The sequence below is a fragment of the Centroberyx gerrardi genome, chromosome 7 (genome assembly GCF_048128805.1).
Source record: "Centroberyx gerrardi isolate f3 chromosome 7, fCenGer3.hap1.cur.20231027, whole genome shotgun sequence".
In the NCBI taxonomy this organism is placed as follows: domain Eukaryota; kingdom Metazoa; phylum Chordata; class Actinopteri; order Beryciformes; family Berycidae; genus Centroberyx; species Centroberyx gerrardi.
The window spans coordinates 10975878-11046681 of NC_136003.1; the positions used below are offsets into that span (position 1 = coordinate 10975878).

At 44.0% G+C, this 70804-nt stretch overlaps 4 protein-coding genes across 10 annotated transcripts in view; 1 reads left to right on the forward strand and 3 right to left on the reverse strand.

Moving 5' to 3' along the window:
- Positions 1 to 6051, reverse strand: part of cd9r (CD9 molecule related) — a 12629-nt gene extending 6578 nt beyond the window's left edge. For both annotated transcript variants that reach the window (XM_071901961.2, XM_071901960.2), the window contains exons 1-4: positions 5950 to 6051; positions 5548 to 5661; positions 4526 to 4631; positions 4295 to 4392 (exon numbers count right to left, since the gene is read on the reverse strand). In XM_071901961.2, coding sequence (XP_071758062.1) covers positions 4295 to 4392; positions 4526 to 4631; positions 5548 to 5613 — 270 coding nt within the window. In that variant the 5' untranslated portion in view covers positions 5614 to 5661; positions 5950 to 6051. The remainder of the gene's footprint in view (positions 1 to 4294; positions 4393 to 4525; positions 4632 to 5547; positions 5662 to 5949) is intronic.
- Positions 6052 to 9313: 3262 nt separating this feature from the next.
- LOC139913839 (RNA binding protein fox-1 homolog 2-like) lies at positions 9314 to 54007 on the forward strand. 6 transcript variants are annotated; one of them, XR_013504977.1, is made up of 13 exons: positions 9314 to 10174; positions 18200 to 18250; positions 31157 to 31360; positions 32334 to 32513; positions 33046 to 33099; positions 33462 to 33554; positions 42337 to 42424; positions 43530 to 43586; positions 44037 to 44184; positions 45492 to 45534; positions 46054 to 46096; positions 47974 to 48071; positions 49195 to 49222. XR_013504977.1 is itself a non-coding variant. In XM_071901974.2 (13 exons), the coding sequence occupies exons 1-13, from the start codon at positions 9920 to 9922 to the stop codon at positions 49916 to 49918; spliced, it is 1392 nt and encodes a 463-aa protein (XP_071758075.1). In that variant the 5' UTR covers positions 9314 to 9919; the 3' UTR covers positions 49919 to 54007. The 6 variants fall into 6 exon arrangements, 5 of the variants coding, with proteins under 5 accessions (XP_071758075.1, XP_071758076.1, XP_071758077.1 ...); XM_071901974.2 differs by lacking the exon at positions 46054 to 46096 and adding an exon at positions 49874 to 54007 and having other exon boundaries at positions 49195 to 49270; XM_071901975.2 differs by lacking the exon at positions 45492 to 45534 and adding an exon at positions 49874 to 54007 and having other exon boundaries at positions 49195 to 49270.
- A 1747-nt stretch (positions 54008 to 55754) lies between these two features.
- On the reverse strand, positions 55755 to 60155 carry LOC139913867 (G-protein coupled receptor family C group 5 member D). The gene is made up of 4 exons (XM_071902025.2): positions 59790 to 60155; positions 57395 to 58636; positions 56914 to 56969; positions 55755 to 56724 (listed from the first exon to the last, which is right to left on the reverse strand). The coding sequence occupies exons 2-4, from the start codon at positions 58545 to 58547 to the stop codon at positions 56626 to 56628; spliced, it is 1308 nt and encodes a 435-aa protein (XP_071758126.1). The 5' UTR covers positions 58548 to 58636; positions 59790 to 60155; the 3' UTR covers positions 55755 to 56625.
- A 2017-nt stretch (positions 60156 to 62172) lies between these two features.
- On the reverse strand, positions 62173 to 65149 carry pde6hb (phosphodiesterase 6H, cGMP-specific, cone, gamma, paralog b). The gene is made up of 3 exons (XM_071902038.2): positions 65104 to 65149; positions 63176 to 63333; positions 62173 to 63031 (listed from the first exon to the last, which is right to left on the reverse strand). The coding sequence occupies exons 2-3, from the start codon at positions 63316 to 63318 to the stop codon at positions 62914 to 62916; spliced, it is 261 nt and encodes an 86-aa protein (XP_071758139.1). The 5' UTR covers positions 63319 to 63333; positions 65104 to 65149; the 3' UTR covers positions 62173 to 62913.
- Between the last annotated feature and the right edge of the window lie 5655 nt (positions 65150 to 70804).

Genomic DNA, 70804 nt, shown 5'->3' on the forward strand with positions numbered 1-70804 from the left:
CACCTGCATGATGTGACGTGCGAATGCTGTATAGTTGAGGAATGGTAATAGCAGTGAATTAGGAAAAGCCTGGGTCGGGCCCGGTTATAATTCACGAAAACCTTGACCAAAGATGTGTCATACCCTGTTACTTCCCACAGTAAACTATCTCTCCCTATCTTAAGCCTTTGAGCTACGTAACTCTTAAGGAATGCCTTTGGACTTTCCCACACAGAGACCGAGGCGAGGCTCTCTGGCCTCTCGAGAGTTTAGAGGTATAACAGGAAACTACGGTTAAACATGAAACAGGAAGCAAACAGATGAAAAACCACAGGCATTTTAACAACATTGGTGCATGTGTTTCATTGTGCAACTTTTTTAAGCCTGTTTCTTTGATTGTTTCTTATGCCCACTTTGCCGTGGATATAAAATCGCATGCCGGGCTTTACCTTTGTGCACACGAGGGCATAAAACCTGCCGCGGACAGAAAGGATGATGAGGAAGATTGTGGGCGTTGCTGAACATCCAACTGAGGCTGTTTCAATACTTTGTGGTTACAAAATGGTTTCAGGGAGTAGCATTTAAAACCTTTCAATGACATCTCTAATGCCACATGAGTTTCAGCCCAATTGAATACCAGTTTCTTAATAAAAAAAAAAAAGGTCTGAAACTATATTTAAGACTCAATCCACTTTTAATGACCACTGAGACTATATTATATTCAAGAAGAAAACATCTAAGACCTTTTAACATAGAGATATAACAGTAGAGGGGACATGTCATAGAGAATTCCTATTCTGGAATGGGACCATATGGCAGCCATCTTACCTGGGTACACTTCTCAGCTGACTGTCATTGGAATCAATGGTGAAAGTGGCTTATGCTGCCATTATAATGATAATATTTTTGTATTGAGACATCACTACTACTTTTTATTTAGCTCACTGTATGCAAGACAACTGTGACCGTCTAAAATGGAACCAAACATGAGCATTTTTTGTAGTCTGTAGATAAAAATAGCTAAATTATGTTAAGTAATTATGTTTTAAATCATAAAGATTATCTTCTGGAAGTATTTTAATGGTGCATTTGTGGCATGTTGAAATCCTCTGATTTATATTTATCTCTGCTTCAGCAGACACCACCAATTATTTACTTAAATTTACTTGGGAAAGCAGTTAGTTTTAGAATTTAGAACGCAGGCAGGTACCGTTAATAGTGAGTTCGCGCTGGTCCTTCAGTTGGCGATTACCAGTAGAGGCAACTGTATGTACCAGCCGTGCCAGCCGACTCACTTTTGTATTTATATGTATTTTTCAGGTGAGTCAGGTGTCACCGAGCACTTAAATGCGTCCACTGTAATTTGTGTGAGCTAGCGGAGCTATTGTTTCTGTTCGTGGTTGTCCGTTGTGTATTTTTGGGGTAATCTACTGTTAATAACTAACGTTAGTTCGCTACCGCGAACGAACACTATAACGGTCATATTAACCATTTAAATGATATTTGCAGTACATGTTAGGTTGTGTTAACTCACATACATGTGTTCTTTGTTTGGGAGTGTGTATGTTATGTTGTCAGATGCTTTTACCTTGAAGGGGAGCCGGAATGTGGGTGTGTTTTGACTTGCGATGGCTAACGGTAACATCAGCTGTAGTAGTAGCGTTTACAGTCGCCATGGCAACGGCGCACCAAGGCAGATGCCAGTTGTAAATATAGGTTAATCAGTTTGATGAATGAAAGTGCAGAAATACATGACTTATTATTTGTAGAAAGGGTAGTACATTACTGAATGATAATTTTTGAATACTTTATGCTTGGAATAGATAGGTTAGTGTTATTAAGAACTATTATATGAATCTAATGTAGCTTAATTATAATTTTCTATTGATGTTGATTATTTTGATAATTATTTTGTATTATGAATTCCAGTGTTTTGTACATAATTGATTAATCAGTTGGCGATTACAAGTAGAGGCAACTGTATGTACCAGCCGTGCCAGCCGACTCACTTTTGTATTTATATGTATTTTTCAGAATAAACATCTTCTTTTAAAATATGCCACTGAATCCAGTCCACGATTCATGAGTGCAACACATTACTTTACAGAAACTATGAATCCTATTTTCAAGAAGATTTCTTTGGTACTCTGATGTTGTAGCAATAGACAGATGTTGGCAGCAATTAAATATCACCATCACTGAAACACACCTAACAATACACCCAGATAAAATATACAATAAAAGGCAAATGTAATGCCATTAAGTGGTTAGTGTGACAGCTCTAAGCCAATTTAAGCAGGTAATAATGGACATAGGCCCTTGTAATGTTTCTGTTGTGTAGTTATACACCAAACGAACAACGACTTACTGAACAGCAACATGGTTTATTAACCGAAGTTTGTACACGCACAGTTATCTCTGTCTCGCTGACTTCCTGTGTCCCAAGTACTTTCACTAGGTGGCGTAGTTTCACTGTCAACACATAATACTCCTGTAAACATCACAGCCCTCACTTTTTTTTTTTTACTTTATTGGCATGACATCTTAGCCTACAATTAAGATTACAATCCATAAAGAAATAATTTATATAGATGCCATCATGTAAACAAGTAGGCTACTACAGTAAAAACAAACATCTCTACACTTGAATCAACTTAAAATCCACAGTAGCCTATACAGATATGCAAATGAATGTCCTCTCTGTCTGCCACCACACGCCACTATGTGTCACTTCCATCATTAAGGTGCGTCTTGGCAGAAATAGCCTGCAATTAATTTAAAAAAAATCGCCGCATTTTCAGCAGCTACCGAGTACTATACAAATACTATAGAAAACACTATAGAACGTATGTTTAGCATGGCGGGTCGCGACTTTACGGTGGCGACCTGCCACAGTAGAATATAAACACTGGTTGGACATAATGCTGAATGATGTGTGCTGATTGTTCTCAGAAACGTGTTTGTATGGCAGCAGAGAGCTGCCAACTAACATACAGCTGAAATGTAAAGATTACATCTAACAGCTAACTAGCTAACACATACCGTTACAAACTGTTTCAAATAGAACTCCAGTCTGTTGGCTACTACTAGCCAGAAATGTTGTGTTTTAAGTTGTGTCAGTTAAATTTAGCATATAAAACAGCCTCTATCTTCTACTCTACTGACGTGTGGAAGTTGATGCCAGCTTCTCTGGTCTCTTTGGTCCTTTTAGTGCAGCAGTTTGGTCCAAATCAGGACAACAGTGGTTGCTTCCCATAGACAGCTGTTGTAGTTGCTGGTAAACTGTACCCAGGTAAGATGGCGGACGGTTATCCCACAGTCTATGACGTAATGTCCCCTCTAGTGTTATATCTCTATGCCTTTTAAGCCCTTGAATATATCAGTTCTGTTTAAGACTGACCCTTTAAGGACTTGCAGACACTTTTTTGGGCAGTGCTCAAATTGAAACAAGTTTATAGCTTTTCTGTTTTTTAGTGTTAAGTTAGGTTTTGTTTTTTTGAGTTGCCACATTCCAGGAGTGTTGGATTCACCCACGTCGCCTATGTCTGTCCACTCACACCTTGAAACCACTGCTACGTACCGCTTGGCCTTACATGTAGTACACCAGTAAATGGCCTTACAGGTGTTCCAGTAAATCTTTTCAACTGTTTGATACCTGAGCCTCTGACTGGTCTGTTACCTGTGGAGGCAGAGGCTTATCTAGTAAGCGATACCTCTAGTAAGTGCAGGTGAAGACGGCCTTCAGGCATTTAGCTAACGCTCGTATCCGGAGCAACTTTTGAGAGTGCACTAGTAGCATAAGCTTCAATTCCTCTGTCACTGAAAATTGCAAGCACTCAAAATTAAGAGAAGTGCAAAGCTCAGGGCCTTAGTGCCCTTACAATATTCCTGTGACCAGAACAATCCTGTTAAGAGTGAGTGCTACGACAAGAAATAGAAGAGCTAAGGAAAGAGAAATAAGGGATTTTTTTATCGTCCTGTCCTCCTAAGGTGAGCTATATTTCATTCTAATATACTGTACATGTCTCAGAGTAATAGAAATACTGTCACATTCTCTATTGCTATTATTGTGTCCTTTTACTCGGCCTATATACAGCATATTCCACATCCATATTCTGGAATCAACACCTTCGCTTGATTCCTCAGATCTCTTCACATGATGTCCCAGTTAGAGGCGAAGCCCATTTCACTCTTAACCAGTACTTAGTTAGTACTAACCAGTACTAACACACGTAATGTAGGCCATCGCAACCACAGCAGCTGCAGCTCTGGTTTACAAGGAAAGTTACTGTGTAAATAGAATAACTTCTCTCACCACTTTCAGAGCACATCTGTTCTCATTGCAGGCACCGTAGTCCCCAAAGGCAACCACAATCAGCATCACTGAACCGAGAGTAATCAGCACAGTCACACCTGATGGAGAAGGAGAAAGAGGAGAGAGAGAGAGAGTTTTTGGTAATGTCTTGAGTCTGTATTAGAAGCACAGGCCTTTTTTCCTTGCATTTTCTGGAGAAAAGAGAGAAAGTTGTGTAAAAGAGGAACTCACCGACAACAAATGCACTTGTGTTGAGGGCCTCTAGTTCAAAGATGCCTCTTGTGCCATTGCTGAACCTCAGCCACAAGCCGAGTCCCAAAAAGGCCAACCCCACCACCTGTCAAACGGGAAATAAAACCACATTCTATTTGTACTTGGTAACACAGATTCACATCCTCTAAATCTAACTGATCCAAGTGTTGTGTTTCCAGGGAAAACTGAAGATGAACTGAGAAATACACCATTCACACCATGTAGAACTGACATGCCGCATGGCATGCTGATGTACTGACATGTGGCGTACAACTATCTTCCAACAGAGAACAAAGTGCAATAAATAGACCCATTGTGAGACAGCTAGGTAAACAAGAAACAAGACAACTGAATGTGTTTGACCAGAGGAATTCCTGTCAAACAACGTAAACACACACAACAACATGCAACGCAGCAGATGCATTAGAAAAAGAAAACAGGCAACAGATGCATTAGAAAAAGAAAACAGGTTAAAATCAGGTTACTTAGTAGGCCTACAATGAGGAATAGATGATTTTGCCCTGATTCGGTTTTTTTGGGGGTTTTTTTGGTAGTGTGTTAGGCAATCAGGTGTGTATGTCACATCGTGGTTAAGCAGGGTTAGCTTGTAACGTTACTGGCTTGTGGCCCGTAACGTGTGGCCTCAAAGTGAAACCAATGTGCAACAAAGGGAGCATGAGCTGAAACGAAAGTTAAGAAAATTCAAGGCAAGACAATCCCTGCCTCTATCCACACATCAGAACTGCACAATTTGACGTTCCTGGCGCTTTAAAGATCCAGCTGGATTGCACTCTAACAACTTTTAATGTCAGCTATAGAGAAACTTCAACAAATTGGCTATTTTTTCTTTTTTTTCAGTCAAATCATAAGAAGGTGTGATGTGATGCTCTTAGTTGAACTCTAAATTTCTCAGACAAAAAACAGAGACCTTCTTAGCACCCCAACCAAACCAAACGCCCATACAACACAGTATCATACAACAGAGTATTTAGAATACTTACCGCAAAGATGATGTTGAAAATGACGAGGATATATTTGCACACCAGGCCACATCCGTCCACTGCCATGATGACCGACGGTTTGTTTTGTTGCACGCAGGAAGGCACTGGCAAAGTCTGCAAGGTTTGGAAAACGAATCTCCTTATCACTTCAGTAGGCCTGTTCTGTGGGATATGTATATTTAGCTACAAACTGTCGACAAATAGAATGACCTCTTAGCTTTGTGAATTAAGTTATTTGCGGTAAATGTTTATTAACGAAAGAATAATGGCAAATTAACTAAAATGTAAGACGTTTTTACAGTCCTCATTAAGTCGTTCTCAGTTACGCAGATAGCATCATAGCCTCATATGATAGCACTTCACATAGAATTAAGTGCAAATTAAATAAGAAAAAAAAAATACCTGTAATTGTTTTGATGTTCTTGATCTACTCCTTCCTCTGGCAGACCGCGAACAGCAGAAGACACATTCAGACACAGTATAAATATCACGATATGTTGCGGCGGAACTCCAAAACAGTCCGACGTTGCGCCACGCCCCGCCCCTTTTATCCCACTGAGTAATTTCATTGGCTTAGAGGTTTGGACTGACATGAGGCAACACCTATGAGGAGAGGAGGGGCAGTGTGGTGGCGTAGGCTACAAGACGAGGGTCATCGAGGAGAAACGAAACTAGGAAAATGAATGGTTTACTAACGTATGGCTGTTTCCAGTAAATTACCCAAATCTTAGTATTGGTACATATTAGCCTTGGTTAACTTTCAATTAGTTTTTTTTTTAATTACTTTTTTTATTATGATCTGATGTAGAAATAGCACAGGCCCACATAACAAATGTAAGGCTAAATTGTGGATTGTAGTATACTACTGTACCTCACCATCATTGTGTACTCACTTTAAACAACCAGTTGGTTGGATTGTGCACTTCTGAATCTCTTCTTTGTTGTGTCGTGTGCTGTTATGTGTGTACATTGTGCGATGTTGTGTAATTGTAATGATGTATAATGTAGGGTATTTTTTTAAATGTCTGTACTTCATATTAACTTATGCAAGACATTTTAGATAGTTGTAGTCTTTTTAAAAGCCCAACTAGGGACTAGGGTTGGAAATTAGCAGTAGCTACAAACTCCATATTTCAATAGTGAAGTGTAATTAGTGTAATTGTTAACTGCACTGTCCCTATCAAATAAACTACTAAATAAATAAGTAAACTTGTTTTTATTTTTGTGATTATGAGTCACACATTAGTTGCTACCACAGAGAAAAATATAGGCGGTTTAACAGCAGATGTCAGTTTTGATTTCTCACTCTGAAACTTAAATCTGTCTGAGAACAAAGAAGGGACAGGAAATGATGCAGTACTCTCACCCTCTCTTTCTCTCACAAACACACACACACACACACCACATAAAAGAATCCAGAGGTCCATAATTCAGCAGGGGGCTGGGGAACACATGCAATACAGAGAACATTCAACTGTAAACAGGATGCACAGGTTTTTATTCTGAGCCGGTGTCTTTAGGACTCGCACCTTGGTGTAAATTCATGGCCTTGGTTGGTTTGCATACTGTTACTGTCAACTCAACCTAGGATGATGCACATAAATGATAAGGTCATATGATAGGGAATATACAAATATGTTTAATCTGATGATAAGTAAAAATGCATTGCACTTGCACTACATGCTATAAATTCAACATGCTCTTGTTCTCATTCTCTTGTTATGGTCATATAGGGAATATACAAATATATGTATCTACCCTCTCTGAATCTGATTTAATCTGTTGACAAGTAAAAATGCTTTGCATTACTTGCAAAGCACAGTACCTCCACGCTATAAATAACCCTCATTGAATAAACCATGTGGGAGTATAACAATTGCCTGGCATGTTTTCCTAGAGCCCATCTCTCCCATCTTCTCTACAGACACCAGGCAGAACTGGTATATTTTCTCTGCCATAGTAATCAATAGCTTTTCATGACCTTTCACAGGGGGCTGCGGCTGCATTAAGCGGCAGCAGAGCAACAGCTCCTGCCTGCCTCTGTCAGGGAGAGCAGGCGGCCGGGGGGAGTGATGTGACCTCCCTGCCGCCCGTCATTGCAGGTTCAGCGGGTGGCAGAGGGACAGGTAGCAGGGGAGAGACAGGGGTTGATAGAGTGAGTCACACAGAGGGAAGGAGAGAGCACACACACACACACACACACACACACACAATCTGACACAGTCACACACATTGGCAGTCGGCCTAAAGTGACAGCAATCATCTGTTGTGAGCCAGTCAGGTGAAGTGAAGAGTCAGTGGAGGTGTTATCACAGGTGTGTGTGTGTGTGTGTGTGTGTGTAAAAGAGACACAGCATTTCTTTCTTTGACGTATTCCTCCTCTCTGGGTTATTGCAACTTCACCACTATAAACCTTTCCACAGAATAGCAGCGGTATTTGATTAGTGTTACATTTGTATGAATTATATGACAATAAATTCACCATAGACTTTACTGATTTATTGTTTTTTTCTGTCAGGATGAAAATGTTTCCCTTAAGAGGCTCTGTTGTTATATCTCCACCAGGGGGCGCAATATCATTAAAAACATGACTATACTGTACATCATTCCCTCAAAATAACCAACCTCTGAGCCTGCCACCCTGCTGCTCTTTTGCTTTATTTTTATCAACTGTGTTTTATTTCCTTCCTTGACACATTTGCCTACCCAGAGCTTTTCTTTGATTTTCGAGGCTACTTGCCCTTACTGCAAAAATACATTTTTACATATACTTGAATATAAAAATATGAACAGAATATGCTTAGATATGCTGCAGAATTGTCCAAAAATGTATTTGTAGCCTACATGTACGTGACCTTCATTCGCAATACATTTCAGACACTGTGAATAGGTTTTCTTCCTATGCGCATACATGGAATATATAAATGATTAGGGACATCTTCCTGATATTGAGTCGCAGCCCTTTTTGCAAAATCCATATCTCAGTTATCTCAAAGCTTTAAAATCCTTGTCTAACCTGTCTGCTTCTGTTTATCCACATCTCCTTTTTGATTGATTTAGTTTCAATAAGGGAAATCAATAAGGAAGGGATAATGGCTTTTAATGGATTCACCTCATCAGCGTATTTCATGTAAAGAGTTAAATGTCCCCTAATAAATAGTGCATTCAGTGTATATCTGCAGGTATATCCAAATATATATTTTGGCCATTCAAAATAGGCTATATTTGAATGTCACGCACATGTACAAATCCAGTTGTGGACAGTGTTTGTATTTTTTGAAACACATGTCTGAACACATTCTGAACCAAATGTGTTTTTTTTTCGTATGGGTGTGAATCAATTTATTTCAAATAATGCTTGGATTAACCCTCTAGTTAAAGTCCCAGAATCTGCATGGATCTCACCATCCTGCTTATTTAAAAAAAGTGCATATCTTTTGACATGGTTGTGAATAGCAAAATAGTGCTACATGTATTTTCATTCGGCTAACATGAGAATAACTGAGGATAGAGGAGAGTAGGGAAGCTGTGGAGGTGGGAGGGGGTAGGAAAAGAGGGAGGCAGAGGAAACGCAGACCTGGGGCCAGCCCATTTCACACCACTGTCCTCTCTGTGCGCGTAGTGCGACTGTAAACAAATCTGACCGTGGATCAGTGCACTCGGGCTCCTTCCACACTACGAGTTACACCAACTGGGACTCAGACCAGAGGAAATCGTGTTCGTTGCCAGCCAGCGGTCCGCAAGCCAAGACACATCCATACCAGACCACGGCGAGGGAAAGGACGGTGTGATAAGAAGGGGCTAAAATCAAGGAGAAGGCTGGTAAGAACACCAGAGAGGCTTAATGCACAAACAGCTTTAGCGGAGAAAGCAGAGAGGATTGGTTTGCCCCGCGCAAGGAGAAGTAATACCCGTAGCTCATTTCCAACATTTTCTATTATTGGCAGCGAGAGTGTGCTCACCGAGCCACATTTATAAAGGGAGCTAGCGGAATGTGTTGCTAGCAAGCTAGCTAACGTTAGCTAGCTAATTAGCTTGTCAGGCATCCAAGATTTGGACTTGTGTCCTTTATTGAAATAGGTTACGGTTTAACGTCGTTTCATTTTTTTTGGAAAAAGCCATACTTCATGTGCTTTGTGCAGAAGCCTCGCAGGGTCATAATGTTCTGTCTCCAATAGCTAACGCTAAGTTAGACAATAAACATTACAAGCTGCCAGTATTGATGAATTGCTAAAGATCAGTTCAACATTATTAGCCGTCTACGCGTCCTGGGAAAAGCCAAATCCATTGTGAATTTCGAGCTGTGGACAAATCAAAAGGAGAAGGAAAGGGTGAAAACAGAGACTTTCGAGTGGTGACTGTCTGCCGTCCAATGTTAATGTCGACCGACGTTGCATCCATAATGCTACCCGTTACTCGGGGAATAATGGACCGGGAAAGAGACATTGATACAGCAGCCGGACCCCTTGCAAACGCGACCGGGGGTCCAGCGGCTGTCCGGGGGATGAAACGAGGAGACCCGGAGCCCGACGCTCAGACAGCCCCTGCTCTGACCGACTTAACCGGGGCGGAGTGCAAACGACCAAGGATAGACGGGACCGGGGCTGTTGTCGGTGATATTGGACAGGTAAGGAATAGAATGTAAACAAATGTAGCATCCATTCTCATTTGGTGGATATCATTTTATGTTTTCATCAGCGCTCCATGTTTGCAACACTGTAACAAACTCCCATCTTCCCCCCTCCTCCTTCAGTAAAAGCTTTTGTTCCACGAGCCTCAATAAGGAATGATGATGTTTTGACAGGGCCCTTTCTCTCATCAACAACATAATCATGCATCATTGCAGCAAATTGAAAAACATTTAATTAAAAATGAATATAAGCTAGTTGGATCACAAAAAAGTGTGCAGAGAGTAAATGTGTGTTGCTGAGAGCCTGTAGCTGTGCTCCTGCTGCATGGTGAGGGAGCATGACCATACCAAGCCAGACAAAGGTAATATGATACAGGCTCCATTGCAATGACAGACAGCAGCACAGCAAAGATCAGACCAATTCATCATGCCTGTCTCGTGGAAAATACACCAGTGCTTTATCGCACGTTGCTAGGCACACTCTTAATTTTTTTGTGTGCATATGGATGAAATTAGTCTGACCTGTGATGATTATTTGCAGTGAGGCACCATATCAAATCCTACTACACACCGCATGTGCCATTAATCTCCCCATGCCCCCCCGATTGTCGCTAGGTGTTAAAAGCGGAGAGGCAGACAGGGATTGGGGGAGGGGTCACCACAGTGAAAGACAAAGAACGGAGCCTTTTGGTGTAGGCTGAAGGAGAAAGGGGGATCAGGGGGCCCTCCTTATACGGGTCTCCCCCTCTTTCATGACTCGACTGCTGAGACAGCAAAGCAACGACAGCCGTTGCTCTCTCTGCTGGGCAAATCTGTGTGTATTACAGTAAACCAGGGCACTACAGACACACAGGCTGCACTTCTCTCGCCTGCTCTCCCTGTTTCTCTTACTATTTCTCTTGCTCTCTCTCCCTCCCGCTCTCTCTCTCTCTCTCTCTCTCTCATACACACACACACTACACATCATTCTTACTCCCACACACATACACTTTGAAGTATCCATAATCCAATAGCGCAAAGGAACATTTTAGCTGACGTCCAGTGTTTTATTCTGAGGCAACAGCAGTAACAGTAGGCAGAGGGGCAGGCAGACATGGTTCCGGGTCATCTGCAGGTAATTGAATCCCGGGGAACGGGTAAAATACTTCAATTGGCTGTGCAGCTGACCTACTGCAATGACAAATGGGGCCCGTGTAATGCCATGATGCTCGGCCAGCTTCACAGAGGATGGATGCTGATGATGGGGAAAGGTTATACGCCGCCGGCACAGATGATGTGACAATGAGCAGCGTGGCATTGGGAGGATTCTTGCTGCCCATCAGTTGTATTGATCGCCGAGCACTGGGGGTCAGGCTGGAAATACGCCCACGGGATGGAGTGAGGGAGAGACGGGAAGGGAGGGGGGGGGGGGGGGGGGGGGGTGGATGGATGGAGGGGGAGAGAGAAGGATGGATGGAGGGAAGGAGGAAGGAAGAGATAAGGGGGGTGGAGGACAAAGAGAGACAGAAAAGAGTGGGGGTTGAATGCACAGAAAATGGGGGGGTGATGAAGAGTAACAGATGGATGGAGAAAGGTAGAGATAAAAAGAGAGAGGTTGTTGGGCGGAAGGGAGAGAAAGAGAAAGGGGGGTTGGACGGATGGAGAAAAAAAGAATGGATGGATAGAGGTAGGCAGAAAGAAAGGGGGAAGGATAGATGGAGGTAGGCAGAAAGAAATGGGGGAAGGATGGATAGAGGTAGGCAGAAAGAAAGGGGGGGGGGTGGAGGCAAGGAGAGAGAGAGGACGGAAAGGAAATCAGAGGCATTAGTTAGGTCCCGTCCGGGACCATGATAAGGAATGAGAGGGAAGTGATGGATGGGAGGAAAGACATGATCAGTTGAGGAGAGAGAGAAGGGGGAGGATATGCTATGAATGAAGATGAGTAGATGAATAAAGCGGCCTACTTTATGCACAGGGTAAATAAAAAGAAAATGACATTGAGGGGCTGTGCAGGCAAGTCGCTCGGGTACGAGGATGGCACTCTGCTCTGTAGCCGACTGCGTGCTCGGGATGAGGAGGATGAGGTCAGCGGATGCTCCTGCAACTGAATGCACCCGACAATTACCATAGTATTCCCATTGAAAGCACGGGGTAGTAGATTGCTGACCTTCCAGGCTGACTGTAAATCAGGACTGTAATAATAAATGAGAGTGCAGCAGACTGCCTCCTCTCTCTTTTGTTGCTCCTGCCCTCCTCCCCTGCTCCCACTCACACAAACTGCAAGCCCCTTCGCATCCCCCTTCTTCTTCCCCCCACTCCCCTCTAGCTGTCCTCTGGTTTCTCCCCCCTCCTGTCTCCCCCTGTGTTGCCCCCCCCTCCCCTCCCCTCCCTCCCAGGCATATTTCCAGATTGCTAATTGACTCCTGGTTCACAGGCTCTCAGTGTGCCGGGGAGGCAGCCCCCCCCCCCCCCCCCCCCCCCCCCACCCTTCACTTTGCCTCTCTGCCGTCCCATCTCCCTCTGCCATCTTTCATTATCTCTCCCTCTCGCAATCCCTCTCCCATCACTCAAATCTCTGAAATATCTATCACTTTTCCCCTCCACATCCGTCTTGCCTCTGCTCTCCTCTCAAGCTCTCTTATGTTTGTTTTGCTCGTCATCCCCTTCATCTCTCATCCCTCTTTTCTTCTATCTCTTTTTTAAAACAAATTCCACTTTGTTGGCACTATTGATGCCTCCCCTCGAGGCAGTGCTGTGGTCCAGTCAGATGCAGTGGGAGTACAGTTCTCTCTCTCTCTCTCTCTCTCTCTCTCTCTCTCTCTCTCTCTCTCTCTCTCTCTCTCTCTCTCTCTCTCTCTCTCTCTCTCGGAGAGCCGATTTGTCCTATCGTTGGCAGTAAAGAGGCTTTGTGTCGCGCTAACGAGATCAAAGCTCATTTAGGAGAGGGCATTAACCAGACTGATCGCTTTAACGGGCCAGAGCAAAGGGAGGGGGCCGGCCAAGGGGGGGAGACGATATGAATGGACAGATCGCCGAGATAGGTTATTACCAGTAGAGAACAGTTTTGGTTTGGGAACGGTCACCACAAGCAGTATTCATTACATTGAGCGTTCCTTGTTACTGTAGAACAAGGGCACTTAAACTTTTTTTTCTGCCCAGGAGCCAAATGAGACATTTAGCCTCTTGTATTGGTAGCCGAACTAATGAAAACATATTGCCGCCAAAAGTCAGCTTCCAGCCATTAGTCTAAGAAACCAGGCATTAGGGATACTCTGGAGATCCTTCTGGGTTTTCCTTTGGTGCTGGAGGTAAATTGCACACAATATTCAAAAGAGATTTTGCTTAAAGTGTATAGAAGTTTAATTCTAATCAATGCAAACAGAGGTGGGCCCAAAAAAAAACAGGCTAGTGATGTACACACAGTACACACTCATCCATCGCTCATAGATTCCCATCCACACTGCACATTTTTATATCCTCAGTGAACCAAATCTAAACATATCTGTAATTGTGTAATCTTGTCATGGAGTTGGCCATTTTGACGTATATATTTGGCTGTCTCTGCTATCAACAAAATGTAAAATAGCAAGATAACATGCTACTGCCTGTTTCCACTAATAACGCCAGCAGACCTAAAGAAAGAGCAGGAGCATGGCTAGCATAAGTACTAGCCCTGCAAGTGCCTAGATGACCTATGTGTAACTATAGCCTATTAGTCTAAGTGTTCCTAAGAAGTCAGAAGTCTAAATAATTCACAGAAAAGAAGAAATGTCCAAAAGGGGAACAGTATTACACAGTAGCTAAGGTGATAGTTCAGGTTTTGTGTTCAGGTTGCGGTGCTGTGTGTGAGTATGTATTACAGTGGGTCGTGCACCGCCCCTCCGGTCTCGCTTCACGCTCTCCCCCGCTGTTTAATGATTGCTGTTAAACTTTGAGCCGGAGCACAGCGGAGTCACCCTTGACTTTTGAACCGGCAGCGATAAGCTCGGAATTCTCCAGACCAAGTTGCTCAACTCATTTTTTCTGTCCTCTCTCTCTCTCTCTTTCTCTGTCTCTCTCTCTCGGTCCTTACTCTCGTTAAGCAGACACAGGTCTCCGCTCCTTAACATGACACTCGCATGTTAACTCTCCCTGTATGATGCTGTCATCATGTCGACCCCCCCGCCACGCCACGCCTGGCTCCTCCCCAAGGCTGCCCCCAAACTGTCATATGTACTCCCATCTCCGCCCACACACAAACACAGAGTGAAATGTCAATTCATCCCGTCTTTCTACCCCTCCTTTTGGTCCTCTCTGCCCCTCCTTCTATCTCCGCCATATAGACTACCCCCCCTAGCAGCCCCCCAAATTACTCCTCCCTCTACCCCCCCCCTCCTCTTTCACCATCTGTTGACCTCATGTCATTTTGCCTTCCCTCTCCACCGCTGCTCCCCCGCCCCTCCCCCCCTTTCTAGCCATTTGCTCCACCAACTCCCCAACTTCTTTACTTCTCCTAAAATAGCAAGTTGGAAAGAGAGAGAAAATAAACAAGAGAGACGCCCTTTAGTTTTGCCCGCCAGAGAGAGTGTGTGTGTGTTTGTGTGTGTGTGTGTGTGTGTGTGATCCCTGCCAGTGCAGCCTGAAGCCCTCTCAGTCATCCAGCCGGCGCCTTCAAAGGCGGCCCAGACCCAGACCCACCTCGCTTGGTAACTGTATGGAATTAACTTAATGGAAACTTGTGAAATTACAGTATGGAAACCCAGCTTTCGCACTGTAGAGGCCCATTTATTTGAAAGTCATTGCAGGCATAAATGCGGGCACCTGATGTAGGCTATACTTTTACACAGACAGGCATGTAATGTATACTTGGCAACAGCGCCATATGGCAAGGGAGAGTGTGTATGTATGTGTGTGCTTTTGTGTGAGTGTGAGTAAACGCGAGTGTCTGAAAACTAGGTATCAAGTTCAGACCCCCGCTCCCTTCCCCCACCCCTTAAGAAAATATAAGTCACATGGCATTCTTCACTTATGACTCATTGTCTCCATTTCAACAGTGTTTTCTCTCTTTTACTGCTTTATATTTCTCTCCTCTTTCTTGGCTTTGTCTTTCCAAATCCCCACATTCCTCCTCCCGTCTCTCTCTCTCTCTCTCTCTCTGTGTGTCCTTATTTTCATCTCATTCTGTTGTTCTTTCTTTCTTTCTCCTCCATCCATCCCCCAATCCGTCTATCCCGCTCCCTCCCTCCTTTCTTCCAGACAGATTGATTCCAGATGTTGCTAAACTCTACCCCCTTCTCCCTCCTCCTGTTCTCCTAAACTCCTCCTCCTCCTCTCTCTCTTTCTTCTTTCCACTCTGGCCCGTCTACTGTAGAACAACAACGTTTCACCCTATAATTTTTCATAGCAGTGTTGGTTGGGGATAATTCTGGTTTAGATTTCATCTCCATTCCTGTTTTCCTCCCAGTTTTAGTGCTAGTGCAACTTCAAGCACTAATGCTGTCCTTATTTTGGCACTTTAATGTGATAAAAGCACAAATTCTTAACATCAGTAATACATTTATTTATTTATTTTTTGCTGTAGTGGCCCACTACTGCCAAATGAAAATAGCATAAACACTGAACAAAAACATTTTACGCAATTAGAAAGGCAGTTCAGTCTGATTCAAAATGCAGTGCAGTGTTGGTAAGCGACTCCTAACCTGCGTCTCTTTAATTTATGAAATAGGAAGAGTTTTCTCATTCCCGCTGACATTGCCAAAGGCATTGTAGATTTGAAATTCTTCTCCCAACAGTTCATTATACTGCATTTCCATCTGTGCCGTGATGAGCACCAGCGGTTTTTACCCAGCCAGTGTGTTGCTGAATATAAGCCTGTCCGTTCCCCTGTAAAAGCGGCGCACCAAGGAGAGCGTTCCCCCTGGGGACGAGGCACGAGGGGGAAATTGGTTCCAGATGAAACAGGAAGTGGAGTGGGGGAGACAAAGAGAGGGCTGTTTCAGACAGGGGAGCGGGAGAACGGGGCTCAACTCCGGACACACACACACACACACAGACACACACACACGCATAGTCAATGTTTATTGCCCATGCATCAAAAGTCAGACGCAAGCTGTGTTTTCAGAAGGAAACCGTTTCTGTCCTATTCTTTCCTTTTGCCTTTACGTCTTCGCAAACCTCTTTCTCTCCTTGTTAGTGAACTCAATCCCCCATGCCTCCCTTCTGGTCCTCTTTGTCTAGCCACTCCTCCCTCCCTTCACCCATCCATCCATCATTACCACATCTGTTTTTGGTCTTAGCCTATAGATCTCAAAGTCCTAGTCTTAAAAATACTTGCACTGTATAAGCTAGCTGTCCGAGATCAGCTTTAATAGCGGTTTATCTGCATGCTAGGGCAATCAGTGCGTTTCTTCTCTGCTTTAGCCATGGCACCCTGAGTCAGACGCCTCCCCTTGATTGGCTGAGTGAATGAAATCAGGAAGTGATTCCCGCAGCAGGCAGCTGGAGGTCAGGGCCAGGAGGTTAACTCTGTTGACACTCTTCAGAAGCCACGACTGCCTTCCTCTTCACTGCAGCATCACACGGCCCACACTCAAGCTGTTCGGTGAATGGGGGAGTGTATTCAGGCCGAGGGGCTGCGCATGAATTTGAAACATTTTGTCAACTCCCCAGTCTCGCAGATCAAACGTAATGGAAACACGTCTGCAGTTCTAAAGACGACCCCCCCCACCCCCACCACGCACATACACAGACACACAAAGGCAAAGACACACGCGCATGTCTTTCTTTCCCCTCCTCAGACCTCCTCTTCTCCTTTTCCCCTCCCCCCTCCCCTTCTCCTGCAGGATAGCAGAGGCCCGAGTCTCACTAGGCGGTCGTGTTTTCTCTGCGCAGCGTGCCAGCAGGCTAGACTGTGCTGGTGTCATCTCTCTCACTGCTGTCAAAATATCATCGTTTGGTTAACTTTCCCCATTGTTCCCGTCCTCCTCTGCTCCCCCCGCTCTTTGTCTTTCTCTCTTTCTTTCGCCTCCTCCTCACCTAGCTCTGCGGCAAACAATGGCTCTTCTGCCGGGGCAAAATGACACAGAGAGGAAAATAAAAGACGGAGAGAAAAGAGAGGGAGAGAGACAGAAATAATCTAATTAAAAGTAATTACGGAGCAATTAACCACAACACTGGTTTCTGGGGCAGGGTCGAGGGGGGGTGGGGGGTGGGGGGTTCACTCTCTGCGAGTGGAAGACGATTGGTTTAGTGTGGCTGTATATGGAGGCCAAGCGAGCTGCAGGAATGATTCACAAGCTAGTCAGTCATGGCGTTTGAGCAACGCTCATGGTCCACACAGATTGAAGCACATGTTAACAGTTAACTTCACTCATCTTCCCCCTTTGGGGAAGTGCCTCCTGTCCTTGTATGAACTTTGTTCCATTGCTGGGCATCATTGTTCGCTTTGTATACTGCAAATTGAAAAACGTTATTACCATACATACGATTTTTGGTATCTTTTGATTTTAAGGTATCAAAAGGGTTCGAAAGATATCCGAAAGCTTTACAAAGTTTAATTCTTGCAATGTGATTGCAGGTTTTCTACCAGTTTAAGGGTTTTTTGACTGTAGCTAGAAATTTTTTAGAAAAGCAGATGGTGCGTTCATATGTAAAATATACAATGATGCTATTGCATAGTGAGTTGTGCTTTCATCTAACAAAGAAAGGTAGTGACAAAAGTATTGTTATTGAATTGAAAGCATCATAACTGGGATTGGTATTGAATAATTTCCAACGATACCCACCACTAGCTTTGTCAGATTTTTTTTTTCCCCCAGGATCCTGCAGAGAGGCTAAACAGAAGCTGGGTGGAGGTGCTTGTCTTATAATTGAGTCTTAGCTGTCTCTATTCAAAAGGGCAAAACTTGTTCTTTTGTGAATAGTTGGTGGTAAAGGTTGGTGGAATAGTGGCTGAGAGTGCATTTCCACTGAACTGTAAAAGTTTTGGACTGTCATGCTGCATCCAGTCATTTTCTAAAGCTTAGCCACTTACACGCCTCTCTTCCCTCCCGTTGTCTCTTGCAGAACAATGAGCCTTTAAACCCCGGTTTCCATGGATACCCACCTCACAGTCAGGTAAGAGATTAGCGACTGCTTCCAATCCTCTGTAAAAAATAAATGTAAAAATAATGTAATGTAAAATCCTTGAATCACTTGAGACACGCTTGATTTCAGCCCCCAGCGCCTTGAACAACCCTAAATCAAACTGCTCTTGCCAACTGATTAAAAGCCCCAAATTAAAACGAAAGTATGGTACTTTTTAAAGGATAATTGCTAACTTATTTCCATGGCTGCAACCTTTATAGTCTGGAGTCTACATCTTATAAAAAATGAACTTCAGGAAATAATTCTTTGCCAAAAATGGATATATATACAAACTCTTAATAGCCAGTTGGACCTAGTGTTGTGGTCAGCCACTTCTTTTACAACTGTTAGTCCTAAAGCAGAATTGGCTCTGTACTACGACATCATTACTGTGACAATTATTAAGTACTGTAAGGTCTCCTTTTTTTCCTCTGCTATAGCCTGCAGTAGTTGATAAATGAAGGCTGTTAGAGGAGTTGATAAAAGAGGAACTGGTAGTGATTGATCTTCTCTTTCAAAGGCTTGACCCTCAGAGAGTACAGAGAAATTATGTGATCACCTTCTCCAATCACGGTTTTGCGCCCTCTGCATGCCTGATGTTTCATAATACCGTTTCTGTCCTCCCTCACTCTCTATTTCTGCCTCTTTCTCTCTTTCGCTCTCTCTTTCTCATTCTGAGTGCCTCTCCCTGCGTATTGCTCTCAGTAATGAGTGCCTTATGTGTGCAGTGCAGCGGCAGGGTGGCTGACTATTCTCTTATCTACCTCCAAGCAGCAGAGCACAGAGAGCAGCTCAGACCAGCTCAGTGCTTGGTGTGTGTGTGTGTGTGTGTGTCTGTGTGTGTGTGTATGCGTGTATGCACATGTGCTTGTGTGTGTGTCTATGAGTGGGGAAGAGAGAGAGAGAATGTAAGTGTGTGTGCATCAGTATCTGAGAGCATGTGCATGCCTGCGTGCGTGTACCATTGTTTGTGTGTTGTGTGTGTGTGTGTGTGTGTGTGTGTGTGTGTGTGTGTGTGTGTCTGCACATGTGTCTCCAGTCTGTCTCTGGGATGTGCAGCTCGCTGCCAGTGCCACAGGAGGGGAGTGTTGGTCTGTGTGCTTGTTCGCCCCCAGTCTCCCTCTCCACATCACAACATGAGAGATTCTCATAGGCCTCATCCCTCTATCCTGTCTCTCTTTTTTTTTCCTCCTCTACTCTGCCTGATCCGCCAATTCTGCTCTACCCTTGGCATCTCCTTTCTTGGGAATACGGCTCACTTGGAGTCAGAGAGAGAGAGATGTCAAGACAGCGAGACCTGAGGAGATCGACATTGCAAGAATGTGATTTTCAGATTTTATAGGAGACAGTTATTGTCAGTTTAATGGGTGATTTCAATTTCCCTGCTTTCCTGTCCATTGTTCCTTCATTTGTGTGTGTGTGTGTGTGTTGACCTGATGAGAAGAAAGAGCCAGAGAGAGAGAGATTTAAGGCAGGAAAGGAATGAGAGGAGGAGGCAGAGAAGTGGAGCAGAGGTGAAACAGAAATGGAAGCAAGTTATTTAAGATGGCTAGCCTGAAGGGCACATAATCAAACAAGAGGCAAACGCTCAGTTTGAGTCGACCTATGCGTCAATCCTGGCCCTCGCCTACCTGGCTTCATTTGCTTGTAAGACAAACACCTGGGCAGAGAATACTGATGATCCCCGATACCTTTGAACTCCCCTTGTCATCTGTACAATTTCACTGCTAGCCTAACGTACACCACTGCATTTGTTTTATAAATGATTTAACAGTCGTCCCTGCTAATGTATTCTGCCCTTGAGCACACATTAGGAGTCTCCAGCACACTAGCTGCTGGTTATCATGCAAATGGGGCTAGCCTAGCCTAGCCGGGTTGGCTTGTTCCACGCTGCAGTACATTTGTCTTGGTAATGCTCCCGTCTTATGTTATGCATGCATGTTTGAACTGCCTCTAGGTCTGCCTGTGTCAATACGAGCATGGTAATGTGTGGTGGGCTCATGTGGGTCTCTGCTGCTGCACACTGAGAAGGATGAGTGTGTGTGTGTGTGTGTGTGTGTGTGTGTGCGTGTGTGTGTGTGTGTGTGTGCACAGCCATTGTTACATAGACCTTTGCGATTCTTACCTGTGGGACTGTACATGTCAACCCCCTGCTGTTTAGGCCACAAAGATCATCAGGGTTGGCAACACTCTCACACACACACACACTCTCACACACAGACAAGTCACAGAGGCTATTTACCTAAGCGTTTTTTTCTGTCATTTAGCAATATTGGATTTAAATCCAATAGAAGACCATAACCTTCTCATGAATAATTGCAATTCTTCTGCAAATGTTCCTGCATGATTACTATATAATTGGTAAGCCTGGGCTATTGATTATCTTTATACGCTGTGTTTGTTTGGGAAGGAGAAGGTCTTTGTTTGAATTAGCTGATGAGCATGGGTTGGAAATAGCCCTTTGTTTGAGTCCATGTGTGTCTGTATGCCAGCCAGGGAGCAGCAGCATGAATACGGTCATGGCACATCTGTGTGTACATATGTGTATGTGTTTGTGTGTGTCTGTGTGTGTTTATCGGCGTGTTCAGTCTGTGCGCTTAATCCTCAGATCATCCCCTATTCATCCTCTCATCCTCCTCACTTACACCCTAATCCTGCCATCCCTCGCTCTTTTTTTTTTCACCCAGCCCTTTATCCTTTTATCTCTCTATCCCGTTATCTCTCGCTCGCATCCACTGCCCCTCCACCCACAGCCCCATCCCCCACTCCAGCCCAACTCCCCTCGTTTACCCCTTTCCCACCACCTCGCATCACCTCCCTTGCCCTCCCTCTATCCCTCCATCCCTCTGGACCCGGTTCTAGCCAGACTCAGCAGATGTCTGAAAGCTTGGCATCAGGGCTTTTTTCCGCAGAGTTCAATCCCTCCCATATGAAAATGCAGTACAAGGAACTGCACTCTCATCTCGGCCAATTAAACACCCCCTAACAATACAGCGGTGGGAAGTAAGAGAACTGAGCCCGAGCCAGAGGGAAAAGGCGCAATGCAGCGTAATACAAATTCATGTGCAGGTTGGGGTTTAGATACTAGGATCTGGGCTGGCGCTCCCTCAGTATTGTGAGGCTTCCATCTGTGTGATGAAGGCAGCTACAGCAGGGAGAGGGTGATCTAGGAGCCTACCTACGCAGCTAGCTAGCTAGCTGTCTGCCGGCCGGCCTACCTACTGCTGCTTCCTGGAGTTGACAAGCTGCCACGCAATAAATAAATGATCAAAAAAAGCTGCAATGCAGTGGGGGTAGCGTTAGTGTTCTGTACTTCCAGGCAGCCAGCGTGTGGATAGAAGACAGCATCTTCTTCCTTCCTCTTGCTCCTCTTTCTCCAGGGCTTTGAGACGACAACAACAGCAGCTCTCCAGACTCCATGCACAGATAGGGCGGATGGATGCATAGACAGATAGATGTAAGGAGGGATGCTTTGATGGATAGGAGGGACTGAGCCTGGGAGGGAGGGAAAGTTTGAAAGAGGGGAGGGAACATGAGGAAGCAGGGGGAGCAGCAGGACGGGTAACGCGAGCGCGTGAATGACAGACGCAGAGCAAGAGAAGACAGAGAGAGAGGAGGAGAGAAGAAGAGGCTCAGGCTGTCAGGAGGGGAGAGATAGAAAGGCCCAGCGGGGATCAGTGGAGCAGGGCTAGGGAGAGGATAGGGAAAGAAAGAGAGGCAGAGACTGACAGAGACACAAGACTTGCGTGGTGGAGAAGTGGAAGGTAGGCACGCCGACGAAAGGGAGGAGGAGGAAGAGGGAGTGAACGAGGGAGAATTTGAATGTGTGCGAGAGACGCGGACTGAAGCGGTCGACAGCTCATGGTCCTAGAGCACAGGCAGAGAGAGAAGAGGAGTAGGAGGAGAGACAGAGACAGGGGGAGAGGAGGAGAAAAGGGAAAGGGGAGAGCTCGTCAGCAGTTGTTCCTCTAGGACAGACAATGATGGGGCTGTACTACCCTGCAGTGCTACCGGTAAGTTCACTTCTTAAACGGAGCCTTTTTTTCCTGTAAACAACTTTCTGCACAGGCTCAGAATGGCAAGAACTAGAAAAACAAGAGAGATTAATAATGATTTTTCTCAGTCCTTTAATTTTGGCTTCACGAAAGCATGAGTGTGATTAGCGTACTGTTTATTGTGTGGTTTGTTTTGATTGGATTGTGGTATCTTGGCCCAGGTGAGGCCTTTGTCAGATAGTTGGCAGGGCATCAGGCTAACAGCAGGGCTTGTCCCTGCAGCTCGGCTCTTTGACTTTTAACTCATTGCACCCAGACGCCTTTGAACAATCAACGTCACTTTAATGGCCCAGGACAATAAATGCACAGGATTTTGTCCTGGTGCCATTGGTGCAGCAGAGACAACATACACAGTGTCACATGGCACAAGGTTAACAGGACTTCACATGCAGTGGAAATGAGTGTGTGTTGCTATGACTGTAGTGTAATAGTTAACACTGTAGCATACAATGTTTATACAGTAGATGTTCTATGCTATGCTACTCTTAGCATATGGTGGGTGTGTCTGTGCTACTTTAGCTGAGAGACAGCCTGAGGATGAGAGCTGTTCTCCGGCTCTGTTCTGGCATGTCCTGCTCCCTGGTCCTGGGTTCCTAAGGGCCTTACGGGGGGAGGTGGGGGGTATGTGTGTTTGAGAGTGGGGGTTGTGGGTGTGTGTGTTGGTGGGTGGGGGGGCTAGCTAGCAACCGCTGCTCATGTCGTCTTAGATTGCCTGTGTTGACGTGTGCGTGGGCGCCTGTGTGTTGGCCGGGCGCTGCATGCTCCTGCCATGCTGACTGCACAGAACGCCATGTTACATTTTGGATGTATGTATGTATGTGTGTGTGTGTGTGTCTGTCTGTCTCATGTCATGTGTTGGTATGAGGGGGTGGAGGATATGATTTTGTTGAGCAATTCTCTGTTGTCGTCCCAGCTGTCGGTGCAGTTTAGTCTTTATCTCTCCCTGGATTGAGAGAGACAGGTGCAAAGGCACAGTTGTTACTGTAGACACACACACACACACACACACACACACACACACATATATACAGTTGTTACTATGAGTACTCTACTACTCCTCTTTCTAATGGCGCAAGAAAAACAGAGACACACACATAGTTGTTACTAATAAGTACACTACAACGCTGCTGTCTTATGGTACAACGAAACCACACACACACACACACACAAACGCACACATGCAGGTCAAGGTTCTGAGCTTCTGTGGTCTTGGAGTTGATTGGTCAGTTAGCCATGGGTGGAATCTCCCCCAAGACCTCTTAAAACTCCTGCACTCACATTTCTCTCTTTCCCTCGTGAGCTTTCTCTCTCCCATTCTCACTCCTCTATTTTCCTCTCCCCGCAGGCGAGAGCAGCTGTTAGCCAAACACGTTATTCCTCTTCAAAGAGAATGACGCCAAATGGAGGATGGGGGTAGTAACTAGAAAGGGGGAGAGGGGGGCAGTTCCATGTGGGAATGCATTTTAAAGGTGACACACCACTAGCCTGTCACCCTGTCCTCTGTTAAGTTAATGTTACTGCTCTGTATTTTGGGTGACACGTCTCTATAGAATAGGCTATGGATAAGGGTTACAGTGAAATCCTTAGTGTTGCAACTACCAGTCTCTCTTTATGCATTAAAAAATTAACACTCTCACCATTTTACAGTCTGCTGACACTACAGACAGCCAAATATGTCAAAGTTGACACAACTAACATCATCGCAGCAGGGAGCCTATTATTATTATCATTATTATTATTTTACAGTCCAACAAAAATACAAAATCTGGTTCACCAATGGTCTAAAAATATGTGGTTTAGTGGGTATCTAGCACACTTTTCCCCTCCTTAGCCCTACGTCTCTATATCTGTAGATACAGATGAGATGTTACATCATCCCTCTAAAGGCTGAAATAGAGTTTTGCGTTTGAGTGACACTGCAGCTTGCTTGCATTGTCTACAGTGGCGCAAGCATTTCATAGTTCTGTGCTGCTGGTTCTGCGTGTAGACTGCTGACACAGTAGATGGCAGTTTTTATTATTATTAAGTTTTTATTACTTCCGTGCTGCCCTACGTGCAGTTAAATTTTTGGGGTGGTGCACGCAAGATGGCTCTGCAGGCTAAGCCGGCACCGCAGACACCTACAGTGTAGCTATGGCGACATTTTGACGTTGAACCATAAATTAACCTTAATACACCTGCTTAGCGCTGAGCCACTGAAGAAAGGTGTCAAGCCAAGCCGCTGTTCGACTGAGTGGCAGGATGACTGGCAGGATGTAAGGCAGTGAGTGGCATCTGTGTATTTAGGCTGCCTAGCAGTTCCAGCTCCCATATTATCTCCACACGTCTCTGCTTGGTTAGCCACCAGAGGAGGACAGGGCTTTAAGGAATTTGCAAGAGAACCCCACCCAAGCCTTTTACCCTCAGGGTTATATGTTTGTGTCTGTTTGTGTGTGTAGCTGCGCGCATATGAGAAAGGGACACAGATGCACGCTCAATCCTACTTGTTACTGCACATTTAGCACTAGCCCAAAGTGCTAACTTGGCAGGATTATGGGTGTTTCTTTGTTTGTGTGTGTAGCTGCACTCGCATAAGTGACGGATACTACCCACTACGCTACAACCCCCCCTTGTCAAGGTACAGCAAAATCACACACATAAACACACAAACACATTCAGTTTTAGTTGTTACGGCGTATTTAGCACTATCCCAAAGCGCTAACCTGGCAGGATGATGGGTGTTTCTTTGTTTGTGTGTGTAGCTGCGCACATAAGAAAGTGACACATACTACCCAGTACACTACAACCCCCCTCCTCCACCCCTATATCAAGGTACAAGAAAACACACACATAAACACAAACACACAGTCTCACCTGTTACTGCGCATTTAGCACTAACCCAAAGTGCAGAGCTGGCAGTATTGGTGGCCTAATGCACTGTGTGACACTTGTCCACCTCAGGATTAACTGGTTAACTATTCTCACACTGGCCATCTAGCCACTGTGGTATTGTCCAGCACCAACCTAATACCGCCCTAACTGCCACTGCCCTAGGGCCCATGCAGGGTGTTGAGGTGTGAAAACACACACACACACACACATATGAACATACCCAAACACAGATTTGAGTGACATTATGCACAGTTGTGGTGCAGTGCAGTCTTCAATGTATGCGGTGTCTCCTAATCTCCCTACTCCCGCTATGGCTTGGTAACAGCATTGGTGGCACTGCTCTGCCTCTGCACACGCTGCACCCTAGCCTACTGCCGCAGTAAGTCACTGGGTACAATCTGCCACTGGGTTGTAAATTTAAACTTGCTCTCCCAAGATGACAGTAAAAGTGTACAAATTCCCCATTTTGCTGCACCTATTCAGAATTAGCAGTGTAGGATTTTCCAAACAATTCTTCATGTGGATGAAGGACCAGGGCAGCAGCAGTGTAGTAAGCTTTTTAAAAAGTATGAATTCTGCTGTGGCAACATTTGTAGATTCACATTCCCTTTTGATTTTTTCTCTCCTTAGTATTGGCTGTATGGATTGATCGTGACCTAGGATTTTAAGCTTATTCTACTGTTGCGAAAGAGAGCCCGGATAAAAGGTCCTGGATAATCTGGATAAAAGGTCAGGTAAATCCCTTAAATGTAAATGTCAGTCAGTGTTGGTATTAGGTTTTGAAGTCTAGTGAAACCAAAACTTCCAGTAAACCTCAAGAGATGTTAAAGTAATCATGATGACAGTGAGCACACCAGTGCTGCAGAGGCAGTCATACCCCTAACACATGAGACACCATATATGCCTCAGGACGAAGCCGGGCTGAGAGCTAGACAGAGGTTAAGTTTGTTTGGACTGGGTTCACCTTGCTCATCATCTATCAGAAACACTGCAGACGTCTCACCGTGTTTTAGCTGAAGGCTTGTCTACATCGAGTCATGAACCTCCACCTGCAGTGCAGGTTCTTTTCCAGTTGTTGATAAGATAGGCTCATCAGTTTCTAACCTTGGGACTCAGGCTCATTGAAATATATGAAATATGCAGTGTATAAAATATTAACACTAGACCAGAGTCAAATAGTAGTTGCAAATGATTCTTGCCGTTGGTTTTAACCTAATTGGAGTGCCAGATGGGTGGGATTTACTGCGGCAGATGGTGTCACGTGGGTAGAAAAGTATACTAATTCAACTTTCAAACTTTCTATTGTTTTGTCCTGTATGGCAACCTTCAGGCACATAAGTTGGCTAAAATAAACGCTAAAATCTATTTGCAAAATGCAAATATCGTTTGACCCAGGCATGTTGAGACCACTTGCTTTCTCACCAAAATACTTGTTCAGTGAATCCAGGTGAAAGCTATAGTTTGTCTTTGTGAAGAGAAGATGTAGGTAAAGGGGAGGAAACAGATTAAAGGTGTTTGAGCTAATTTGAAACAAATTGAGTTTCAGCTTTCAAGGTGCAACTAATATTTTTTTACTCGCTGTGACTAGGAGAAGAAACCAAAACCTATTTATGAGAAGCTGTTAATGAGTTGTTACCTGAACTAGATGGCCATATTATGTAAAGGATTTACTTGTAATGAGGGATGGACCGAAAACTTTTAGACATTATCCTGATGGGGCTATTTTCTCCGTTGCCCTCCATTCAAAGTCTGGCTGGTAGGAACATTTCTGGCCTTAGGCTAGTGAGCTTGTTGAACTTCTATCTCTGGTTAGTCCGAAGACAGATTCCTGTACATTTATTGTACTTGTTGATGAGTGATTCTGATTTTTAGAGAAAGGGCTGTCAGTGTGATTATGATAATGATGATGACGGTGATGGTGATGATGATCTGGACTGTCAAAAAGAGACAAGCTGTATGTCACAGGTCTCAGCAGGGCCTCAGAGCCGCTGACTTTGACAGACTGCATCGTGTTAGCCTGGGTCTCTGCAGTTGAAGAGGGATTAAAGCAGATGGGATCCCGGTTGTTGGCACAAATTATGACATGTATCCCCTTGATTTCAGGGAGAACTTGAGAAAAATGTCCCCATCTTTTGCCTCATTATTTTTAACAAATGACCATTGCTTGTATTGTATGGCGCATCTCTGTGACTCATTTTAGACTCAAAATTAAGAGGTCTTCTGTTTTATCATTGACCACTGCTTTAAGCGTTAACTGCGTTAACTTCAACTAAAAGCTCTCAACAAGGCTACAAGGTGCCTTTTCCTTTTAAAATGCATGTCCATGCGTTTTCCTGGGTTTTGTGCCCACAGAGTCTGGTCCAGTTAGCTACTGATGTACCTCCAAGGGACAACCTTAGCCTGATCTGATTGGTTGACAGTCAGGAAGTAGCGACAGGAGTTTCTGCACAGAGGCAGCCTTATAAGGAGATGGGCTGCGGCCTGTGCTTTTGATTGGCATCGCAGTGCAGCAGAGGCTGTGAGTGACTGGAGGGGCGGGTGTCGGTGGTTTAAAAGGAAAAAAAAACTCCTTCTGGCTTTCATCAAGTGTGGCAGGCCAGAACCAAGAGGGGAGGGGAAAAAGGAGGGGGGAAAATGAAGGGAGGCATACTTACTTCTCCAACCACAGGAAAGGAAAAGAGACGGATTGCAGAGGGAGAAGAAGCTGAATACAGTATTTTTATCTTGAGCCAGGCAACTTTTCAGACAATAGATAGTTTACCAAATAGGCTAATTCTCATAAATTCGTATGATTGATGAGTAAACCAACTCTGTCCGTTGAGTTGCAGTAGCATCACCAACTCAACCATCCATTCTGTGTTTTCTGTTGCTGATGTGCGCTTTACCTGGTTGGCTAGGCTAAAGTGGGCTTTTGGCAGACAGACACAGACGCTTGAAAGGTTTGCCGTGAAAAGGCTTCTCCCTCCCCCTCATCCTCTTGGTGTATGGAAAAACATATGGTGTCTCAGGTAACACAACTGTGCTTCCGCTGTGTGTTTGTGTGCGTGTGTGTGCATGCATAAAGCGAGAGCGAAACAGGATGGATGAATAGGTCCTACACCAGATGGTCCTTTTGCTTGGTAATATCAGACTGTTGATTTCAAAAAACCACGTTGTCAGATGATACTTGATCGGCTATGTTTTCAGCTCTCGTCAGATCGTTTAGTTTTCATGTCATTTTAATGCGAAGCCTAGGCTAATTAAATGTACCAGAGATTAAGCCAAGGCTCTCTATCTTATCTCACTATGTCGAAATTCGGTCTGGAAAGTTTGTGATAAGATGAGACCAAACATAACTGTAATAGAGCGTGTCATTATTTTCCATAATCCCTTCTCTCCTCCCCTTAAGCCCCCCCCTTTCTTTTTCCATTCTTTCTTTTTTCCTCTCTCGCTCTCTCCTTATGACTATATGATGCTACCATCTAGGGCAGTCCTGCTCCGTAGTCAGTGTGTCAGGAATGCCTGTGTGGACTAATGGCTGTACTCTCCTGCCTGCACCCAGTATTACCCAATAATACTCAGCTATCCAGTGCCAGCCATCCTTCCTTCCCTTCATTCATTCATCCATCCATCAGTCTGTTCATCCATTTATTTTTCAGCATATACTACACACCGTCCAGTGGATGGATACATTATGAGCAACTTTCAAATGATACTGCACAGATCATATACATACTGTACATGACGACAAACACTAAGACAGCGTTCTTTTAATCTTTTGCTATAGGGACCTAAATATTATAGCATCTAAAATATTTTTTTCCCATGACTGATTATGTGGGTTATTGTGGAGGCTTATGCAACAACATCTAGGCTAGTTGATTCAAAGAATTGCCTAAGCATGCGCTAGGCCTTATGGTATTTTATTCAGCTAGGAACAGTGCTACGGCAGGATAAACAAGCAGCTTCATACAGACTTGTAATTTTCCTATGATAGACCATGAGCTGCTTCTCGAGGATAATTTTGGGACCCATTTTTATCTCTCCACTATCCAATCTGGGGACCCAAAGCAGCCTCTGAAAACAACTAGGTGACCAGGCTATGGCATGCATATTGATGAAGCATCTCAGAGTAGGAATGCTAACCGCAGGTCACTGACATTCTCATTCAGTGAGACTTAAAAAGCAAAACCCCTGCTGAGTCTAGATGAGCACTCCTGTTAGAATGACATGATTACGCCTAATACCAGCTCTGTCTAATCACAAGCTCTGACCCTCTTGTTCTGTTGTCACTCTTTTCTCTCTCCTCTATCTTTTTTACTCTCTCTCACTCTCTCCATTCCATCTGTCTTTCCTTCCTTCCTTGTCTCTCTCTCTTTCTCTCTCTCTCTCACACACTCACACACAGAATCACTCTCCAGCTCCCTCTCCCCAACAGTTTTGGTGTGTGTGACTCAGCCTTGGGCTGGGATATGCCTATAGTACACACCCTTTAGTGGCTGACTACAGGCTACTGCATGTTTATGGGCTCACATGTCCTAACAAGTAGACTTAGTCTTTGATTTAACCTAGCTAGTGCATGCTAAGGCCTACCCAATGAATTTTAATGGCTTATCGTCTTTTTTATACAGGTTTCTGATGGCTCCACTTTTATCACTAGGCCACAGAAACTGTAGCGGATGCAAAACACAATCAGCTTTCACACATTCTTTCCTAACATGTATTCAGCATTGCCACAATGAGAGTGTGGAAGAGGATGACTTTCCTAGATTTTTCCATCCTGTTTTTGGATTAGGCAGCCTTCTCTGATGCTTTCTCTATCTCTCGGGCCCAGACCCCAGAAGCTGTCTGTCTACTACGGCTTGCAGACGGGCCTTAGCCTCAGCTGGCTGTTTACAGTCAGTGTCTGTGAGGTTGTTGCTGCAGAAGGAGAGCAGTGAGCAGTCAGGCTACAGGATTAGAGAAAGCGAGAAAGAGAGAGGGAGAGTGAGCTCATTTGCTTTGCGGCAACACATTTTAGTTACTCTGTCTAATTAAAAAGGCTGTCTGGAGACAGAGTGTCTCCAGGCCTCACCCAGCCCAGATCCAGCCCACGGCAGAGCGGCAGAGACCAGACCAGTGGTTAATGGTGTTGGATGGTGTGTGTCATCCTGCCTGACCTGGTGTGGCCCTGTGGAAGGAGTAGTCCCGACCCCCAAACTGAATGGATTTTAGTTTTTTACCTCCTTTCTTTCTTGGTTTACACTTGTTCGTTCTTGCTACATCTCCCTGGCCATCCATTCTCTCTCTCTCGCATTCCTGTAAAGGGATTTTGTGGAACTTATTCCAGGATGCCCTTGAGTGTGTGTGAAGTGATTGAAGCATGCAATATTGCAGAGTCACCACACACAGGACAAGGTGTGTGCAGTGCAGGAGTGTCACACTTCTTAAGAATCTTTAGGTGATACTGCTGTTACTGATACAGTTGTAACAGTATAGAGGAAATGGCCCGCAGCACCTCTGCAAGAGCCCAGCTGATACACAATTCATCTGAATTATAGATGGCATCTAATAGAAGCCCAAAAATACAGCAGCACGTGCTCTCACAGTGCATATGGTAGTAGCTGTAAATGTGTCAGCGTAAGTATTTATCCTTCTGTCTCTCCAGCCATCCATCCAACAAGCATCTTTGTACCTCAAACTGTGTATCAAATTTTCTGACTCTTAATAATAGATGTGTTTGCTGTAAATATTTCATGGTCGGCTGACTGAAAACACATGCCTGTCAGAGATATGGAGGCAGGGGGAGAGTACGGCAGGGAGGGAGAGATTGAGTGAGGAGGGAGGGAGGGAGAGAGAGAGTGAAATTTGATCGCTGTGTTTTTAACCTCCTCGTTCACAGCCACTGTAGAAGAGCTACCAAATATATATATTAAACCCTCTCCTTCTCTTCTCTCCCCTCCCTCCCATCCCTGCTCCTCCCCTCCCCTCCCCTCCTCTCCTCTCCCTGCAGGGTTCTCAGGATTCGACAGGAGGACAGGAGGGCTTGGTGGCCCCACCCTTCACAGCGTTCCCCCCTCCGCCCCCTCCTCAGAACGGGCTGTCGGGGACAGAGTTTGGCCCCGGGGCTTTGTTTGGTGCTGGGGGCCAAGGTGCAGCAGAGGTAGGGGCTGGCACTAATGGATCCACCACCACTACCACCACCAACAACAACAATGTAAGCACAAAACTGAGTGTTCATAAAGCCTTGCTTAGTAGTTTAACTGTTGAATGGATTTGACTGTTGTAGTTTATGGGTTTATGAGATATTGAGTTTTTTGTGTTAATCATTTTCTCATTCCTCCTTGTTCTAAAATGATCATTTGTTCTAGAGGTATTCAGCGAAACTGGTCCTCAAGAAAAAAAAATACACTTCTCATCCTCTCCCTCTCTCTTCCCCTCATACTTTTATAATCACCGTATGGAAAGCATCTAATCTAGATCTGCTGAAGTCGCTAAGTGACTGTAGGATTTTTATTAGGTCCTTGATGTGCTGCACATGTCTGAAATGCCTATGGTAGTAACCTTTATAGGCCAGCTGTTGGCCTGTCATGTAGGATCACACTGAAGATAAAACGTGTGACAAACACCATTGTAAAAAGACATAACATACCATCAGAGTCCCTAATAATCATTCAAAACTTTCACTGAACACAAAATAACCAGCTTTATTGAAAACTGCTAGTTTTAAATGCCATGCCTAAATTTTAGTAATACTTAAAAAAAAAAAAAATAGTTACAAACTGCTGAAATATGTTACAACCTCACCTAATATCAGTTATTAAAGAAATGTATAATGAAGATTGACCCAGGCAATTACAGTACTCAAGCCCGCTATATTATCAAACATCCACACTTTTTATTGAACTTATTTGCAATAATCGTTACATTTCAATGCACTTCATGACACTTAATCTTACATAATGAGATTATCAGTGCGTTTTGTTGTTCTCAATGCCCAGTCTATCGGTCTCTCGATGTAGAGGTGCTTATACTTGTTAAATTATTTGCCAAGATGCTCACAGCTGACAAGCATGTAACTAGCGGCAAGCTCGTTTCACTTGTTTCTTATTTTCTTTTCCTTCTTTTTTTCTCTCATTCTCTCACCTTTCTCCCTCCTCAACCCTTCTTTTCTCTCTTTCTCCCCACAGGGAAAGACAGAGGAGACGTCCCAGGTTGAGGTGGGTGGACAGTGCGGTACAGGAGGGACAGGGGGAGGAGGAGGAGGGTCCGTGGGAGACCCCACAGAGGCCAAAGGGACCCCCAAACGCCTCCACGTCTCAAACATCCCTTTCCGCTTCCGGGACCCTGATCTCAGGCAGATGTTTGGGGTAAGGAGCTGGGAATGTTGTGGGGGGCCTCATTTTCAACAAGATCAATAAATCAGTCTAGACCCCTTTGGTCTGCAGGGGAGGGTCTGGGTCACCAGGGCTGGGGTGTAGGGAGGGACAAAAGGACCTGGCTGACACAAAGAAGAGACACTCGTGGGTTTTCTTTTGGTGCTTGAGAGCGCAGTTAGCTATATGTGTCAGTGTGTTAGCAAGAGTGGCCATGTGAGAGAAAGGGGGACAGAACAGAGTTTAGAGCAAAAGGGTAGAAAACCAGAGGGGAAGGGATACATTGAAATACTATGGACTAGAAACGTAATAGTGACCCCTAGTGCAAAGTAAATGTAACTCACACTTTGATGTCAGAGGCTTTTGAGTACGCAGTGAGGTTTACTTTGAATGATTGAGATCTAAACCAAGCGGTTCATGAGGACCCTGAGATGATTCTGAAATGTTGAGCTAAATAAAATGCCCCTTTGTTGAATAGGCTGGGTTCTTGCGGTTTGCTAATATCTTTCTTCAAATTCATTTGCAGCAATTTGGGAAGATTCTGGATGTAGAGATCATATTCAATGAGAGGGGTTCCAAGGTAAGTGCACAGAGGCCATGTGATTCTCTTGGCCCAACTGCATAACAAGACCACAATCCTCCCTGAGTATTGACTATATTTCCCACGCTGCATGGTTGCCCCGTGGACTGTTGCTATCAACATGTCACAGGGGGAATCATTTTACAAAACTGCTCAACTTCCTTATCAGATGGAAAGCAAATAATCGGATATTGTGATTACAATGTGGATTTATCGAAGTCAGTGTGTAGCTCAATGTGTAAAACACAAGTTGAAAAGTACACATCCTGTTTCATGGTCCCCCCCCCCCCCCCTCCCTAAAATCCCTTCTGCTGTGCACCACTCTCACCATCGACCTCTGTAACCTCTGCCGTGTACCGCAGGGCTTTGGCTTTGTGACATTTGAGACCAGCGCAGATGCAGAGAAAGCCAGGGAAAGGCTCCACGGCACATTGGTGGAAGGTCGTAAGATTGAGGTAATTTTCCATTCTCTCTCTCTCTCCCTCTCTCTCTGTCTTCTCTCTGTGCTCCCATCGTAATTCTGCCTGATCACTGACTCTGCTAGCTAGCTCCCATTCTCCCCTCAGTGACATGCTCTGATGCAGCCCGCTGGTATCCCACTCCCTGGTCTTTTGCAATGTTTTTAATTTTTAAATAAAAAAAAACAGACTTATTTTTAGTTTTTTCCCCTGTTTTTGTTTTGTGGTGGGAAAGGTTGGGGGTGCAAGAACACCACGTAAGGCATGCTGGTTACTCCTCTCTGCATCATTTTTTGACGTTAAGCTCTGTTTCTCTTCACCTCTTTTTGCCACTGATGTGCAAGTTGTAGCCACACTGATATTACAACTTTTTCCGCGCCGATTGAAATGATGTTTGTGTAGCTGGCACCGGAGGGCATGAGAGGAACGCGGTGAAAGGATGATGCATGGCAGATTGCTGTCAGATGCTCTTATTTTCTTCCCTAGCTTAGAAATCCTTCTCTGTTCCCCTCTCCCAGTGCTGTGGCTAAGTGGTTGTGACAAGCTTATGGCTCCTGGTGCAACAGCAGCATGCTGGGAATCGCAGCACACCAACGCATGTTCTCTTTATTAAAGTCTGGATTCTTACCAAAGAACTGTACACTGTAGTTCTTATGTAAAGTCTTTGTCCGTTTTTTAAAAACTGACGCACGTGTTGAGTTTTTAAAGTGGGGGGAGGTGCATGATATTTCTTTTGATTCTTTTTGGTTTTCATTTTTTTTAATGTATTTATTTATTTTGAGCGAGGTGTCAATCTGCCAATCGTCCATATTGGATCTCTCGAGCCAAGCCATTTTAAGCCAGGATTTCTGCATGGGCTTACTGTGGTGATTTCCTTGTTGTGTGTGTGGGCGTGTGTGAGTCAGTCCCTGCATGATGGATGAGGCTGGCCGGACCCTCGTTTAGTTCTGTACTCTTAATTCTGCCCCAGTCTGGTCGTGAATGAATGACAGCCACCTGCATCCACTGGTACAACATATCCCCCTCTGCCACCTCCACCTTCAGTCAATCAGCAAGCTGAATGGATACTGATGGAGCCGATTTAACCTGCATCAGTCGTGCCTCTTATTCAATCAACAACCTGTGTTGTCCCTGGCGTTGCTATAACCTCTGTGTGTCTGAAGTTGATTTTGATCCCGTGTTTTGCATGATGTGAGTCACCTTTATTAATCAGCGGGCAGTTTTCTTTGAGTTGTCACTTCTGCATGTGTTCTGTTGTACTTCAGTAGCGGTGTTAGGCTGTAGCGAGTCATGTATCAACTGCATGGTGGGCCAGCAGCGGAGTCTGTAAAGCCTGTCTCTCTCTGTTTATAGTGCATGGGCTTGACGAGACAAAGGGCTGATGTAGGCCAAATGGTGGCCTTGTGTTTATACATACATTCTTTCAACCGAGGAGAAAAGGGCTGGACATTTCTTTTTGAGGCAATGCTTTCTGGCGATTCTCCTTTCTTGTAGATCTTGCTGCAGTAACTCTTGCTTTAATTTGGTCATATCATTTCAGAGTTTGTTGAACTGTTTTCAGAGAGATGATGGGGAAAAATGAAACTGGAGAGATCATGTATCTGTATTATAATTCAGAAACTCTGAAATATAGGCCTACTGTATGCTATGGTTTTACATAAACATTTTACCAGTATTGAGTGTGACTATACAATTTCTGTTATTGCTATCCACTGGCATGGGGTCTTAGTTGATGTAGCCTAAGTGTGCATGGTTGGTATTTTAGTATGGTTTTCTCATGTAGCCTGAGGCAGTACTGCAGACAGTTGGATGTTTTTTTTCTTGCATGTCTATTTTTTACATCAGCTATTTTGTTGAATTCGTTTTGGTGATGGGACTGTTAAATTTTAGTTGTTCAGTTGGCATGAAATCAATTGCACCTGGGTGTCTCATAGCCTTGCAAACACTCATGGAAATAGGGTTGAATAGTTTAATTTTTAGTTTTCAAAATGTTTTTTTCTTTCAACCTTGTCCATCTTTAAAGATGCAGGCTGTACTTAACTTGAGTGCTGACATTTCTTATTCTTGGTGCATGCCAATGGGAGTTTGGTAGTTTTTCTCATAGCTTAACTATCCATAGTGTGCATGTATGTAGCCTATATAATAGAAATAGAATTGTTGTTCTTAAAGTTATACTGTACTTCTCTTTGTCTGGAATAAAACTCTGCGCTTTGAAGAAGTCAGTTTCCTGTGCGCTTCCAATGTATCCATGTAAGTGGCCCAACTACAATTCACTTTGTGTCTACCTGCTTTCTGTGATCTCATCTCATCTCCAGTAGCTCTATATATAGACTATAGAGTCCTATAGACCTATATATAGGTATGACAATGACCTTTGGTGTGTATCTTAGTATGCACTCACAAACATACACACCTCCATGCATCTCTACCCATCCATGGCTGTCTCTGTGTTTGTGTGTATGTCCTCATCAACTGCTCTAGAAATGATGCAGAATTAGGTTTATGTGGCCAAGCAGTCCTTGGTCGTAACATTTGTCTGTCATTGGCATTAACATTTTGTCTCTCATTGACTTGTGGCACTTAGATAGGATACCCCAAAAAGCAACCCATTTCTGTCTTGTGTAGTCACATATTTCATTATTAAGCAACACTGACTGGCTGTACTGAAAGTGCATTAGGCTACCATTCACTAACTCCTGCTCTAAGTTTGTGTGTTTGTGGTTGGTATGTGTGGTTGGAGTGTTATGGGAAGTGATGGCTCCTCCGCAGCGCAGAGTTTTAGTCAGACGCTTGAATGCAATAGTTTAGACTAGCCGAGGTGTGGGTGTGTGTGTGTGTGTCACAAGTGGTGCAGCTCTGCATGCGTCTGTCTCATCAGTGGGGAGCTACTAGAGAGAAAAGTCCTTGTTATGAACCACGTGCGTTATCACCACTGCATGGATGTGTGTGATGAAAAGGATGAGAAGAAGTCGTCCCGTGGTCCTGCATGGCTGACCATGCACGTTCTCACCCACCAACACTGCGGTCAGACACTCCTCAATGGGACACAATTTGCTGAACTCCGAGCCTTCACCTCGCCATATCACCTTTGCCTGGGACTTTAGTTAGTTACTTCAGTTATTTTCACAAACAAACCCTATCAGCCTTTATTATCATTGTATTCAGTGGTATCATTCCAATTGAGACCATGTTTGAAATGCTAAAAATGCGATTCTGAGTTAATGGATTTGAGATGGACTGAGGTGAAGGCTTGCCAGTGCTTTGTGTCCTAGTTTCGTAGATGACGACTCCCCAGAAAGGGCTGTATGTCATTTCCTGGGTCTAGCTTTGGATTTGGCCAGGATCTTGTTCTGTTATAGGCTGCATGATGTGCCACAGAAAAAGGTTGATCCATGAATGAAATGTTGTGACTACGTGTGAGTATCCATGTGTGTTTGCACAGTACATGTGTGAATCTGAAGAGGTTGAAAGAAAAGGGGAAAGAGAGTTTGCACTTTGCCCTTTCCAACCCTCTGTCTTTCTGTTTTCTAGACTTTTCCACTTTCTCTTCCTCGTCCCTCCATTCTCTTCTTGCCAGTCAAGTTTGTCTTTATTTTTTCCACCACTGTCCAACCCTTGTCCACGCTGCCTTCTTTATGACCGAAATAGTCCCTTGCTTTGTCTTTTGTCTATGTGCACCTCTGCTAAAATGCTATAGCCGTCATTATGTATTTTCTTTGACATTAACCTTTAACTTTAACACCCTTCCTCGCCATTATCTCTATCTGCCTCTTTATTGTTTTGCTTTTTGTTTTCTTTGTTTTTTGTTTTTGTTTTTGTTACTTTATTGTACAACCTGAAATGTTCTTTTGTGGTGACTGGTAAAACCAGTGGAAATTATAGCCTTTCTATCCATGGCCATTTATCAAATAAACACTGTTCTCTTGTGGCCTAACTTTACCACCTAAGAATGAATCCTTTCTCGCAACATTTAACCAGAATACCTCTGCTTGTCCTCTTGACTGTGGTAGACCCATTTCCAGACACCGTTAAACCAATCTTTGCTACTCTTCTGCTCTTATGATAGAGGGTGGTGTGCATTTGTCCCCGCTCCTCTGACTTCCTTTCAAGGTGTTCCAATTAGCTGCATTTTTAGTCCCCTGCATACAGTAGGATAATGTGTGGGTTAAGGCAAGGTTGCCCCTTATCTCCATTCCCCTTTACCGTAGCTTTGGTTCTAAAGAGCACCGAATCTCTTCCTGTCACCGGCACCGATTGTTGAAACGATGCTCAGAGCTCTGTTTAGCATTTGAGAATTAGCATTCTCTCTTCCTTTCTCTCTCTTTCTTCTTTCTCTTATATTCTGTTCTGAACTATAACACTGCTGCTATCACTTTTTTATTTCACATGGGGGGAGGGGGGTATTTAGCTCTCTTTTGTTTCTAGGATTATTTGTTCCTTTATTTATTATATTTTTTCTGTTTCCCTGACGACTTCTGTGTGTTGTTGTCAGTCTCCACGGTAACCACACGCTGTTTCTACGGCAACGGTAAGTTGTGTACAAACAACATCTATCACTGAACTGATCCCCTTCCCACCCCACCCCTGAAATGGGCATTAGATACCATGTAATATCCACTATATTGTTACAGTAGTCATTTTTGTGTTCTTATTTACCAATTGATTTTAGAGTGACAAGCACAGGCCCGCACTGTATAATGCCCTTGCTCTATGCCCCCGAAAGCTATTGATATCATGTAATTTTACGGCACACAATACAGCACCAAACAGGCACACAACCAGACAGACACAGCATCCTCGACAGACTGGATCCTTTAGTAATAATATTTTCTCCCCATGCCCGCCCCCCCCCACCATCTCATTAACACCTCACTGGGAATGACCGAATGTAATCACCCTCCTCTCTGCAATGACACGGCTGTCCACAATCCATCTGATTAATTCTCCATTGGACTCAATGTACAGTATTCATTTTCTTGATTAACGATAATCAACAGGAATGATATGAAGCTTTGGGCTTTGTCGCTGCCTACAGTTGCTTTGAGTGAATGTAGACCCCGAGCTGCAGGGCAAATGACGCTGCTCCGATTTTGAGTTCCTTTGTTTCATTGACCTGTCTGCATTTAGCATAGTCTACACTGGATGAATGTTAGCCAATTGGATACAGTGTACATTTGAAAAATGTTAGCTAAGTGGGTCTCAAATTCAAGGAAAGAATGACTCTAGGCAGTGAGCTAATGTTAAAATGTTTAACATGTGGCTAGCCAGCATCCTGGCACGCCATAATGCAGACAGTTGAAGGATGCCAAGACACTCAAAGAATTTCCAAATGTACTTTCCTTGAGAGCTCCCCTTCTACAAAAGATAGACTAGCGAGACCAGTTTTTCCCCTTCATTTGCAGTAACATTAAGTAATATAATTGTGTTGTTCATTGGGGTTCTTTTGTTAATTTATGTTAGAGTATAAATAGGTTCAGAAATTATGCCGCTCCAGATCTGTCCAGAAATCAAATCAGCCAGTGTTGTGCAACCATATGCATCTCTAAACCGATATGGGGTTTACCTCGCTGTTCTTTGGGTCTCTCTTTTATGCTGCCATTTTGTTTTTTCTCTTTTGGTTTGGTTTGGTTTGGTTTTCCTGTAGTGGATTGTCTGTGTATTAGTAGTTGTAGTAGTAATAGTAGTAGTAGTGTACTGGTCTTAGTTTGTGACACACAGTTCTAATGCCTGGCAGAGTGTCTCATGTTTATTTTGTTTCTCTCCTTTTTTGGGAATGAGGATTGCTCTTCTCTCTCTATCTCTCTCTCTTCCTCCCTCCATCCTTTGGTGCTCTGTCTCTCAACCCCCCACATATAATGAGATTTTCAGGAGAATGGTCACCAAATCTAATTGCTTTATTTGAATGACGCACCTTGGTATTTAATTTTTCGTTTTGAACAGTAATCGTTTATCAGTTGTTTATTTGGTGTTGCTTATGTAGACAAACTGTTTCTCCCTTTTTCTCTCTCTCTCTCTCTCTTCACTCCATCTTTATGTTCCCCTGTTTTTGTATATGGACTGGCTCTGTCTCTGTACTTCTCACCTGCATCCCTCTCTCCCAACTTACCCGTCCCATCTCCGTCTCTTATGTGTTTGATGTGGGAGTGCTGCGATTGTTTTGATTGGTCTCTATGCTGCATCCGAGGCTTGCTGATTGGCTGAATTTTTACTTTTTTTGGTTCGTTACTCTCACTCTTGGTCATGTGATGCGCCCATATTTGGCTGCGTGTAATTTCTGTGTTATACGATTATTAATTTTGTCAAACAAATGTTTTTGCACCCCCTCTTTCTCTCCCTCTCCCTTGTTGTGTTTTTGGTTTTGTTTTTGAATATTTCTTTTTAGGTATGTAAACCCCACAAGTTTGGTTTCATATGGAAATGTGATTTCATTTTGTCCAGTTCTGTTGGTCAGGCTGGACTGGGAGGGCAAAGGTGGGATGAGAAAGGTTGAATGTCTTATTAATCATTAACACTTTCAGATTTGCCTTCCACGTTGGTCTCTGTTGATTTGCATGTCTTCCTGTCAGAAAGATTGATTCAATTCCATTAATTGCCCTCGACACGCACACAGGAATACACACACAGACACACGATTTCCCACCGTTCACATAGGGTAAATTCTTCATTATCACCCACCGTTAACACTCAAGATAGAAGTTCACCAAAGTCTTGATTGAGTTCTGCTGTGATATAAAAAAAAAAAACCAGTTGGCATTAATTTGATTCGTCAACTTGATTTATATTTCAAAATGTCTGCACTCAGACACCCGCGGACAGTTACGTCAGATAGCTAGCCAGGCTAGGCTAATTGAATCACTCGCCACTGACCTTCTCATTTGCAATGAGGGAAAAATGAGGTAAATCTCATTTCCATTTGAATGAAGCCCCGGCCGATAAAGAACATGACTCAGTGAGAGGGGCAATACGAATCGCAGTATAGGCCATAATGGCCTACTAAATGGGACCACAGTGTGCGTGCACACACAAACACACTCATTCTTTACTGACCCAGTCCCTCTTCTCTCCCCTCCACTGTCACACACGCACATACTCACTCTCCTAGCTCCCCTCAGCTAGCCAAAAGGTCATTAATCTTCAGCTTGCCACACAGTCAGATGTAGAGCTTCAACAGCACACTCAGACAGTATGGGTTATTACAGAGAGCTACAATCTCCTTCTCTTAAAGCCCATCAAAGGAAGATAGGGATAGATCAAGGGACTGGAGTATGAGCCTTTGAAGCTCAGAGAGGAGATTATCAGCCATCTTGGATTGAAAAGCCTAAGCATTAGAATGAAATGTCAGCCAGCGTGCACAAAACACACACACGCCTGACAAATGCACAATACCTCCACCTGTGCATGCCAAAAAAGTACAGCTCAGTTCCCCCTGCTGTGACTTGCCTGTGTACCTCTGCGTACATCTCTCTCTCTCTCTCTCTCTCTCGCTCTCGCTCTCTCTCTCTCTCTCTCTCTCTCTCTCTCTCTAGCTCTTGCTCTCTCTTTCTCTCTCTCTCGCTCTCTCTCTCTCTCTCTCATGCTCTCTCTCTCCCTCTCTCTCTAGTCACAGTAGGGGCATAAACAATGTCACCCATGGCAGCCTTCATATCTCTCCAGAATGAATCACCAAATCTCTACTGGGCAACTCTGTTTTTTAATTGCATGATGACTAAGAATCCCCCTAACAACCCCCCACCCACACATACACAAACACAGACACACACACACACACACACACACACACACAAGCACACACACACGTACACACATCATCACATCACCATTGAAGGAGTTGGCAGCCATGTCAGGGATAGAATTCTGTTCACATTGATTCTACTATTAAAGGATAATACCTGTGTTTTTTGTTTGTTTGCTGTTTTTTCAAAGTTTATGCTGATCGTCTAGTTTGCCCCTCTACATTACATTATTCCTGCTGGTGTCTGCACACAGTCAGCTTAGGAGATATCAGGACTTGTTTTCAGAAGAAGCCATTTGCTGCCATTCATTCTTGTACAGTATGAAAAATAAATTCCACAGACTCAAAATTTGCCTGAGATAGATTATCCATCACAGTTAACATGAAGCCTTAATTTGGTTTAGTCAAAGTTCCTGTTTTATAGTTATGTCATTGAGTGTTTTCATATCAGTGCGCACATTATGTAACGCTCTGCTTACCGTCAATCACCTGACACCCACAGGGAGAAATTGAAGTCTCCACCAGGAAATAATCCTGCAAAAACATGTCACCTTACAATTTTTACTACTGATTTTATTGTCACATCCATGTCCTTTTATTTAGGGTGTCTTTGTTAGCTGGGGCAGCAGTTAATTTCAAGCTAGCTAAATGACAAAAAATTAGTAAATGTCAAAAAATCTAATTACTTGCATTGCAAAATGATTGGGGAAATGTAAACTAGACGTAGGCAGCGGTAAATGGGCTGTAACTCTAAATGACACCGGTATTCTCCTTTAATGATCCAGCAACAGTAGATGAACACAGACACTAACATTGTCTGCCTTAGTGTATACAAACCTTAGACATATACATAGAAATGGAGCCAAGCACACAACCACCATCCCACCGGCACATAGTGGCAGGCTTGTTGGATGTAAATTCACTGTGAAAATATCAGCTTTGGATTTGTGATATTGACCTATATGTGTGAGTATGTGTGTTACTTTAGTTTCCTTTTTTTTGTTTTTTTGTGTCTGTGCCTTTGACCGTCTGTTCCTCCATCCCCAGGTGAATAACGCCACCGCCAGGGTGATGACTAACAAGAAAATGGTCAGTCCTTACCCTAACGGAGAGGCCCTCAGCACACTGCCTTATGGTAACAACCACACTGACACACTCTAACAAGAACAACATGAACAGCGGCCCGCCTAATTCAGTACAGCACAGATACACAGGGAGAGAAAGAGCTAGGCAGGGGGGAAAAACATAGTAAAACAGATAGCATTGTTTGCTGCTTGTAGATTCCCTTGGAGACCATGTACTTTTAGATTGTCAGCAAACCAATTTCATTCATTTTTTAAGCTGACACTCATCCAGAGCAACTTACAATGAGTGCAGAAGAGTAAGGTCAAATTCTTAGGGCACCAAAATTACAAGTAAACACTATTATGGACTGCAGCGATCAGAGGTGTCATGATAATATTCCTGCGACCATAAAATGATCAATAGAGAAGCACAATAGCTTGGGGGAAAAAAACAACAAAATAATAAGAGCTAAGATAGAGAGCGGCTATGTCCACTATCAACAGACTGTATAGTGGTACGGGTTAATAACTTTGTAGTTCGAACAAGCATAAAGAAAGACCGATAACATCGCTAATGAGTGTTAGTGTCTGAAAGTAGCCTAACATTTTGCACAAGAGCCGTTAAGTATCAGCCATTGCTATCAGGTGTCATCCGCTGAGCGAACACTCCCTGTAAAGTCACTGGAAACCTGACACTGTTCACTTTGCATTGTTTCCAGTGGTGGTATACCAGGAGCTTTCTGCAACTAGATTGACCTAGATTCACTCCTTGATCGCTGATGCATGTATTCTTTATATGTTTTCCATTGTATAAAATGCAGATATCATGAGAGGATATGGTTTTTCAATGTTTGGCTATCCACTCCCATTTATTTTAATGTGAGATTACTGTTTTTCTGCTTTGACTTCTGATTACATTCCATTCATGAATGTTCCTGCTGTAAATAGCTGGTCAAGCATCAGTATTCTCAATGCCAACGCTGAAGGCCCTTTCTGCGTGTTGCTTCCCAGTAACTGTGCTATAACTGTGAATGACAATTATAATGTTGTCATGTGAAGTAGTTGTATTTAACGACACCAGGCTATGTCCAAGTACAGCGGGGCATACAGCAGCCTATATTCCCTGTAACCTACCCCTACTAACTGTTGCTCCCCTCCTGTCTCTCTGGCGATCAGCGGGCTGGAAGTTGAGCCCCATGGTGGGGGCCATGTACGGACCAGAGCTCTATGCAGGTAAAGCCAGGCTCTATCTCCTTTATTGTCCATGCAGTCACACTAAAAAGGCCTACTTTAAATTACAGTCACACTCAAATCTTTAATTTATATTAATGCGCTGCTTGCCTAGCACTTCCCTTCACTGGCACTTTTTATTGATATCAAGCCCTCAAGGCCATAGTCGCATTGTTCCTTTTTCTCTTTGCTCTCTCTTGTTCTCCTTTAATTCATTTTCGGCCTCCCTCTCTCCCCATTTTTTTCCCTCCCTTTTCTTTTCTCTTCCTACCTGCATCGGTATCTTTCCTTCCCTTCTAAACTCCCCACCTTCCCTCCCTCCCTCCCATTGTCTACCTCCTTTCCCCGTCCTTCCTTTTTTGCCTCTCTCCCCCACCCCCATCCCTCGCCCTCTCCTGCTTACCTTTGTTCTCCCCCCTCTCTTCCTCCCTTCCTCCACTTCTCCTCCTCCAGTCCCAGGGTTTCCCTACCCTTCGGCGGCAGCAGCAGCCACCACAGCAGCAGCAGCGTTTCGCGGTGCCCACCTCAGGGGCCGAGGCCGGCCCGTCTACAGCGCTGTGCGGGCCGCCGTGCCTCAGCCTGCCATCCCCGCCTACCCGGGGTAAGAAACATACAGCCTTCTATAAACAGGAATCATTCACCTCATGCTTTGTAGCTGCACTCGAGCTACGCACAATAATAATAAAGTGTTTTATGTGTTTACTGTATATAAAGAAAAAGGATAGGTGATTGATTTGTTTAGAAAAACACACACACAAAGTAGTACTTCATTTGTCAATATAGTTTGAGTCTGCTCAAGTGCCTTGTAAATACAGCACAGCACACCTCCTGAATGCCATTTTCATCATTTTCCAATTTATATTTGACCAGGTTTCCATATAATACAGCTGCGCTCATACAATTCTCATGTTCAAACATTATTCGCACTTCACTCTCTTCAACAGTCCAAACTGGCACATAGTCAGTCAGTTCGCGAGCTATTCGCTAGACTATAACACGCTGACGGGATTGCGCCATTGAAGGTTCATTTGCATAAACACACAGATACCACCATCAATAGATTTGCATAAACACACAGATACCACATTCAGTCATTATGCATACGCAGTCACCCTGCACACAGATTTGCTACAAATTATTCATGTTTACTGTGATCTGTTTTTTTTTTTTTGTGTACTGTGCATGCCGTTGTTGCTGGGCTGTGCTGATTGGCTAATGGGGTTGTGACTGCTGTGATATTCAGATCAAAGCAGAAGTTGATTGGTTAATGGCCTTGTGGCTGCTTACTGTGATGACATTCAAATTAAGCTAAACAGGATGAAATTGGGTGCTGCAGGAATTACCCTTTCCATATCTGCTCCACTATTGGCCCTAAAAACCTAATAAAAAGTACTTCACTTCTCAAGGATCATTTCCTCATAAAAAAAAAAAAACTATTTCAAGTGGCCTTTACTGTCTTGATTTTCCTGTAGCAGGGGAACAATAGCAGTTTATGGTTTCAATTCAGTTCAATGCTAGTCAATGAACTTTATCTATTTGCCCCATGAGTCCATTGTTGCCATGCATAACGGTGTTGGATGGTTTTTGGTTGCAGTTGTGGAGCATAAATGGAAGTTGTATTTCCTCTGCATGCTGCATGGGTGTGAAATAACTTCTATCTCTCTTTCTCTCTCTCTCCTTCTCTCCCTCTCTCTCTTACCTCTCTTTTTGCTGTGTTGTGACCTTCATCCACTCTGGTTTGGGACTGTGCACCTCTCCATTTGCACCCCCCCTCCCACACTCCCCCATCCCTCTCCATCCATCTCTCCCCCTTCTCTTTCACCTTTTCCTGCCTTTCTGTTCCCCCTTTGTCTCCTCCTGCTCTTCCTCCTCCTCCCTCTGTCTCTGTGTGACCTCCTCCTCTCTCAGCGTGGTGTATCAGGATGGGTTTTACGGAGCTGCGGACCTATACGTAAGTAAACTCACCTCCCACCAACAACTCTCTCTGTCCCTCCCCTCACGGCTTTTCTCCTCCTCTCTTTTCCTCTGGGGGTGATTCTGCATGTGCGTCCGGTCATGCGCTGCACAGAGCTGCCCCACCCCACAGGTGAATGAGCCCAACCGGTCAAAAGCACAACACACCCCTTAATGAATTAACCCCAAGATCCTGACCATACAAGGATGTGATTGTTCTGATAAGCCTTGTTTTCCCCTCAGGATTTTTTTCTGTTGTGCTGATAATGTCCCTGATTGTACGGTTTCATCACAGCTAGGGTGAAAAGACGTGATGTTGGTTTCAAAAATAACAAAAAAAGAGGGTGGGTAAATCTCGGTGATGAAGGGATAGAGGGTTTCAAACACCACTACAAAGGCCGCTCTGTGGGCGGATGCGGCAGCGTGCGTCAGTGTACGAGCGTGTGTGTATGAATAAGTGTGTGTGTGTGTGTGTGTGTATCCAGGTTGACAACGGTTGTTTCTGTTCTCTCTATAGACTAGTGTTTCAGGACTCAGTCCTTAGTCCCAGATTGCCTCAGGTAGGGTCAACTCAACACCAAACCCACAGTGTGCATTGTTTTACTTTACTACCTCCTTTGGTCTTATGAATCATCTTCTGATCTGATCTGGAACATGTTGTCTTTTAGTTGTTCGAAAATGACCGCTGCTTTGAATTTATTTTTTTCTACTAACTCACTGAAATGTGCACTTTTCGATTGTGGGGAAGGGGCTTGTTTGTTTGTTTGTTCACTAAACTACTAAATTGAGTGTTTTATTTTTTTACCAGTTTGTTCAAAAGAGAACCTGGTCTCTTCAATTTGTCTGGGTAGCTAGTTATAAAAAACAACATCCATCCTTATTTTGTTCTCATGTTGGCAAGAATAGCATTAGACCCACATGTCAAAAATGGCGGCATTGTCCTGAAAAAGTAAAATAATCAGTTGACAGCATCATTCATTCAAATTGGACACCGCCATGGTAATGATGCCAAACTATAGGTTTCTTTCATCATTCTTTTAAAATTGGAGGCTACCATTTCTCAGCAAGGTCTAGTCAATGTTAGCCTGGGGTGAGAGATGTTCTGAACTCCTTTGCCCTGAGGGGCTGATGTTGAAATGGAGAACACGGTCTCTTCCTGAATTATACCCCCCACAACTCCCTCCCAGGATGGTTATTGACGCATGTGCCGATCAACTGCTGCATGCAGACATCTTACTGCTCTATCCCTCTCTCCCTCCTCTCCCAGATCCTCCACTCACCCAGAAGCCTCGCTCTTCCCCTAATTCCCCATTCTCTCTGTCCTCCTCCCTCCCTCTTTCTCTCTCCTCCTCTTCATGTCCTGCAGGCGTCTAGGAGAATGCTTGGTTGTTCTGTTCTGTTTTGCTCTGCTCTGTTCTGATCAGGTCCAAATGCAGTGGTGTTGTGTTTTTAAAGAGGTTTGCATTGTAATTTGGGGCATGCATGCAGTCTCAATGCCAGGAGGTGATTTTAGTGTCAGTATAGGCTTGTGTGGGTGTGTTTGTGTGTGTGATCCTTTTTTTCCTCCCCTTCACCATTTCCTTTTGTCTGTCCTCTAAATCCATGTGAAACAACACAAATGATAATAACAAATACTGTTTTTAGCATAAAAAATGTCTCTACTGGAACCTTAGTATCCTCTAGTATCCGCTATCCATTGTAGATGTCCTCTTGACATTTCCATCCACTACTTGAATACTTCTAAATCTGTTTTGATAAGACAGTGAGGCCTCTATATTTCCCCAACTCAGTGAACACTTTGTCTTGCACTGTTTTTACCTCCCCTCTGCCGTAGTGGTAATAATGCAATCTAACTCAACCTCGACAGTCCAATTTTCTCTCTCTGTCTCACTGATGAAGCGTACTCGTCCCACATCCCCCCCCCCTCCTGCCTCTACCTCCTCCTGCCTCTACCTCCTCCTTTCCCCGCACAGAAATGCAATGTACTGACATATATTTTATTTGTGAATATTTTTAATATACAGGTTTGGGAAATATATTTAAGGAATCTATTTAGTTTTTCCTAATACAAGGAAATAAATGTATGTATGTACAGTATATACACAGTATATATTCCCTCCATATGTATTTTTTACAAACTAATAGTTTCATAGATATATAATATACAGTAATTATAGTTTTAATATGTACACAATCAAATTTTAAAATAACCAAAAGGGAGTATTAAAATACATTTTTTTGGAAGATGGTTGAAAATATACACACATATACAGTATGTACAGTATATCTGTGAAATAAATGTCAGTGTATTGTATCTCTGTGCGGGTCCCCTTCTCAGTCATGCACCCTAACCCAGGTGTGTGTTCTCCCTCAGTGGCACGGTCAGTTAGCTCCATAACCTGTGTGTGTGTGTGTGTGTGTGTGTGTCTGTCTCCAGGGAGGCTACCCTGCTGCCGCTGCCGCCGCCGCCTATCGCTATGCCCAGCCTGCGGCCGTAACCGGAGCAACTGCTGCAGCTGCCGCCTACAGCGACAGGTGAGGTCAACCCAGGACACGCACACACACACACACACACACACACACACACACACAAACAAACAAACAAACAAACAAACAGACTGCTGGAAGAATGCATCCACACGCCTCACTGTACGCCAGAGCTGCTGAGATACAGACTGTGTAGATGGTCTTGTGTCATAAACACTCACATCCCCTGTGGGTTTCAGTAAGGAGTTTAGCCAGAAGATTCAGTTCTGACTTTGAATGAAACTGAGTCACAGCAGTCACATTGGCAGATCTACAGCACACAGTTGATTGACTGGTTGAAGGTAATCCAAGGAGGAATCCAGGGTCCCAGGGTGAAAACGATACGCTATGGTTCCATGATAACAGAGAAAACAGGTAGTAGAACGAATGGGGATGAACATAAGACATAAGAGTGTCATCACAAATTGCACTAATCAATCATTTATTGCAATAGTATGTGAAAATATTAATGTTCAATAGCCCAATATTAATAAATAGATAATGAATGGAGTGGATAAGATAAAGCCATGGTGAAACCCAGTAAGGCTTCAAGGCCTAGTCCTAAATGTAACCATGAAAATGTAATCCTGTAGCAGAGAAAATGATAACATGGTGCATAAGCTGTAGTTGACTGTTAACATAATCAGGGAGCTAAATTAATAGAATTAATATTATGCTGAATTATTAGAACAGTATGCAAACGACTTGGCCTCAGTAATAAACCTAAATATCTAGAGAAATGGAAAAACATCAAAACCAATTACGGAAATTTCATTCATTCCAAATGTGATGGAAATTGTCACATATGAAACGAGATGAAATCGCAGAGATGAATTCTGATAATCAATTGAGAACAACAACAAACAATAACTTCTTTAAACTGCTACCAATCATAATTTGATGCGTGGAGAGGTTTCTGAGGAGCCATACAGCGGCAACGCACCCTGACACATTTTATGCCTTCAGGATGGTTGGCCATAGGAAATTCGGAACAGAATGAATTTCCATATCAACCAACAACAAAGTGCAAACTTACCATGAAGAGAGACAAAGCGTACATTTTTAGTGCAAGTTGTCATATTTGTACAAAGTCCAATTCACTGATTTCTGTGTGATGTTCTTGTGTTGGCAGTTACGGCCGGGTGTACACTACAGACCCCTACCACGCTTTAGCCCCAGCTGCTGCTGCGTACGGAGTGGGAGCCATGGTGAGAAAACTGACACAGCCTCTCTGCACAACACCCAGCTCGGAACAGAAATCCCCCAGTATTTTTTAAGGAATGCGAGAAGTCCAATTTGCATAATACTCATTCTTTATTGAGAGGAAGACAGAGTAGGGGAGGACACAGGAGGGAAAGCTCTGGCAGGATTTGATCCCAGACCAGCAGGCGTTATGACTTTACAGAGGTGGAAGTCATACCTGCTGCACCAATGTTTCTTAACCTACGGTTCGGGATCCAAGATGGGCTGCAGTTTGAGCACTGGGAATAGTGTTTTCAAATTATTATACAAACAGATGTTAATAAAAGTGTTATTTATGAGTGCATATGTAGTATAACTATCTGAACGCTAGATGTCAAGATGTGCTTCGAGTCCCTCTTAGGATATCTTCATATTTCAGTTAACCCTAATTCATAACCTTAGTTCAGACTAGAGATGGTGGTAGAAGGTTATCCTCCATTTCAAGAAAAAAAAAGAAAAAAAGAAAATCACTATTTTTCTCAAGCAATGTTTTCACCGGACAAAAGCAATATACGGCTGTAGCTTTGTTTTTGTAATATACGACTCTGTTTTCTTTCTGTCTCTTTCAGGCTAGTTTATACCGGGCGGGATACAGTCGGTTTGCTCCTTACTAAAACCACAAATCACACCGCAGGAATTCCACATCGCTCCAAAACCCCTTTTCAAGCTCTTTGTTTGGCAGGAGCTCCCCTCCATTTTTCTGCGGGCGGACGATAGTGACAACTCATGTGTTTTATTGGCGAGAGAGGTCATTGCCACATCATCAACTCAAACTCAGTTTCTGTGCTGTTCTGTCTGCCGGTGACACGGATACAATGAAAAACTGCCAGTAGAGTCTCCCACGTAAAAAAAAAAAAGCTGGAGGATGCTACTTCGAAGGCACAATTTAGGAGGGTTACATTTAGAAACACTATCGGACATGGAGGGAGAGAGACCGCTGTTCACCTGTGTGATCCTGCACACTACAAACCTTTCTTCCTAAAAGTCTGTGCAGTCATATCCACTGCCCTACGTTACCTAATCAGACCTATACGCGCAGTCACACTCAGCACCCGATCTACGGTTTTCTCCACGTTTTCCCTTACTGTCGGCCTGCACAGATAGACCTGCCACGACACAGCATTACTAGCCTGAAAAATAAGGTACTTTAATTTTGTCTTGACACACTACATTGACGAAAAAGCCACCCCCTCTACAGCAGAGACGTCCCTCTGGTTTAGCGTGGTGGCATAATAGCGACGAGAAAGCGAAATAAACTTGGACTGCTCAATATGGAAATTTTTTTTTTTTTTTTTTTTGTTTTGGAACGTTGGAATACTGAACATTCAGCCGGCGCTACGGGAGACGTCTGACTGACAGAAACCACTGTTGCCCCGGTAACAACAGACCATCAACAACATGGCATGGGGGAAATCCTTTTTTTTTTTTGTCCTCTTTCCAGCATCTCACAACTTTCCCCAAGTGTAAAAGGAAACAAAAGAAAACAAAACAAAAAAACTGACGCTAAAAAAAAAGTATACAAAAAGTGTGAAAATGACAAGGAAAAAAGAAACAAGTGACTTGTTTTTCTGCATTACCTCAGTTTTTCTTTTTTCTATTTTGTTTTGCTGCCATTGAAAAGAATTTGCGTAGAAATGTCTTTATATAACTATTATATATAACGTGGACGCAATGAAACTGTCCATTATTATCAGTGCTATAGTCATTATTTTCACATTGTCCTCTTATTGCTGGTCTATAAGTATTACATTTATTACTGTTATTGCAACTACAGTGACAACACTAAGATGGAGTGTTCAATCCGCCTGTATGCATTTCAGCTATGAATTGACTTTATATCTCCCTCTTGAGACTTCAGTGCGCCGCACCTCACCGGCTGATCCCAGGTCAGCTCGCGTTCCTTATCTGCTCGTAGTGCTTCTTCGAAGACTCAATACATTTCCTGCTATCTACTAAACTGTCAGACATTCCGACTGTAGCGGTGATTGAACGGGTCAGACGGACGAGGAACCACAGAATACGAATGAACTAGATTTAGCAGACCAGATTTGAACCGGGAACACCCACATGGGAAACTAATCATCCACCAGGCAGCCAAATGGGAATCCCTCCTGGCCAATGGAGATATTTATGCCTACAGGCTTCAGGCAGAGCTGCTGGAGTCTGATCTCAACTCAGCAGAACAGTAGATCCCATTAGAACAACCCAGATTAGAATACAGTGGAGCCCGGAAAAGCTAGGAGATTGCATCCACATTAACACTGTTGTCAAGTAAGGAGAACGTCTTAGAAGATTCTTAGTAATGAACAAAGCAGTTTTCTATTCATGTTCATTATTTTCAGTGTGAACAGGACACTAAATCCCCCCTCACTAGCTGGACGCTCTGTTCTCCACATTATGTTGCAATCTTAACCCAACTCCCTCCTGGTTCTCTTTGGGGAATGTTCTAGGCAGTCCAAATTATTTCAGTCCCCTCCTTACCGGTCTGTTTGAAGGTATAGTAACGGGACTGGCAAGCAAACCATGTATAGACCAAGTCTCTGTCCTATGTATTATATCTCCATATACTCTCACTATGTTATTATTGCTATTGTTTGTCTTTTTGGTTCCAAAGATTCTCTGAAGAAAGCACATTTTTTGGTCAAGACGTATTACATTTTATTCATGGTTGATTTTTTTGCCTTTACTTTAGTTCTCGTTATAATGTTTTTTTTTAATTTGTGGGTTAAAGATGTATTTTTCTAGTTTGCCTCAGCAAGGTGTTTTGATAAGCAATCTGGGAAATGCCATTGAAGCAGGAGCTACAGAGGACTGAGAAAAAGACATGTTTAAAGTGTGTAGCAACAACTTCAACAAATTGGAGTCCTGAACTGCAACCGAAAGAACCCTGAATTTTACTCGGTTGCAGTTCAGCCCCCTTAACAGATTTATAGGCTTTTGAAGATGCCGTAGAAGGCGAGGTGTTTACTGCAGATGAGGGAAATCACAGTGGGTGGACAGCGGCGGGCTGCGCGGCCGCGTAAAGCGCGCAGCCACGAGGGACGCATTGAAAGTCAGAGGCAGACGGAGAGGATAGTTTGACATGCATTTTGCCAGTAGGGCCAAATCAGAGCTTGAACAGAAGGCAAAGCAAATTGGGAAAACTTCCACACAATGTCAAAAGGGCCCTCCAGCCCAGCAGTGGCCACCTTTGAACAATAGAATAGTGTGTGTGGGCGGGTAGTCGAGGGACGTTGTGGCGGTGGTGGTGAAGGTGAGGAGCTGAGTCATTAATCATTAGCTGACAGGATTACAACGTTCCCCACCGTTTTTTTTCAGGGGGTACAGTACACTCAGTGGGCACCCAGGGTGGGGCATACCATAACAAGAGGAGAGCTGACGTTTTCTATGATCATGATACACTTTGCAGTAGGTGTTCCAATGAGTATTTATGATGAGATCATGAGGAATCATTACCATGTTTTTGTTTTGTTTTTTTGTTGTCTTTTTCTTTTTCCTTACAAGTATTATCAGACGTGTCGCTATGCATGCTTTTGTGAGAAAGGCAGGGTGTCAGAGAGACCTTTCATTTGTGCATGAATTCAAATCATAGTGCTGGAAGGAGGAAGACGAGGTGGAGGACGGGGCGTTGGAGGAGGAGCGGGAAGGAAAACGAATTTTGGCGGAGGAGGTTATGTGATACGAGGTGACAGGAGTGACAGGGGAGCTCAGTAATGGTCCAGTAGAGAGCGTCTGGGTGGGGAGGGGAGAGGAGAGGCGAGCGGCCCGCAGTCGCTTTATGTAAAGCCGCAGCCCATTCAGCTGGCTTTAATAACCTGGGTTATCTCTGCTCTGCGCCTCTGTGGCCGTCGTGGTAATCACCAGTCATATCAAACGCCCAAAGTTTAATTTGAATTGTCGGACCCCCTGCGGTTTTCTTTTATAATGAAAATAAAAATCAAAGTAACTGATGATGATGATGGCAGCAGCGGTCCGCCCGGTGACGATTTGGCCTTAAGCCTCTCTATCAAAAGGGGTGAACCGGTTCTCTCTAGAAACGAGGCTGGTGTTTGGTTGAGCACAAGACGAGCCCGCTCTGGCAGCAGCAGCAGCGGCTTCGAGGCTGGCACAGAGCGGTGTGAACCTGCCCACACAGATGCTCCTTTAGGAACAGCTTCACCTCGCTCGGCCCGCTGGCAGAGGTGAAGCTGTTCGGGTGCTGTAACCGTTATCGAGCGGCGGCTACGGGGCAGCGGCGGCGACTCCCGCGCGGTTGCTTTTGCTCGTGGTGTTTTGTGAAGTGAGCCCGTGTTTATATGGACGGCTGCAGAGTAGCTGCAGAGGTGGAGCTGGGACAGCAAGCAAGCAAAAGCAAAAAGGATGTCCTCAGCTCGGCCCGGCCCGACTCCCAGCCCCCCTGACCTCTGACCCCGACTCCCCGCACTGTGCTCAAGTCAACCCAGTGGGAGTTTTTGTACAGGGATTTAATAAATGGGTTTCAATTGCATGTGGATTTTTATTTTTTATTTTTTTTTCTCACATGCTCATCATTGCTATAAAAAAAGCTCATTTATCCAAGTGATTTTTTTTTTGTTCGTTTTTTCAATAAGTGACTTGTGTATTTTCTCACCATGTTTTATTTTGCCATCCTCGTGTCTGCCTTCTGTTTATTCCCTTCATTGTTATTATTGAATGTATATAATACATAAACTGTTTGGTTTTTATACTGGTCTGTGAGTGGTTATTCTCTGATCGACTGTTCTATGCTTTTCTCCAGTTTTGTGTGTTATACAATGTAGGCCAAGCACTCAGAACTAGTGATTATCAGGTGGTGATAGAGCACATTCCCAGATAACGTTTACTAATTTTGGAACTGGCAACAATGTATTATTTCATTCCTCTGATTGTCTGAGTCTTATCTTTTTTTCTTTCCAGTGGTCGTCTGGCTGGTAGGAGGTTATGCAATCAAGAGAGGAAATGCTTTAAATAGTGGGGAAGAAAGTAGTTCAATAATAGAACAATTTATTTTTTGTAAAACTGCAAATCAAAAATGGTTATATCATCTAAAGTATATTTTTAAAGAATAAAATAAGAGGAATATAGTCCCCTTTTGATTAGTAGCCAAGAACTGCTTGTGAGACTAACCAGAAACTTTTCTCTTCAGTGTGCAGTAGGCGAGATAGCTGCTGTGAATGAGATGATTGATGGTGGCAACAATTGCACACGATTAATGCCGCTCCGCCGGGTAGCACTGGTTTTAACTCTGGCTTGTATTCCTCCAGACTAACTCTACTGTACGATAAGCTCTCCTCCTCTGCCGAGCCACCTCCAACTTTCTCATTGTTGCTGAGGGAAAAAATCTGGAACAATCTTTAATTGCATCTGGAGTTAATGGCCGTAAATGGGTTGGATGTGGCGGAAACCTCATATCCCTGCTAATTGTTCTAATGCACAAGAGGCCAATTGCCAATTTGATGGCATGCTCTCTCACAGTAATTGAAGTCGGAGTAATTGAAAGAATAGATTGAAGACCGTCTGATAAGTGGGGAAGTGTGAAGATTGCATCCACTGGAGTGAAGAATTGACCTCACTGGCTGACTGAGTCACGCACTATTGGAAGGGAAAAAAAACAACCAGCGTGGAAGTGCAGAACAACCATTCCATCACAAATTCACTCGTCTATCTGTGTGTTGGGTGGATTTTCAGAAAGTTTACAGGGTAAGATAACTCAGGTGTGTTCTCCTCTACAGAACAAACGGTTCAAGTTTAAGAAACTGTTATTTTGTAAACACATTACACTTAGGTCACACCTTCGAAATCAAGTTATGCAGTAAGCTAGGCTACTAGAGGCCGTGTTCAGTGATTTTAGAACAGCTAAAAGGCATTGTTTAATTGTTTAATGATACTACTACTACTTCTAATAATAGGCCTAATGGTTATATAATAGTTCTTCAATAGTAGCTAAAGAAAGTGGTTGCTAAGCGACACACGAGCACCGGTATGAGATGATTTTCGGTTGGCGCATTAATATTAAATTGACTGTTATGCGGCCACAGCTGTGCGCATTTGTCAGTCACGTTTGCAACGGCTGTAAACGTGACTCAGGCAGTCAGAGCTGAGGACCGGAGCTGCCCGTTTTTTCACCATAATCTTACAAACAATCTTCTGAGACACATTTTTCATCTTCTCCTCTCATCCACCCTGAGCAGCTCAGCCTCGCTGTGGCACAGGCACAGCTCGCCAGTGCCGGTGGTTTGATACGCCTCAACATTGCCCCCTAGTGGTTCCAGTGTTGAACTGCCACACGGCTCCCACTGTAATTTCAGCCTACAATTTACAGCAGGCGCCCGGAGGCATAGCACTGATTCTGGATGAGAGAGTAATTGGCCTTTGGTGTGCCATCTGTGCAGTTTGTGTGTGGGAGAAACAAAGGTTGAGCTTTGAAAAGATAACAAACAAATATGTGCTTTTATCCATGAACCTTTTATTGATAACGCTTGTCAGGAGCATGTAGTATAAAAAAATCATTAGAATATGTATTATTGAAAAAGGGTATAACTTGTATACCTTATATCTTTTTATGTACATTAAAACAAATCCATCCTTTATGGATAGATTACTGTACTGCACCCACAGAGCCCAGCAGCCGGAACTTTGAATATGAAGATGTTAATCAATGATGGCACAAGTCTCCCACTGTGGTGACAGGGCTCCTCTCCTCTCCTCCTCTCCTCCTCCTCTCCTCTCCTCCTCACACATGCCTCTGCTCTGCTCAGCAGTTTGGCACCTTCAGAGTGACAGCTTCACGCCTCCTCCATAACCTCAGGGCTATTATATACCATCTCAGAGCAGCACTCGATGTGCACACGCACACACACACACACACACACACACACACCCATCACAGACACTCACATCCCCCTAAGAGTTTGTGATGTGGATCTCCGGACAGAAGAAAGCTGGACTATCTGAATCCAGCCTCGCTGATGACACTTAAGTAGATGATTCATACTGTTCACTCTTTTTTCTTTTTCTTTTTTTTTTTTGCAGACAGTGGATTTTATATCCTCCGGTCAGAGTTGAAATAACATTTCTTATATCCTAAACAAAAATAGTTACATTTGCACAAGAAAATAAAACATAGCAGAGCTTCAAAAACATTTTTTTTTGGTGCCAAGTACATTAAGTACATGGTAGTGCAGGAGTTGGGTCAGCCTCGGCTTTGTCTTTGGTATCTGTCAGTTTGTGTGTGTATGTGTGTGTGTGTGTGTTTGTGCACAACCTGTGCATGCGTGTATGTGTGTGTGGGCAACGGAGCGCAGATAGGAAAATCAGAGTGATTTTAATCAGAGAGGCCGCGTCCATAATATTCATCATAAGGTTCCCTGATGTTGGTGGTCTGGGGGCGAGGGATGGTGTAATCTTTGTCAGGGTCGATTTCCTGAAACACACACAGATACATACAATCACACATTCATCATGTCAGTGCAATTAATACCAGTGATAAACTGCGCTTTCATTAACCTTTCAATATGACTTAGCCATAATTGCCTCCAGTAGTAAAAGGTCACGGCCCTTAATTACGGAATATGTGAAGTTAGATTGTTAATCCTAATGGCTTATTACTCACTGTCATGGAGAATCCAGACTCGTACGGCGATCGCAGCGCTGGGTCGGTTCTCCCGCCTGGAGGGAGACACATGATACAGTTAGCTAATTATTGGTTCATTATATACTGTTCATCATAAAGGCCCACAGCGAGGGCTGAGCTGACTGATAGTGGGATTCACTTCACAATGCTGGAGAGAGGCTCCTTATTCATTTTGGCTGGCAGAGTTATGATTCAACATAAAGAATGTCCCAAGGCCGATCGATGAATCTCTGTCAATTTGGCCTCTGGTGTCCTTTGCTAGCCAGCCTCAGCCTAAACTATCATTTTTTTCCATTTTGTTTATCTGTGTAGAAGGGATGGGACTTAGAGATTTTAGCTGTATTATTATTAGCTAGCTCTGCCAAGCCTAGTTTAGTACCTCTCCATAGGCCCCCTTTCAAATGACAGCTACTGAGAAGTTTGGCTAAAAGTGCTTCTGTGTTCCTCCTCCAGTTCTCACCTCTCCTGTCCGCTCCATCGTTCTCAAAGCTTCCGTTTTCCCTTCCTTCCTTCTGGCTGCCCAGTCCTGGAATATCAGCGTTGGGGCTGGTCCAGCCGGCGAAGCTGAGAGGGCCCTCCTTCGACTTGGCCTCGCCCCTGCAGAGGAAGGCCACCTGGGCCAGGCCGTGCCCCAGCAGCAGCACCCAGCCGTTGGCCACCAAGGCCACGCTGAGCACCGGGTCGTCCCACTTCGGCCGGCGGCCCATCTCCGGGTTCCCCCTGGTGAGCAGAGCGATCCACACCACCCAGATGCAGGCGGAGAGCAGCAGGGTGAGGCAGAGCAGCGTGGCGCGGACCTGGCCGTGCCGGTGGCCGCCGCCCGTGTAGCTGTAGCTGTAGGTGAAGCAGGAGCGGCACAGGCAGCGCAGGGAGAGCAGCAGGCCCGCGGCCAGCAGGCACAGCACGTAGATCAGCAGCATGACGAACTCGCCCTGGCTGTACTCGCACGCTTTGGCGTCCCGGACCAGCACGATGATCAGCCACTCGGCGGCGATGACCACCTGCACGGCGAAGAGCCCCAGGGCGAGGGCTGGCTCCCCCCAGCCCCGGGCCACGGCGAAGCCCAGCTGGGCCAGGCAGCGGGCCAGCAGGCAGGAGAAGGCCAGGGAGAAGAGCACCCCGAACAGGAAGAGCCGGGTGGGGCAGGTCTGGGGGGTGAGGCGGATGATGAAGGCGAAGGTGATGGCGAAGATCCCGGCCGTGGCGAGCAGGAATAAAGACATGCTGGCCACCGTGCCGCCGGCGGCGCTCTGCTGGCGCCGGGACGAGACGCAAGCCCACAGTCTCCAGAACAGAAGGCCGACCAGGAGACAAGCGCTGACCACGAAGCCCAGAGAGGCCAAGCTCTCCAGCACGATGCCCCACGCCGACTCACGGTCACACAGGTAGATGTAGGCCGGGTCCAGCCCCGCCTCGCAGCCTGGCACGGCATCCTGGGAAGTGGAGTTTGAGGAATTGCCGGGTAGGGGAGAGGAAGCGGTGGAGGCGTTGGTTGTGGGAGTGGGAGAGCTGCTGTTGGCAGTCTGTGTCGTCTGGCATAGACAGGGGAGAGGGATATAGAGCAGCAGAAGGAGGAGGAACAGGGATTTGTGCTTCTGGGAGGAAAAGGCCATCCTCGTTCTAGTAATCCACCTGAGGATAAAGTCCTTCCTTTTAAGTGTCCTTTAATATGGATCCTTTGATGCGGCGGGATCTTTGTCTCCTGAAACGAGCAGCACATTTCAGCATAAAACATTTCGCATGTATTTCTGACTGCGGCGCCATCAAAGCGCCTCAAATAGAGCCGTGCATTACAGCCAGGTACAAGTTTCCCAAAATATGTTAACGCGTCACTTTGACTGACAGTGCAAAACCGGCGGGATGAAATGGAAAACAGGATCGCATGAAGGTCACAGCGAGGAAGAGAGGCGGGGGAGAGGAGGAGGGAGAAAGGTTCTGAGTCGACTGACAGCGAGAGCGAGGGAGCGGGCGGAGGGGGAGCGCGTCAACATGCCAGAACAAGGTGGAGAAGTGTGTGAGCAAGGGATAACAGCGGAGGAATAACAAACGCAACATCAAGGTGAAGCCGGGACAGAGGCGGCGTAATAGGCATGAAAGGTAACTTCGCTCTTCTGCTGCATCAGCTCGTAAAAAGCTGCGGTGGAACCAGGAGACAGAGGGAGATGCACAGATAGTGGCAACCAAACACTATGTGGGGGTTGGGGTTAATATAGAGATTGGAGGAGAGAGAGGAGGCAGAGATATACACTCCTGATAGCTGATTGTCACTTCCTCCAGCTCATAACAAAGCCCTTGTTTCAATGTCAGAGATACAAAGATGACCTTTAATGGGCTTATCATTGGACAAATATGACCCAGGCCCTGAACTTAGCCCTAACGCCAGCATTCGTTTGTATAGCTGGTCAGGAGATCATACAGTGGCTGAAAGATTTATAAGAAAAAACAGATGAGTATCTGGAAAGGATATGATTGTAAGAGATTATTTACATCTTCATGTAAGGGCATGGGGGTTTGGATCAGTTGACTTGAATATGGGATGAACAAAAGTCCTATATTGAAGCGATCAACTTTATTTTATGAGCTTGATTGTTGGTACGGTTCAGTGAAATGATTATTAACCAGCTGATACCGCAAAGTAAACCATGATGGTGAGACCGCAACTGATAATAAGTAAACAGAGCCTAAATTCCAGAAATATTAGTGTAACCCTGCTCTAAGCAAGATAGCGATGAAGGTTCAGAGCTTTCCAGTAGAAGTCTGTAGCCAAAACTAAACCAAAACGAGTCAAGCCATATTTCACATTAAGAGGCCCATCTCACAAGCCTGGCCCAGCCTTTGTCAAGGAGCTGACTTACCTTTTTATCCTGGGTGATGTAAGTCGACACAGCGTCCTGATTCCACCTCTCACTCCCGCTCCAAAACTCTGCACTTTTCACTCGTTTGACTGGAAGTGCGGCGATAAACTCTCCGCTGGCGCTTCGGTGGCCGCTAACCTGAGTGTGTAGCCATGCACCTCCTATCTTGAGGATGTGCCCATATCTCTGACCGCCCGAGGTAACAGGAAGAGCGCGGGATGAGGAAGAGGGGGGCGAGAGAGAGAGAGATTGAGCCAATGGGTTGTGAAGCGAGAGGAGAGGATTGTTTTCGCTGCTCTTCAGATTTACATCAACAGGTTGGGCAAGAGCAGAGAAACCTGCACCCCTACTCATACTTTCCTTTCAGACCCCTCCTGCCTCTCTCTCTCTCTCTCTCTCTCTCTCTCTCTCTCTCTCTCTCTCTCTGTCCCTCCCTATCAGACTATAGGTGGGGCTGAAACACCTGGAGGCGATGGAACACACACACACACACACACACACACACACGCAGGGAGGGAGAGAGAAACAAAAGTCCACACCTCCATGGATTTGAATCCCACTTCCTTTAACCTCCTAAGCAGTGCACACTTTATCTGGAGTATCATATTGGATTTCAGCTTCCAGCTCATTCCAATGTGGAGATATGGAATGGAAATCGCATGCTTAGAAACGGTGTGCAACAAGTTGAGGTGACTTGGATGGGGAGGGAGTGGAGCTGAGTCCTGCTGACTCAGCCCGATGTCACCAGGATCACAGTGCAGGACTGGTGAAGCAGCAGTCACATTAGTTACTGGGAAGCCACAGCCCCAAAGTGTTGCTGTAGCTTTAGGGTGAGTTGCACCGGGACTAGAGAATGCTTTCCACTGTTGCCTTGTACAAGCCCATACGTAACACCTCAGCTCATGCCTGTACAAGTATGGAGTTTATAGGGTGTGTTCAGTTGGAGACAGAAGAGGAAAGTCACTCAGTTTTACAGGTAAAGAACACAGAGGGATAGCTCTGTATCTGTATGATGAACAGCAAACTTGTTGGCAGCAAGAGGGGAATATAACTTACGTAGACATGTATGTAACATCAGATCCCGCAGGTCTATTAAATATTTCAAAGGCCGATCTGACGGTTAATGTAACACCGGGGGAATTCAAGCATGACATCATGATCTGAAATATCCCCGAGCAGTTACACATTGTTTCCCTGCTCTGACACAGTGTTTGTTGGGTAGTCTGACATGGGAAGAAGAGACACTGTGTGGCTCAGTCACTTGGTGTTCATAGTGGGTCAGTATTTTGAGAGAGAAACCATGGCAACCAGTTATGTTAAGTGGCTGGGTGGGATCAAATCTGTTGATTGACTACAAAGTTGAAGGCGTACTGCAGTGTTTCTGTGCTGAATGTTGTGATTATGATATACATTTTTTTCTTTATCCCTTTTCTATATACTATAGTATGGAATTACTGTATATATAAGTTTCTATATTTCTATATTTTCTATATAATAAGTTTAGAATATAATTTATTTTTCTTTTTAGGAGGAGATAAGATGCTAATGCTTAGGATTTGTTTAAATATAATGAGGGATTTTCTTTGAAGTGCAAGCTGATTTGATTTGAAAGATTTGAATATTTGTTTAGCGGGTCATCTGCATCATGCAGCCTCTTGTGATATGAACGTTGCAGTAGTCAAAACCATGATTTGTTTTTCTTTTCCAACAAATTGCACCTTAATTGAGCGATAGAGAACAATTTGTGAAGTGAATATGTTATAGGTGGGTAATTCTCAAAATGATGATTTCAGGAAAGACTGAGGCCTCAGAATTAGAGGCAATAATCATGTTCATATTCAGAGTTTCATCAGGGTGAGTTAACGGACCCCTCGGAAAAATACAGTTGGAAACCACTGTCAGATTGATTCGTTTTTGTTGTTGTTTCCCATCAAGTCAACTTGGCAACTGCATGGCATCAGTGTTGCAAGGAAGAGACCAATATGTCATGCTTCCTGTATTACAAATAAGTGTTGAAAGATTGTGGTTAAATTATTTTGCCACAGGTATTCAGTGATGACTCCGGTCCATATCAGTGATATCAAGTCATGAGGTTCAGTGATGAAGTGGTTTTGTGATTCCCTTTGTTTTTTCCTCTCACTGTGATGTTATTTATTCTGTGGAGGTTTCTTTAAAGTTTTGTGTGTGTGTGTGAGTGTGTGTGTGTGTGTGTGTGTGTTTTTCAGCTTCTTCAGGTGCTCCAGAAGAAAAAAAGCGACAAGAGCAGTAGTGAAAATAGACACGTTTTTACTGCGGCTACCAGGACATACAGGTTCACAGTACATTTTCTGTGGTATTGTGTTTGTTACACAAAATATGTGTCTGTATTTTCTGGAAGGAGGGATGTGGGTTGGGATAGTGGCAAGGACAGAGAGAGAGTGGGATAAGAGGGAGTTCCCTCCTAATGATCTAAAAAAAAAAGTGCATTGTAGTTTTGATCATCACAACAACATATTGCACTCCCTCCTTGCATCCCTTTGATTCCTTGGTGTTTACAATGCAAAAGGAGCAAAAAATACAATGCAAATAAAGAGAAAACTCCAAAAGGGCCAAAGGAGGGAGTAAAAAAGGTAAGCAGGAATACAAGGTAAAAAGGTTCAACACTGAAAACAAAGTATTTACAGTTTAATAGACAGCTAGAAGCAAATACAAGCTAGTAGTAACTAGTGTTTTGCTTGCGTCCATTGCCATGCTTCAGGAGTGGCAGAGGTACAGAGGAAAGACGAAGTGAGGGGAAGGGAGGTAAAGAGAGAGGTAGACTATTGTAGAGGGATGAAGGAAAAGGGACTAAGGTAGTTGGAGCTCTTCTTTTCTCGTCGTATCATTTCAAGTATACATTATATACTGTAAACAGTATTATATAATAATAATAATACAAAAATAAGAACATTATTATGCGTTCCGTCCACTCAGTGGAGGAGAGCGTGAGGTAGATAGACGAGAGAGGGCATTAGGGGGGTTTTGCCGGCAGCCTTATCGTGGCGTGCCAGGCTGAGATAGAGGGGAGGGCAGGGTGAGGGGGGGGGAGGGGGGGATTAGAGGAAGGAGAGGTACAGGCAGGCAAGGAAGGCAGGAGGCAGCAGGTTTAGATGATGCCGTATTTGGCCAAGTCGCTGAGCTCCATGTCGCCGAAGGCCTCCCATGGGCAAACCACTGTGATGTCTGTGCCAAGGCCCTCCATCCCGGGGATATCGTCACCAAAGCTGGAGGGGGGGGGGGAGCGAAAATAAAGAGGTCAGCGACGAAAAGTCATGAGACTCGGTTTGATTGCAGTGTGTGTGTGTGTGTGTGTGTGTCAGATTTCAGTGGTGAAGTCTGTAAAGAAGACATATTAAAGAGTGGTTTACCCCTTCTGGCCTGGCTTGGGGGCCTTGCTCTTGAATGTGCGGGTCTGCCTCTGCTTGAACTTGGGTGGTCCCTTCTTGGGTGTGGTGGGGCCGGTGGTTCCGCTGGCGGTCAGCGCGCTTCCTGCAGGGGGGGAGGCGTTCATGTCTGCTGAGGGTCTCTGAGAAGACACAGAGGGGGGGAGAGAGGAGGTGTTAGAGCGGTGTCATCACGTTTACTCAAAGATCAGAGTTCAGCAGCCTCTCCTGGACCCTTCTGTCCTCTGCCCCCCTCTCTCTCTGCTGCCCTCTGTTAATCCCTGCCGGCTTCCTCCCAGCTCTCAATGCTAATTAGTGAAGATTATGCAGATTAGGCTATACGGCCAGATTAGCTGTAATCCCGCTCCAATCCCCGGTAGACTAATTGCCCTTCTTAAACAACAGGGATGCCCTGCGCAATGAGAAATCAACCTCTATGGTTTGTTCCTCACTTCAAAACTTTTCTATTTTCAACTCCGACTCTTTTTGAGAACTCTTTCCATCCGCTGCCCTTCATTAGTTTAGATATAAACTGTTGCATGTTACTGGATTATTAACTATTACACTTGCTCATGTCATTGTTATGCCATCTGTCAGCAGGCTGCTATGCTATACATTCATCTTATAGTATTTTGATGATATTTCTTAGGTTTGCCTGGGCCTCCAGGTCCTGATAGTACAGTGAGGCAGTTCCCAGGCAGGCCGCAGTATGCAGATCCCAACATATGCCATGTGCATGAGCCTGCCAATCTCTTTAGTGACTCAGACAGCTGCCTGAACAGAACATCACTGTCTGTCCTTCTTGTTCCCCTCATCTCCTTAAGCAGTATCCTGCCTAAACTCTGGCTTCTCCCCCTCCTCCCCCTGACTGCTGACACTGGTAATCCTGTTAGGGGAATTTGACAGAGGTAGAAAACACCCTGGCGGGGCGCGTTATGCAACTCAAGCACATGCGCCACCTGCATCCGCAGCAGCAGATCTAACAGGCCTGCGGATAGGCTTAAAGTGGCTCTCCTGAGTAGTCTATCGTGCTGCACTCGTGTGTAGAGATCTGCGAAGCTGCGCTAGAGCTGCACTCTGGAGACTCTGCTGTTCAACAGGTCATGAGCCATCTGGTGCTGTGATTTTTGCCGGTCAAGTCAATCCTCTTTTCACCGGGCATTAGGAAACACCCACACCTGTCCTCCTCTACATGCTTCTATGCATGTCTTTCAGGACCCTTTCCTTGTTTCTTTTTAACTAACTCAATTTCTTAACAATTTTACAGTAATAGTTCTGCACTTAAACACATTTTGTTATGCTCTATCCATTTTTTAGCTGATTACATTGCAGTTTTGGATCTGCTATTGGAGCAACATTAAACTACTTTTCTTAAAATTCTGCCAGCGCAAGATCAGTAGAGATTTTTTTTTTTTTTTCCTCATCCCTCTCTCTTTCACTCAAACCTCAGTGCTTGACTGTCAAGAAGCTAGCCTGTGTAGGAACCCCTATCCATTTCATCCATCCATGCATGCTGTTCCTTGTATCACTTTACCAATCCAACCATCTACATTCAGTCCTATCTGCATTCTCGGCTGAACAGTTTCAGTTAGAGAAGTCACTATCAAAAATTGTTTTGCATGGCTGAATCAAACAGTCATCGTCAGAATCTCTGCCTCCTTTAGCCTTTCTTGTCTGTTATCCACACAATCAGTGCCACCATGACTCATTTGATCTAGAACCAATCAACAAGTAGTTGCTATCATCCATGCAGTATAACTACATTACATATAAAACATTATAAAAGACATAAAACATTCTAAAAGATGTAGTAGTAGTAGCTATTACAGTTGAAGCCAGTTCTAATAGTAATTTCAGCAGCAGTTGTAGCAGTATTCCTAGTTGCTGCAGTAGAGTTAGCTGTAGTTTCTCACCTGTTGTCACAGATGCTGCTCTCTGCTCAGAGTTGCTTCTTGCTTCTTGCTGAGTTTGTGATGACTGGTGTCCCTCTCCTACTTTTATACCTGGATCTCTAATCCCTACATCCTCCTCTTTCCAGTCACATGGTCACTGGAAAAGGTCAGCCAAATTTCTGGAGCAAGCCAGCATCCTCTCCTCCCCCTCTCTATCTCCGCCCTCCCTTACCTGTCCTGAGGAAGAAGTGGGGGTGGGGGGGGGGGTCAACCTGTTAGGTGGACAGCATCAGAGGTCAGTCTGGAAGATTTTAATGGGTTTATCCTTCTAAACCTCAGCACGGCCGCATTTAGCCTGGCGTGAGGAGGCGAGCGCGGATTGACGTCTACCTGCCGGTCCATGTGAGGCGCCACAGGCCACTAACAGCTGTGTTTTTGAACTTGAATATCATCATGTCTGACAAATGTCCCTCATGAAACACCATACCATCTGTGATATGATAAAAACTCAAAATCCAGACTCTGCTTTCAAATATTTTCATATGAATGAGAATATGATGAATATCTTTGCTAAAGTAGTCAGTGTGCCTCCTCCTGCAATGAAACTTGACTGTTTGAATAGTCAGTTTGAGGAATCTGTATCAAATATTCAAAATGTAAACACTTCAAATACTTAGAAAATGTGTTTCTGGATTTCGAAGAAGGCTTATTTTTGGCTGAGGTGCAGTTAAAGCTCTCTTCCACCCAGTTCTGGCTCTGAGCCTGGGAGCCGAGCTGCTGGGTGTTTCTGGCATAGAAGGTTCAAGTCCCAAGGAAAAACCTTTTGTGTGATTTTCTATTTGTACAAAAAGTGTAGGCAAAATATCTTGTACCATCAACCACCCACATGACATGAAGAACAGTAAAAATGGATTTAGATTTTAGAACAAAAAGTGAGTTTGTTCTCTTCCACTGATAATAAACACAATACAATTTGATTGTTGACTTTTTTAAGGATGAGTTTTTGTTTTTCAAGTTCTACCCTGAGAGTAAAAACTAGCATCTGTGCTTTTTTATGATTCCACATAAAAACACATCTCATTCTTATATTAAGTTTTGTTTCAGCAACATAGTTTGTTATGCACTTGGCCTTGCAAAACATCTTTGTGCTTAACTAAATGCACCTTGTAGTCCATTCATGTCCTCCAAATGACAGCTAATTGGATCCTCTAATTTGGTCTTGGCTCCACACGCTGGTTTTGGCACCTCCATTGTGAATGTACTACAGCCAGTGTGGGAGGGCCGAGGGTGTTGGCTCTGACATCCGTAATAAAACTGATAAACAGCAGTCACTCAGAGTGCTGATGTGTAAATGAAGAACAAGCAACATTGACCAAACCTCTGGATCATCATACTGGTGATCCATTCGATCCATTTTTTTTTAAATAATTTTCTAAACAGGAACAAAATAAATATAAATCACTAACACTGTAGGGTTGAGAAAGATGTTAAAATGTATGCGTTTTGTGTTACAGTGTTGTAAAGTGTTTGCTGTCTGTAAAGATCCCTGAAGGACTACTTTTTATGGTTTATTGACTTAATGGATTTTATGCTGAATTTGCAAGTTTTCCACCCTGAGGTCTTCACTACAGGTTTGTCTCCTCTGTCTACCTGACCACTATGATCATCACATGTCATCAGTCAAACGTACCCGTGAGGAAAACTACAGAGAATATCAACTTAAAATTCAGCTTTTTTGTCTACACTGATGGAGAATAATGCATTGTATCATCATCAATATCCAGAAAATGAATATTTCAAACAAAACCCTTGTTCGAGGAGGGAACTACATATTACATACATACAGAAATATAGAGCTGCTGTTGGGTCCAACCCCTGTATCTAGGCAAGGCAAGTTTATTTATATAGCACATTTTGTACATAAAGGCAATTCAAAGTGCTTTACACAAGGTATATAAAGACATTAGATCAGTTATTCTCAACCCTTTTCATATCAAGGACCCCTAATGTAGTCCACATTAGGGCCACGGACCCCCATTTGATGAGATTTTGTCTCTTGAACCCAAATCTGAGAATATTTTTATTGTTAGATATGATTTTGTCCAGAATTCCATGACTATCTGTACTGTAGGTAGAGAGATAACAGAGAAACTATGATCAAAACAGTCTTGTCCCTTGTCTTCTTCTACATTCTCTAATTGTATTATCTTCTTGTAATTGAAATAATGGTGAAGTTTAATAATTCATCAGTTTGCTGGGGACCCCCTGGAACCCCCTCAAGGACCCCTGGTAGTCCCCGGACCCCACGTTGAGAACCACTGCATTAGATAACATCTAATACATTCATACACATTTTTACTGATTGGTGTCTTTGCATTTTGGGGTGTCAGTTTGAGTCATGGGCCTAAATGGGACAGCTTCCCTCTGTGAGAAAAAAGCAATTGAAAAACATTTAAACTAGAATGTTACAAGGTTTACACACAACAGCAACAATAGTTAGGTGCGACCAAAAGAAGTCACATAAAGGTTTGGCTTGATGATTTAGCCTCAATGGGCGGAACAGTCTGATCTGATGGGAGGATCCTGGATTAGCCTGTTTGGAAACTGGACTGCTGCTGAGAGTCTGGAGCAGCCATGACACTAATACAGAGAACTGGTGGGAAATTATGCAAGCAGACATTTTGGTATTTTTTATCTTATATTTTTCATATATTTTACATCTTTGCAAGGGAAAACCTAGCCAAAAGGGCAGAGTCACATGAAGTTCCAGACATTACAACGCAACACTAGAGCTACAAGACAAACACAAAAGCAAAGTGGATGACAAATGCACTGGCAGATCATTTTCATAACAGGAAACAAACTCCATAACCTGTTTCTTGAGTCATATTGCCATATTCTCACTTGAACGCAATCCAAAGAGCATGCATGGACAAAACTTCCATGGCTTTGAAGAAGGTTTAACCAGTTTGTTGCACACTGTATCTTTTACAGTCGTATATCCTCCCCAAGCGATTCATTCGCTTAATGTCTGGATGGGACAACAGGCTTCACGATTCAATACAACCACGATACGATGTAATAAATAAAAGTTCAGTGACAACAAAGTCTGACTGTGCAGAATTATGTTTATTTCTGAGACACAAATCTTTCTAGTGATGGCATTGGCTCGCTAGAATGTAAACAACAATTTAAAAATGTCATTACAAAGTGCAAATAATATAATTTCGATGGAGAGTTTGTGAAATAGTAATAGGCAAGCCATCTGATTTGTGATTACTGCAGCAGAATAAAATGGAGCTAATATCACAATTCATTTTTATGCCCCACGATACGTATTGTCACATTTTTGTATTGCGATATATTGAATTTCAATATATTGTCCCAGTTACTATGAAAGTTATAAGTCATCTTAAGACATTTGTGTATAAAATAGTTTTTAAAACTATCCAGGTTTCTAAAATAGTGAAATTAAAGTAGTAAATTCTTTCCAAAATGAACAGCACTTTGGAATGAAAACCTACATTTATTCTACTACACTGACTGATTTATTAATCAGACAATGTGGGTCGACTTGGGGTCGGCTATATCCTACATATGGTTCAATGCAGGTTTTGAGGGCAGGACAGTATGGACGTCTGCACCTAAAGGAGGACAGGACTATGGCTAAGCCTCTCTGACAGTATGTAGGTTGGAGGTGTGAGGTAAAGTCCTGGCCTCCTTAACAACACAGACCTTAATTCTGTACTATATACTGTGTGTCCTGGATTCTTAATCTATACGTTGGGAAGTGCAGCAGGTTCACAAGTGTACTAGTGTGTTTCAATATGTCTGGATCCTGGGTTGAGACTAAATTTACCCAATTTGGGTCCTGTGCTGAAAATGTTCAAGGCGCATATGTGTGTGTGTGTAGTTCAAGTCTTCAAATAAGTCTTCAGATGAGTTTTTGATGCTGTAGCTCCATCGCAGTGACACTCCTCTTGTCTCTCCTGTGGCGCGGAGTCACAGTAAAATCAAAGACAAGTCTAGTCGCTAGTCTCTTCAAAGTCCAGCAGCGGTGATGAGCGTTGATGTTTGCATGTTGTATGACAGGAACTTGTTGCCAAATACGCCGCTGTAAGTACAGCTATCTCAATTAAGCTTCTTTTTCTGTGGCCTGGCAGATAGTTACCAAACTATTCCTCAGTTAAAGATATTAACGATGAACTGGACTGAACTGAACTGTACAGAGACCATGTGCAGTGTTTACATTACTAGATTGTAGGTCAATCTCTTCACGCCCACAGCCCACCACCTCTCTGTCTGCGTACAGGACAGCCTAATGCTTCCTAATGGGATTAGAGTCTCAATACTGAAAAACAGCACTGGGATGGCAATATGGCATATGACCCGCTATCCTAGAAAGACACTGTACGCCTGTGTGTGTGTGTGTGTGCATGTGTGTGTGTGTGTGTGTGTGTGTATGTGTGCGTGTGTGTTCGATTTCACAAGCAACATTTTACTGCTTGACATATTTATATAAAGGTCTGCCAAGTATGACTTCAACGGACAAATTTGTTCTCTCATGAACCTCCTGAAATGCAGTGAATCTTTGGAAACAGTCCTCAGTGTGTGTGCGTGTGTGTGTGTGTGTGTGTGTGTGTGTGTGTGTCCAGAGGATACAGTAAACTTTTATGTAAAAGCTCCCTGCCCTGAGCGGCACTATATACAGTGCATGCATACATTTCACCTGCGGAATGTGTGCCGGTATGTTTCCCACCCCTTAAAAAGCTCAAAGAGACCAAAGTGACTCTACTAGGGGATATGAACACGTTTTTCTTTTTATTAAAAAGGGTCTAGACAGGACCGAACCACAGTCTCTAGTGTCAGCGCCGACTTAGATGCTGAAATCAGGGTTTGTGTTCCAGATGAAATTTATATGTTTATATGTTTAGCTTCCTGAAAACAGCCTTGATCGTGCCTCCCAAAATATGAAAACGTGACCAAAAGCACAGATATTTTTAACTATGTTGTTTAGGCAGACAGACTGGAGATGTTAGGGGAGTGGAACCAAACACTCTTTAAATTCATGTTCACTCAGCTACCACTCGACTCTCTATTCTATTATGCTCTTCTCACTTCTGCTCTTCTCTACTCTGCTCAACTCGAATCTAGTCTACTATTCAGCTACTACTCAGGAAAGGTGAAATGAAAGCTGTATTCCCAGCACCCTTGTATGTTCCTCTTTATCACCCAATTTTATGAATAATGACTTAAAACTACAGCACTGAGCTCTCACTTGCCTCCAAAATGTTGTCAGTGTAAAAAAATGCACATGCTACTTTTTGTGGTTATAAAAACAGAGAGGAGATATATGGTTTCAGTGAGGTAACTGTTTGAAAAATTGGAACTTCAATACCCAGAAATGTGTAACGTGACGTCAGTAAACTGCCCAAGCATGCTCATTTTCACTTTATACCAAAGGAAACCAAAGAGACGAGAGAGGAAAAGGTCTAATGTTGGTGAGTCTAGCTTTCTCTGCTGCTGTTTAGGAGACAGTTTGGATTTCACTATGAAGTTTTGATTCTTCACTTCCGGTGTGAGGAGAAGAGTCCATACCAGACACTAGAATTTCATTTGGGCAAATGGGCTGAAACTATGGAGTCTCCATTAGAGGAGATGAGAAGCTCTTCTCTATTCCAGCCACACTTTGTGATTTAGGCCAATAAGACGGGTGTATTTT

Excerpts from the sequence above, each read along its gene's own strand:
- LOC139913839 (XM_071901974.2), top strand. The coding sequence starts at position 9,920 with ATGTTAATGTCGACCGACGTTGCATCCATAATGCTACCCGTTACTCGG. Across the intron at positions 32,514-33,045 it reads ATCTCAGGCAGATGTTTGGG|CAATTTGGGAAGATTCTGGA; the intron begins GTAAGGAGCTGG and ends ATTCATTTGCAG. Across the intron at positions 45,535-47,973 it reads ACGGAGCTGCGGACCTATAC|GGAGGCTACCCTGCTGCCGC; the intron begins GTAAGTAAACTC and ends GTCTGTCTCCAG.
- LOC139913867 (XM_071902025.2), bottom strand. The coding sequence starts at position 58,547 with ATGGCCTTTTCCTCCCAGAAGCACAAATCCCTGTTCCTCCTCCTTCTG. Across the intron at positions 56,970-57,394 it reads CGATGGAGCGGACAGGAGAG|GCGGGAGAACCGACCCAGCG; the intron begins GTGAGAACTGGA and ends GTCTCCCTCCAG. Across the intron at positions 56,725-56,913 it reads AGTCTGGATTCTCCATGACA|GAAATCGACCCTGACAAAGA; the intron begins GTGAGTAATAAG and ends TGTGTGTTTCAG.
- pde6hb (XM_071902038.2), bottom strand. The coding sequence starts at position 63,318 with ATGAACGCCTCCCCCCCTGCAGGAAGCGCGCTGACCGCCAGCGGAACC. Across the intron at positions 63,032-63,175 it reads CCCAAGCCAGGCCAGAAGGG|CTTTGGTGACGATATCCCCG; the intron begins GTAAACCACTCT and ends CCCCCCCTCCAG.